This window comes from Lycium barbarum, chromosome 2 (genome assembly GCF_019175385.1).
Source record: "Lycium barbarum isolate Lr01 chromosome 2, ASM1917538v2, whole genome shotgun sequence".
NCBI lineage: Eukaryota > Viridiplantae > Streptophyta > Magnoliopsida > Solanales > Solanaceae > Lycium > Lycium barbarum.
The window spans coordinates 23459153-23531241 of record NC_083338.1 but is presented as its reverse complement, the minus strand read 5'-3'; the positions used below and the strand labels follow the sequence as shown (position 1 = coordinate 23531241).

Genomic DNA, 72089 nt, shown 5'->3' with positions numbered 1-72089 from the left:
AATTTCACTTGCATTTACATATTATGAACCTCGTGCATACGAAATCATATACATATCATTTAAGTCGTTCCTTATATTGTAACACGTAAATCGATCGAGTAACGTGGTGTAGGGAAAAACCAGACACAACCTGAATAAACATCACTGAACAAACACGACCCACGACCCACATATATGTCTACAGGCCTCTAATACGGACAACAGAATCATATGACGGGACAAGGCCCCGCCGTACCCAAAATAATCATAAACACGAAGGTATGTATAACAGAAAGATCTGTACCAAAAGTATGGGCTCCGGATCAAAGGAGCGTTTCAGAACAGCAGAATGTGTACCCTAGGCTGGCGGATCACCTCAATAAGCGTCTGTACCTGCGGGCATGAAACGCAGCCCCCGAAGAAAGGGGGTCAGTACGGAATATGTACTGAGTATGTAAGGCATGGAATACAGAAGACAGAAACATAACCGGAATAACGACACAAAAGTAAAGGTATTATCCAGATTATCAAAGTGCTATTTCCAAATCACAAATCACGTAATGCAAATGCCAGATGTCAGAAAAATGCAGACTCATAATGTCAGAACGCTTGTTTTCCAGACACAGATCATGTATACCGATATCATAGGTCAGAAGAAGTACAGAGTGCTAAAGAGCTTACTTTCCAAACACACATCGTGCATATCAGAATCATATATCGTATATGTGCATATAACAGATCCCGGCCCTTTCGTAAGGGACGCGGTGAACAAAATTATCAATGCATGTCAGAATCATATATCAGAAGAACTACAAAAGGTAACTAGCTTATCCAAAATATCAAAGTGCTTACTTTTAACTCAGAAACGATGCATATCAAAGTCATGCACAGGGCACAGGAACATGGTCGCCACTCCTGTCCCTGGCGCCATAACACACCATATTCCAAAAGATTTCATATCTCCGAACATCTCCGTCACATAACACATCATAGCATATCCTCGGTACCCGGGGACATATAACACGGCGGGAAACCGGACACATCATACTTCGTAACATATACACGGTACCCGGGGACGGACAAATATACACAGTACCCCGAGACCGGACACATTATACTTCGGAATTCATATATGGAACCCGGCCCTCGAACAAGGGGCTCGGCGAACCATCCGCACGATACATACCGGCCCGGGACCTGGTGAAAGAGATCATGACACATGCACGAGCAGAGTAGTGAGAAACTAAATGCACATATATCCAGACTCGATAAATACGAACACTTACCGATGTTTGAAGATCGCAAACACGTTTTGAGTCGATCGGAGTTAGCATGTGAAAGTTATGTCAAATCAAATATAGCCTTTAGAATCATACTTACCTATCAACGTGTCTCAAAGACTTAGCGGAATAATCAGACTTGCTATCATTTGAACATTAAAACATAAGCCATATTTGGAAATTCAAGTAACAAACATATTAAGTAGTTTTCCAATATCATTATGGATCAAACCAAGTGGAGACCTTAGAACCATATATACGTATCAAAATATTTTTCAAAGACTTAAGCCATATCGATTTGCTTTCGAACAACGTTCGGAAACATACCAACTAAAATCTTCGAACATCATATATACATATCAAACCATAGGGAATACTTATGGAAATCAAAAACATTGGCCATCCTAGTGGCTCTAAGAGAAGAATTCTCCTTAGGATTATACATATACGTTATTTGTTCGTTCCAAACGATCATTCCAAAAGAAAGAGAGGTAAGCCTTACATACCTTGCCCGCTTCTTACGTAAATCCGAATTTAAGTCTTTGACTTCGCAAGATCTACAACAACATTCACATGTACCAAACGTTAGCCATCAACACTTAGAGTCCAATTCTAAACCAACACTTAATCTACAGAAATTTCGGCAGCATTTCCCCTGTAAATGCGCCATCCCCGAGAATTCAACTCGGCCAAAAATACAACAACAAATCCGAGAATTTAACTCGGCCACAATATCAACAACAATACCAACAATTATTCTAACAATATCCACCATCGATTCAAAACGCATACTAGCATTAGCAACTTCGTTCTACAACTTCAACGGCATCTCAATTATATTCAATTCATATTTGATCACACATTCAAGTACTAATCCAAGATCATTCAACACAATTCAAAAGCATTTTAAACAATCTATAAAATATTCAAACAATCCCATCAACATCATATTCCACCCAAACCTCCAATCTTCGACACAAACATTCACAACACGTATTCTTTTTCCAATTTCATCAACAACAACAACAATTTGCACCTTAACAACTCCATTCCCACAATTACATAAAACTATAATAAAATTACATAATTTCCTACAACAACTTACAACTAATTTTCATGCCAATCTTGAATCATTATTCTTCCATTTCCATCACAAGGCCACAACAACATAATTAACATACTAAATAGAATTTATTCCTCTTCCTTCACCAATACCCATACACACGGCCACACACCCACACATCCACAACACACAAATTTCATACTTTACATTCATTTCCATATACTACAATATATATATATATATATAAGTCTTCCATAATATAAAAGGATAGAATCTTTACCTTTTCTTGAATTTTCCACTTGCCACAAAAGGTATTTTCTTGCCTCAAAATTTATACCACGTTGAAGAGGATCTTGAGCTTAATAAGAATTCATGAAGAAAGGAATTTTTGGATCAAAGTTGGATGGCTTCAAATTTTTATTTTTTTTTAGTTGGCCGAATAGGCCTTGTCTCTCTCCCTCAACTTTTTCTTTTCTTGAATGTTCTTGAAAATGAATAAGAATGGCCCCTCTTTATTTATTTATCACATGGGTCAAACTCCACATGGACTTGGGACCTTATTTTGGGCTCTATGGCCGACCACCACTAGGCCAAGTTCAAGCCCAAACTCTTTTTTTTTCCAAGCCCACTTTTATTTCATGACAATTTGTAATTCATAAAACCATTTTTCAAATTTCCGATTATGCCCTTAGCCTTCCTCCATATTTCCGCGTCAATATTTTTCATGAACAACATAAATATTAAATAAGACCAAAATGTTGCCCCGTCTCTTTATTAGTCACGCTTATTTCAATTTATCCGAATGTGCAAAATTACGGGATATAACAGATGTATCTCTATAATGACTCAACCGAGGATCTTCATATTGACGCTCTTTCACCTCTATATATAAGGACGAAACAATTGGGTAGTGAATACAAATTCCTGTATTGCTTGAATCAATTAGGCGAACTCCAAGGCTGGCTAGCTGATGGAGCTCACGGATTAATTCTTTCTTCTCTGGAGGAACCTCACATAAGCTACCCATTGATTTGCGGCTAAGTGCATCAGCTACTACATTCTCCTTTCCGAGGTGGTATAAAATACCCACTTCATAATTTTTTAGTAACTCTAGCCACCACATCTGCCGTAGATTTAACTCCTTCTGCTTGAAAATATATTGGAGACTCGTGTGATCTATGTAAATATCAGCATGTACACCGTTCAAATAGTGTCTCCACATCTTTAATGCATGAATAACCACAGCTAATTCAAGGTCATGGTTGGATAGTTCTTTTCATATTTTCGCAACTGCCTTGAAGCATAGGCAATGACTCTACCGTGCTGCATCAACACACAGCCTAACCTACCACCAGAGGCGTCACAATATACAACATAACCATCTAGCTGTTCTGGGAGTGTCAGGACTGGGCTGAAGTTAATCTATCCTTCAATTCTTGGAAACTACTTTCACAAGCATCAGTCCATTGGAATCTTGCTGACTTCTGAGATAGATTTGTCAATGGTGTTGAAATAGAGGAAAACCCTTCCATAAATCTTCTGTAGTAACCTACCAATCCCAGAAAACTACGGACTTCTGTAGGTGTTGTAGGCCTTGGCGAAGTCTTCACAGCCTCAATTTTCCAAGTATCCACTCGAATGCCATCAGCTGAAATAATATGGCCCAGAAAAGTCACAGAATTTAGCCAAAACTCACATTTTGAAAATTTTGCATACAATTCACGAGTACGAAGAATCCCAAGGACCATGCGTAAATGGTCTGCATACTCGGATTCTGTCCGAGAGTATATAAGAATATCATCAATGAACACAATCACGAACAGATCTAAGAGAGGCTTGAATACATTATTCATCAAATTCATAAACACCGCCAGAGCATTAGTCAACCCAAATGACATTACCCAAAATTCATAGTGGTCATATCTCGTTCTGAAAGCTTTTTTAGGAATATCTTCTTCTCTAACTCTCACTTGATGATAACCTGACCTCAGATCTATCTTGGAAAACCATTTGGCGCCCTGTAATTGTTCAAACAAATCATCGATTCTCGGGAGAGGATATTTGTTCTTTATCGTCACCTTATTCAGCTGCCTATAATAAATACATATTCGTAAAGAACCATATTTCTTTCACACAAATGGAACAGGTGCTCCCCACGGTGACGAACTGGGCCTAATAAACCCCTTCTCAAGTAAATCTTTCAATTGAGCCTTTAGCTCTTTCAATTCTGCGGGAGCTATTTGGTAAAGAGGAATAGATATAGGTTTAGTATCCGGTAACACATCAATAGCAAAATCAATCTCTCTTTCTGGAGGAAGACCTGGGAGTTCATCTGGAAATACATCCGGAAATTCATTCACTACCGGGACCGATTGAAAAGTTAGTGGCTTTGCTTCAGTGTCATGAACTCAGATTAAGTGATAAATATAGACTTTAGCTATCATCTTCCTTGCCTTAAGGTAGGAAATAAACCTACCTTTGGGAGACGCTGTATTACTTTTCCATTCAAGCACGGGGTCTCCCAGAAATCGGAATCAAACAACTTTCATTCGGCAATCGACATTAGCATAACATGAGGCCAACCAATCCATACCCATAATCACATCAAAATCTAACATTTCCAGCTCAACTAGGTCAACTTTAGTCTGACGATCACATACCACAATCATACAATCTTTATACACTTGCTTATCTATTACGGGGTCACCAACCGGAGTAGATACCTCAAAAGGTTTAATTGACTCAGGTTTCACCCCAATACGACCAGCAATATAAGGAGTAATATAAGGCAACGTGGAACTCGGGTCTATCAATGCATAAACCTCATTAGAGAATATAGATAGTATTCCCGTAACCACATCCGGGGAGGACTTAAGATCCTTTCGTCCAGCTAGAACATAGATACGGGGCTGGGTACCACCTGAACTGGACGCTCCCCCTCTGCCTCTACCTCGTCCTGCTGGAATATGGGGAGTCTGCCCTATCGGGTACACAGACGAAGAAGAACCAGCTGCTGATCTTGTGGGATGAACTCCTCCTCTACCATACCTCGAGGGACAATTGCGCATCAGGTGCCCAGTCTGTCCATAAACATAACAAGCATTGGAGCCTTGACGACACGAGCCTAAATGTAAATTTCTACACTGACTACATCGTGGCACCGTTGGTCTCCTCTGACTATAATCGCCTCTAAACTAGGAACCTGAAGCTCTCGAGCTCTGACCCTGTCCTGAATGAATGGAGCGGTCAAATCTCCTGCCTGCAAACTGAGAAGGTGCACTAGTTGCTGACTGGCTTGAATATCTAGAATATGACTGCCTTGATCCCCCTCTATAGTCGCTGCCAGCACCAACAGATCTGGCCCTCTTAATCTGCCCTTTATCAATATCGCGCTCACCCCTTTGCGGTTGTTGCTGCTCTTCTAAATTCTCGGCATGGGCCTGAATATGGGAAATGTCCATCCCCTCCTACAATGAAGCTGTCAAGCAATCTTTAAACAAATGTGGCCCCAAGCCACTGACAAACCTATGCACTCTATCTCCCATGTCGGCCACCATGGTCAGAGCATATCTAGCCAATGAATTAAAGTGAAGGCTATACTCTCGGACACTCATGTTCCCTTGTTTCAGATTCAAAAACCTATCCGCACGGGCCCTTCGAACCTCGAGTGGAAAATAATGATGAAGGAAGGCATCCATAAATTCTTGCCAAACCGGGGGAGGTGCATTTTCCTTTCTTGAGGATACCCAATTATTATACCAAAGAACCGCCACATCCCGGAGTCTATAAGATTCAAAATCCACAGATTCAATATCGGAGGCATGAACAATTTTTAATGTTCTCAACATCTCATCAATAAAACCTTGCGGGTCTTCATCTGGCTTTGACCCGGGCTCGAGTACTAGTTGCCCTGTCACCTGAACTTGTGCTTTGCCGCTATGCCTGAGCGACAACTAACTGTGTCAGTAGCTGAATAGCTTCTGTCCGTTGTTCATCCGAAGCAGCCAGTGGAGGAACTGGAGGCACACGAGCCGGAGCTGAAGCCCCCTCCTGCTCTTCTTAATTAGGCGGAGTGCGAGAGGTATTAGATGGAGCCTCATTATAGGATTCGCCTTCCTCTACATTGGTTGGCAGCTCCCTTTCTATCCGCCTTTCTGTCGTAGCCTTGCCCTTCTGAGCGACTGTAGCTTTTCTCTTTGGCGGCAACACTAAAATCATAAGGCACAATAAGGGAGGATAAAATGTTATAACATGGCTTTATCGCACGATCTAGTAAGAAGAAGAATGGTCCTTTTTCCTAAATGCCCCACAGCCTCTTGTTTATAAGTGTGACGCGCTTCACACCCATAAACAAGACTCTGCTGTACACGGCTCGTAGACACACCCTAGGACGGAATTACTCTGATACCACTTTTGTGATGACCCGACTAGGGGCCACGACAGGTAACCGGAGCTGACTACCGAGCACCTCTCATTAAGCTAATCATCATACTCAACCTGAACTTATATAATCTCCAAGAAACCTATATCTACATACATAAGCCCCACGGCTACAAAAATGATATACAAAAGTACAATGTGATCATTGTGGGACACCAAAAATGTCACGACCCAACCGGAGGGCCATGACGGGCACCCGGTGCTGACCCACCCAGGCACTTTTTATCGTACATTTTCATTCACATCTAGGTGAGCCACATGGCTAACTCACAATTTTACATACATCAATAGTGCTAATCTCGTTGGACAACAACACATTTATATCATCATAAAATACATTGCCCATATCCATAAACACAAGCCGACGAGGCTATCAAGGTAATATACAAAATATAAGCCGACAAGGCTGCAAGACATCTAACCATACACAACAGTCTACGAGCCTTTAAGAAGAGAAGGTATCATCATATAGGTAGGACAGGACCCCGCCACGCCCATATGTATGTACACAAAAGAATAATACCCAAAAGTTGTAGCTCCGGATGAAATGGAGCTCCTCTATGCAGTCACTGAATACGAAATCTATGGATCAAGCCTGTCTCCCTGTCCACCTGCGAGCATGACGTAGAGTCCGCAAACAAAAGGTCGTTAGTACGAATAATGTACTGAGTATTTAAAGCATAATCAAGATCATAGAAGAAGCATAATAGACAGTACAAGAAATAACGCAAGATGGGAGAATCAGGAGGTAATAGAGTCATTTGTACCTCTAGTTTCCTTCATCATATCCACTTACTTATCTTTCATAGGGGCCTTTGATTTATGTATATATGTATATATGTATGTATATATGTATATATGTATGTATATATGTATGTATATATGTATATATATGTATATGTATGTATATATCTATGTATATATGTATATATATATATATATGTATGTATATATATATATATGTATGTATATATGTATGTATATATGTATTTATGTATATATATGTATATATGTATGTATATATGTATTTATATATGTATATATATATATATATTCGTATTCATACTCGTATCCATATCATACCCGACCATGAAGGTTCGGTGCTTCACATATCCGGCCATGACAAGGCTCAGTGATTATACGTACCTGGCCCTACCAAGGCTCAGTGTTATTCGTACCCAACTGCAGTGGTGTGCGCGCGATAGGTATCATACCAAGCCATATAAGCTCAGTGTTACATAATAGTCATGCATACATAGACACGTATACATAAGAGCCCATAAGTATCGTCAACATCATTACCATCGTCGTTTTCATTACATTTATCCTTAGAGGATCGACTATCATATAAAGGAAAGCAATAGAATCGAGGATCATGAGCTTTAGTAATTTTACAGATAGAATCATTTGGAGGACATTATCGAACTCATGGAAGGATATATATATAGCCAAGGAATCATGCCTTAATGAAAGAAGGGTTAGCCTTACATACCTCTTTGTCTTCTTAACTAATTAACGTTCACCGTCGTAGCTTGAACAATCTATATTAGAGGAATTCATACCATGGTTAAGCTCTAATGACACTCTTAAATTCAAACTAGAATAAATCATGATCTAATGAAAATTGGGCAGCATTTCCCCTATTTCGTCAACTTCCACCATATTACAAGGCAACTCCCAAACATCGATAATACATCCACAATATCATAATCAAGTAATCACATTCCATTAAGCTTTCATAATTCAGCCTTATATTCAACTTATACCAACAACTTCACACCCATTTTAGCACATTTTCATACAATACTTCCCCATCACCATTTCTACCTTCCCTAACAAAATTATATTCATATAACACTAAGGATCATGACTCAAGTTAGCTTACTACTCAAAAACATCATAAAGGTCACATTTTACCCTCATTTTCTACTTTCTTCTTCTACTCAAGTTCTTCAACAACCATGCATTCATGATAACATGAAATATGCATGAAAACTAACCTTTTATCTCATGGGAAGGAGCTTTGGAGAAGCCATTAACTTATGGGTAAACCCTAGCTTCAACGCTCAAGGATTTCTTGTAGTCTGCTAACCCTAGGAAGACTTATAACACATGGGTACCTTGATTCTTGGCTCTTGATCTTTGTTTTATTTTGGATTGGGGTGTAATATGCTTGGAGAAGGGTTTTGAGCTCTCAATACTTGTGGAAGATGAAAAATAAAATAAAAGAACCAAGGCCATCTATTAATACAAAAACTTAAAATCTGCCCGATGGACTTTATACGGACCACTTATACAGTCCGTATAATATTATACGGTCTGTATAATTGGATCATATAACACCACCATGGGAAAATTCCTTTCTGTAATGGGTCGAGTTATGCGGACCCCCTTACACGGACCGTATAAGTGGTCGTATAACTCCCAGTTTTGCGAAACTTTCTCTCGTTGATTCGTTTGACTTCTAATCCTCGTGGAACCTTCTTGGAACTTACATAATACCTCATTAACCATACAATACGCCCTATAACAGCCCCTTGAGATATTCTAAATAACTACTAGCTCTATTATAGCGAAAACCTTTCCGAACACGACTTGTATTTCACTTCCTTCAATAAACTAGATTCCACATATTCGTACAATTTCAAAATCTTATAGTATGCACTCTAAGCTATCTAATACTTTTCTTAATTACATAAGAGTTCCATAGTCGCCTTGAGCTCACATTAGCCCATCTACAAGGCAACAAATTAGAGATTTACGAGATGTAACATTCTTCTCCCCTTAGAAACATTCGTCCTCGAATGTTAGGTTCTTGGGGATTCTATAAAACTTTTGCTAGAGTTTCCCCTATAATATGGCACTACCATCCTGCATGGAAACCCAAAATACATCGCCTCACAGGTTTACAACAACAACAACATCAATAACCGTGACCACACACGACTAGGAAAACACTACATACCTGAGGATAGTGGCGTCTTTGCCTGAGTTTCCTCTGGGGTGAAAATAAATGTGGGTACCTGAACTTCATGTCTTCTTCAGCTTCCCATGTCATCTGCACTCAATTATTATTATTCCATAAAACTTTTACTGAAGCTACCTCTTTGGTTCTGAGCTTCCGTACTTGCCTGTCTAAAATGGCAATGGGGACTTCTTCATAAGACAATTGTTTAGTAACTTGCACATCATCTATTGGTACAATTCTAGAAGGATCTCCAATGCACTTACAAAGCATCGATACATGGAAAACTGGGTGAATTGACGCCAAATCAGGAGGTAGATCAAATTCATAAGCCACTTTGCCTACCTTGAGTATAATCTCATAAGGTCCAATGTACCGAGGACTAAGCCTGCCCTTCTTACCAAATCTCATGGCGCCCTTCATTGGTGACACCTTCAAAAATACCCAATCTTTTATTTGGAACTCTAAGTCTCTTCGACGATTATCTGCATAGTATTTTTGGCGACTCTGGGTTGTTAATAATTTATCTTGTATAAGCTTGACTTTCTATTACATCCCGTATTTTCATACGTTGGAAAGTGTGCGAGTTAAATGATATTAGTAACGGACACGAGGTTATTCCCCCAAGCTTATACGTGGATAAAGTGAGGGTACGCATGTAGCGTAAGGATTTGAAGTTAAACTAATCGAAGAAAATAAGTTTCGTCGAGGTTTAAAATTTATTTGAATGGAATACGGTCCAAGCTATAAAATCCCGTATTTTTGGACTAGAAAATTTAGTTGTCCAACATGAGCAAATTTACCCGAGCGCGGAGAATTCGATCGTATCCAAGGACGAAATCAATTAAGATGAAAAAGTGTGACGACGATGATTGAAAATAATATTTTATGTGTACCAATGGAGGCTATAAAAGTAGTGCTATATCACATGATTATGTTTATGGTTATATGAAGTGTATTAGAAATAATTGGTATTAAAGTGAATTGAGATCAAGAAATTAATTACGCGGGCAACTAGTGAAACGTCAGATTAGTGGGGGACATAATTCGGTGATCACCACAAATAAAGTGACCGGATGTACAAGCCGTGTAAGTGTTATCTACACTTAATCTCTTAAGGTGCAAATAATATAAGTGGAAGGGGAGGGGGCTTAGGTGTCAAGTTTATAGTGCAAGCGTGCAAAACGTTTGCCAGCAAGCACCACTAAGTATGTACTTATTTATTAAGATAGCAAATCAACATATGAGGCTACATTTCATTTGGATACTAATCCTTGGGAGGAACAAGACACCAAAAACGTACAGCAACCTCCCTAGATTCATCAAGCAATGTATAGCACAAATTCATACGTATTGCAAAAACGTTTTCGGCCCTTTAAGGAAAACAATATTCCATTCTTGTTCAAGAATTAGTAGGAGCAAGAGTTGTTCTTGGAGAGCTCAAGTAAATGTTGTTGATGAATATATCAAGTGAGGTATGATGTCCTCTCCTACAGTTGCAATATTAAATCAGCAACGTGAATTCTTTTGGCAAGCATCAACGTGTTTTATTCTATTTTAGGCGGATTGGAGGTTTCTTCGATCTGAAGAAAGGTAGAAGAAGAGTAGTTAACGGAATATAAGGTAATAATTCTCCTTTCCTTGATATATTTAAATTTATCCCTCATAGCTAAATTGCGAGATGGGAACTACGAAATTAATTGCGGGAAATCGGATAAGTTATTGTTGTTGTTATGTGGACTGTTTTGGAGTGTATTTTTTTGAGTGGCAGCGGCTGGAATTTTATGTATTTAGCTTGGGTACGTTGTAGTTGATGTTGTGTTGTTGAGTTGGAGGAATTGAAAATATAATTGTATCCATATGTTGTTGTTGGTATTTCTGTGTCAACAGGAGAGCAATTGGAAATTTTGGTTAGGTGAAAATATAGGGGAAGTGCTGTCGGATTTTCGCTAAATTTTAGATAATAGAAAATCTTAAACAAGAATATGTGTAAGCTGGAATATAAGTTCGATAAGAAATAGCCTATGGATTTGTAGACTAGATAATATAGTTACTAACAATAACGTTACTCTTATATAAATAGGCTAAAAGAGCGACGAGACGAACGAGTTACGAATAGCCGCTAACAGGTATGTAGAGCCTACCTTTCCTTCTTTTGGCATGACCTTTATGGAATGAACAAATAATGTATACGTATGCTTCTAAAGAAAATTCTATTCTTAGTGCCACTAGGATGGCCGATGTCTTTGATTTCCGTGAGTATTCCATGTGGTTTAATATGTATATATGATGTTCAAAAAATTATAGTTGGTATATTTCCGAATGTGTTCGAAAGAAGATTGATACGACGTAAGTCTTTGATAAATATTTTGGGTACGTACATATGATTCCAAAATCTCCATTTGGTTTGATCCATAATGATATTTGAAAGTCTTCTAATATGAATGATACTTGAATTTCTAAGTATGACTTATGAAATATTTTCAGAAGGTTCCGTATTTCGAAAGTGTGTAACTCTCTCATACGAATTCTGATTGACCCAAATCTTACTTTTGAGCCTTCAGATGTTTGTAAATATATTTGGCTATTGAGTTTGAAAATTATTTATGTACTTATATGCATATGGTTTCCGCACTACTCCGCTCGTGCATACTACTATGATATCGTTCGTCGGATCCCGGGCCGGTTTTGTCATCGTGCGCACTATGATATATTCGGCAGTATGCTGTGTTACGGTTCCCGAGACCTCGCCATAAGGCCGGGTTCCGTTTATGGAGTTATGCTGTGATATGGCTTATGATATGTTGTGATGATGTGTTATGTACGGGGTTGTACGGAGATTTGAAACCTTCTGGAGTTATGCTGTGTTATGGCACCAGAGTCGGAGTGGTGACCACGTTCCTGAGCCTTATGCATGATTTTGATTTGCATTACTTATACATATAATTTACGTACCGGTTTTGATATACTGATTCGGTATTCCCTTCTGTACCTTATGCTTCAGTTGTGGTTGGATTTTTGTATCTTCTGCTTTGCATACTCAGTACATATTTCATACTGACCCTCTTTCTTCGGGGGCTGCGTTTCATGCCCGCAGGTACAGACGTCGGTGATCTGCCAGTTTAGGACACCCTCTTCTGCTGTTTGGAGTGCTCCTCTTATTCCGGAGCCTACATTTTGGTATATATGTCTTTTGCTATGTATATGTTTTTATACATTGACTATTTGGGGTATGGCGGGGCCCTGTCCCGTCCTATGTCTTCGTTTTGATTTGTAGAGGCATGTAGTCACATATGTGGGTCGTGGGTCTTACGTGTGCTCGTCTTGTTTATGGTTTGTGTCTTAATGCGGTCCGATTTGTTATGGTGGCCAAAACTGCCCATATGTTTGCATATGTACATATGATCGGCGATGTGTATTCCGCCTCCCCTTTTTGTTCTGATATTATATCTCTGTACACGTGACCGCTTAAGATAATAATGATTTTCAGATCTGTTTAAAACGATGAATTTGAAAATTGACCTAAGCTATAATATGACGATTTGGTATGTTTGTCCGTTTGGGTGCCCAAGTAGGGCAACAGTCGCGGCCCACGGGGCTGGGTCGTGACACTTTCTCTATAGCTTGCTGGACAAAATATGTTCATATAAATTTGGTCTCTCCTACTTCGAACCATCCAATAGGGGATCTGCACTTTCACCCATGTAAAGCCTCATACGGGGCCATTTGGATGCTAGAATGATAACTATTGTTATACGCAAATTCAATAAGCAGTAAATCATCATCCCAATTACCTCCAAAGTCCAATGTACATGCCCGTAGCATATCCTCAAGAGTCTGTGGTACGTTCAGATTGTCCATCTGTCTGTGGTTGAAATGTCGTACTAAGACTCACCTGAGTCAACAAACCTTCTTGAAAAGATTTCCAAAAATTGGCTGTAAACTGAGTCCCTCTATCGGATATAATAGATACTAGAACACCGTGAAGTCGCACTATCTCTTTAACATAAAGCTTTGCATAATCTTCTGCTACATACGTAGTTCTGACCGTTAAGAAATGAGCTGACTTTGTGAGTCTATCCACAATCCCCCATATAGAATCATACTAACGTCGAGAATGGGGTAAGCCTGTAATGAAGTCCGTGTTAATTACTTCCCATTTCCAAGTTGGAATTTCTATAGCTTGCAACAATCCGCCCGACTTTTGATGCTCAATTTTCACTTGCTGACAGTTAGGACATTGAGCTACGAATTCCGCTATATCTTTCTTCATCCTATTCCACCAATATATAGATTTAAGATAATGATACATCTTCGTTGCTCCGGGGTGAACGGAATAACGGGAACATTGGGTTTCTCTCAATATCTGGTGGCGTAATCCTGCAACATCAGGAACACATAACCTGCCTCAACATCGGAGGACTCCATCTCCAGAAATCTCAAATGATGACTTCTTCTTCTGAGGGAGTGTATTTCGATAATGAATTAGCATGGGATCTTCGTATTGACGCCCTTTTACTTCAACTACTAGCGACGAGACCGCTGAATTTTGAATGATAGCTCCCATACTGTCTGAGTCCACTACTCGAACTACTAGGCTAGCTAACTGCTGGAGCTCACGAGCTATCTCTCTTTTCTCTGGCTGCACATCGCATAAACTTCCCATGGATCTACGGCTAAGACCATCAACCACAACATTTGCTTTCCCGGGATGATATAGGATATCAACATCATAGTCTTTCAACAGTTCCAACCATCGCCGTTGCCGTAAATTCAATTCATTCTGCTTGAAGATATACTGAAGGCTCTTATGATCTATATAAATATCAACGTGGACACCATACAAATAGTATCCTCACATCTTCAATGCATGAATCACTGCAGCCAATTCAAGATCATGGGTCGGGTAATTTTTCTCATGTTTCCGCAACTGCCTTGAAGCATACGCGATCATCTTACAATGTTGCATAAACACACAGCCTAGCCCAATGCCTGAAGCATCACAATAGACAACATAACCTTCCGATCCCTCTAGAAGTGTCAGGACTAAGGCAGAAGTTAATCTATCCTTTAGCTCTTGGAAACTACGTTCACAAGCATTTATCCATTGAAACTTAGCTGATTTCTGGGTCAGCTTTATGAGTGGTGCAGAAATAGAAGAAAAGCCTTCTACAAAACTCCTGTAGTAACCTGCCAAGCCCAGAAAACTATGAACTTCCATAGGAGTTGTGGGCCTTGGCCAAGTCTTCACAGCCTCAATCTTTTGGGGATCTACCCGTATTTCATCGGCTGAAATAATATGCCCCAAAAAGGTCATTGAGTTCAACCAAAACTCACACTTAGAAAATTTGGCAAATAACTCTCGAGTTTGAAGAACTCTAAGAACAGTACGCAAGTGATCCGCATGTTCTGCCTCGGACCTAAAATATACCAGGATATCGTCGATAAACACAATCACAAATAAATCTAGGAAGGGCCTGGACACATTGTTCATCAAATCCATAAATACTGCCGGTGCATTAATTAGCCTAAACGACATTACCCGGAACTCGAAATGGCCATATCTAGTTCTGAAGGCTGTCTTGGGAATATCTTTCTCCCTAACTCGCACTTGATGATACCCGGACCTCAAATCTATTTTTGAAAACCATTTGGCGCCTTGTAATTGGACAAATAAGTCATCAATCCTTGGAAACAGATATTTGTTCTTGATTGTCACCTTATTTAACTGCCGATAGTCAATGGACATTCGCAAGGAGCCATTTTTCTTTCGAAAAAATAACACGAGTGCTCCCCACGGGGAAGAACTAGGCCTAATAAAACCTTTCTCGAGCAAGTCCTTCAATTGCTCCTTCAACTCTTTCAACTCGATGGGAGCCATTCTATAAGGAGGAATAGATATGGGCTTGGTATCCGGTAGCACATCTATAGTGAAATCAATCTCTCGCTCAGGCGGGAGGCCTGGAAGCTCTTCCGGGAATACATCCAGAAACTCATTCACCACAGGAACAGACTGAAGAGTTGGCGGTTCAGCTTCTATATCTTGAAACCGAACTAGATGGTAAATGCAACCTTTTGTGATCAATTTCCTTGCCTTTGGATAGGAAATAAACCTACCTTTTGGGGACGCAGTATTTCCTTTCCATTTTAAAACAGGTTCTCCCGAAAACTGGAAGCGAACCATTTTCATTCTACAATCAACATTGCCATAGCAAGAAGCCAACCAATCCATGCCCATGATAACATCGAAGTCCACCATAGATACCTCAAAGGGTTTGATCGACTCCGGTTTAACCCCAAACCGATCCGCAATATATTGAGTAACATATGACAATATGGATCCCAGATCTATAAAAGCATATACATCATGAGAAAATACTGATAATATACCTGTGACGACATCGGGAGAAGACTCAAGATCCTTGCGTCCCGCCAAAGCATAAATACGATGCTGAGGACCACTAGAGCTGGGAACTCTCCCTCTACCTCAACCATGGCTGATTGGCGTATGTGAACCTGGCCCCATAGGGCGTATAGATGATGAAGATCCAACTGTCGACCCTGAAGGCTGGGCCCTACCCCTGCTACCAACCGAGGGGCAATTACACATGATATGGCCTGGCCGACCGTATGCATAGCAAACCTCTGAGCCTAGTCGACACTGGCCCCAATGTAACTTCCTGCACTGGGAACACTGTGGCACGGGTGGCCTTGCTTGGCCCGAATCACCTCTGAACTGAGAACCTGAAGCCTTGAAACTCTGACTCAGCCCGGAATAAGTAGATCTATCAAATCTTTGGCCTGTAAACCGTGGAGGCGCACTGGTCATAGAAGGGCCCGAATGCCTAGAAAAATGCTGTCTTTGCCCGCCTCTAAACTCACTCACCGGACCCGAAGACCTAGCCCTCTTGATATACCTTTTATCATGCTCACTCTTACTTCTTTGATGTTGTTGGCTTTCCTCCAAATTCTGGGCATGGGCTTGATTGCGTGAAATATCCATGTTGTCCTGAAGGGACGCAGTCAAGCATCTATCCATCAAATGTGGCCCTAGGCCTCTTACGAATCGGTGCACTCGGTCACCCATATCCGCTACCATGGCCGGAGCATACCTAGCCAAAGAATTGAAGTGGAGACTATACTCTAAGGCACTCATACTTCCTTGCCTAAGGTTCAAGAATTTATCGACTCTAGCCCGCCGAACCTCTGGAGGTAAGCAATGTCGGAGGAAGGCATCCACAAATTCTTGTCATACCGTGGGAGGTGCATTGATTGCCTGTGAATCCATCCAAATCGTATACCAATGAACCGCGACATCCCGGAGTCTATAGGATGCTAACTCCACTGATTCCACGTCTGAAGCATGCATTAACCGAAGTGTCCTCAACATCCCATTAATAAAATTCTGAGGGTCCTCTTCCGGCTTTGACCCAAAAAATTTCAGATGGTTCAAGCTAATAAAATCACGGGCCCTTGTACTAACGACCCTATCACCTGTACCTTGCCGCTGAGTTTGAGCGGCAACCAACAGAGTTGTAAATGAATGGCCTCTTTTACATCTTGGCCCGAAGCATCTGGTGGAAGAGCTAGAGGTGCTGGAGCTGGGGCTGAGGCTCCCTCGTGCTCCTCAGAAATAGGTACTGAGGGGGAGGACTGAGATTGAGCCGCATTTTGGGACTCACCTTCCCCTATATCAGTTGGCGGTGCTCTTTCAACCCGCTTTTCTGCCACTGTCTTGCCCTTTTGGGCTGCAGTAGCCTTTCTCTTTACAGGCATTTCTGAAATACATAACACACAGTTAAGGAAAGATAAATCCTTATATCATGGTTGTATCATACGATCTTATGAAGAAAGAAGGTCATTATTTCCTAAAATGTCTGTAGCCTCCTGTTTATAAGTGTGGCGTGCAACACACCCATAACCAAGACTCTACTGGACACGGCTCGTAGACACACCCTAGGACAGAATGCCTTGATACCACTTTTTTCACGACCCAAACGGAGGGCCATGACGGGCACCCGGTACTAACCAACCCGGGCACTTCTTATCGTACATTTTCATTCACATCTAGGTGAGACACATGGCATACTGACAATTTTACATACATCAATAGTGTTAATCTCATTGGGAGAAAACACATTTATATCATCATAAAAAACAATGCCCATATCCATAAACTCAAGCCGACTAGGCTATCAAGGTGATATACAAAATATAAGCTGACTACATCGTGGGACCGGTGGTCTCCTCTGACTATAATCGCCTCCAAACTGGGAACCTGAAGCTGTCGAGCTCTGACCAAGTCTTGAATGAATGGAGCGGTCAAATCTTCTGCCTGCAAACTGAGGAGGTGCACTAGTCGCTGAATGGTCTGAATATCTAGAATATGACCGCCTCGATCCCCCTCTATAGTCGCTGCCAGCACCAACAGATCTGGCCCTCTTACTCTGCCCTCTATCAATATCGCGCTCACCCCTTTGCGGTTGTTGCTGTTCTTCTAAATTCTGGGCATGGGCCTGAATATGGGAAATCTCCATCCCCTCCTACAATGAAGTTGTCAAGCAATCTTTAAACAAATGTGGCCCCAAGCCACTCACAAGCCTATGCACTATATCTCCCATATTGGCCACCATGGGCAGAGCATATCTAGCCAATGAATTAAAGTGAAGGCTATACTCTCAAGCACTCATGTTCCCTTGTTTCAGATTCAGAAACCAATCCGCACGGGCCTTTCGAACCTCGGGTGGCAAATAATGACGAAGGAAGGCATCCACAAATTCTTGCCAAATCGGGGGAGGCACAATTTCCTTTCTTGAGGATATCCAATTATTATACCAAAGAACCGCCACATCCTGGAGTCTATAAGATGTCAACTCCACAGATTCAGTAACGGAGGGATTAATAATTTTTAATGTTCTCAACATCTCATCAATAAAACCTTGCGGGTCTTCATCCGTCTTTGACCCGGGCTAGAGTACTAGTCGCCCTGTCACCTGAACCTGTGCTCTGCCGCTGTGCCTGAGCAGTAACTAACTATGTCAGTAGTTGAATAGCTTCGGTCCGTTGTTGATCCGAAGCAGCTGGTGGAGGAACTAGAGGCACAGGAGCCGGAGCTGAAGCCCCCTCTTGCTCTTCTAAATTAGGCGGAGTGTGAGAGGTATTAGATGGAGCCTCATTATAGGATTCACCTTCCTCTACATTGGTTAGCGGCTCCCTTTCTATTCGTCTTTGTGTCGTAGCCTTGCCCTTCGGGGTGGCTATAGCTTTTCTCTTTGGCGGCATCATTGAAATCATAACGCACAATTAGGGAGGAGAAAATCTTATAACATGGCTCTATTGCACGATAATGGTCATTTTTCCTAAATGCCCCGCAGCCTCTTGTTTATAAGTGTGGCGCGCTTCACACCCATAAACAAGACTCTGCTGGACACGACTCGTAGACACACCCTAGGACGGAACTGCTCTGGTACCACTTTTGTCATGACCCGACGAGGGGCCATGACGGGTACCCGGAGCAGACTACCGAGCATCTCTCATTAAGCTAATCATCATACTCAACCTGAACTTATATAATCTCAAAGCAACCCATATCTACATACATAAGCCCTCAAGGCTATAAAAATGATATACAAAAGTATAGTGTCATCATCGTTGGACACCAACAATGTCACAACACAATCGGAGGGCCATGACGGGCACCCGGTGCTAACCCACCCTGGCACTTCTTATCGTACATTTTCATTCACATCTAGGCGAGCCACATGGCTTAATCACAATTTTACATATATCAATAGTGCTAATGTCGTTGGGAAACAACACATTTATATCATCATAAAAAACAATGCCCATATCCATAAACACAAGCCGACGAGGCTATCAAGGTGATATACAAAATATAAGCCGACAAGGCTGCAAGACATCTAACCATACACAACTGTCTAGGAGCCTCTAAGAAGGGTAGGTAACATCATATAAGCGGGACAGGACCCCGCCATGCCCATATGTATGTACACAAAAGCATAACACCCAAATGCTGTAGCTCCGGATGAAATGGAGCTCCTCTATGTAGTCACTGAATACGAAATCTATGGATCAAGCCTGTCTCCCTGTCCACCTGCGGGCATGACGCAGCGTCCACAAAGAAAAGGACGTCAGTACGAATAATGTACTGAGTATGTAAAGCATAATCAATATCATCGAAGAAGCATAATAGACAACACAAGCAATAACGTAAGATGGGAGAATTAGGAGGTAATAGAGTCATTTGTACCTCTAGTGGCCTTCATCTTATCTACTTACTTGTCTTTCATAGGGACCTTCGATTTATAATGCTTACTCATGTACATATATATACATACATATATATATATATATATATATTTGTATTCATACTCGTATCCATATCATACCCGACCATGAAGGTTCGGTGCTTCACATACCCGGCCATGACAAGGCTCTGTGATTATATGTACCTGGCCCTACCAAGGCTCAGTGTTATCCGTACCTAACTGCAGTGGTGTTCACGCGATAGGTATCATACCCGGCAATATAAGCTCGATGTTACATAATAGTCATGCATACTTCGACACGTATACATAAGAGCCCATAAGTATCGTCAACATCATTACCATCGTCATTTTCGTTACATTTATCCTTAGAGGATTGACTATCAAATAAAGGAAAGCAATAGAATCGAGGATCATGAGCTTTAGTAATTTTACAGATAGAATCATTTGGAGGACATTAAAGAACTCATGAAAGGATATATATATATATATATATCCAAGGAACCCTGCCTTAATGAAAGAAGGGTTAGCCTTACATACCTCTTTGTCTTCTTAACAAATTAACGTTCACCGTCGTAGCTTGAACAATCTACATTAGAAGTATTCATACCATGATTAAGCTCTAATGACTCTATTAAATTCAAACTAGAATAAATCATGATCTAATGAAAATTGGGCAGCATTTCCCCTATTTCGTCAACTTCCACCATATTACAAGGCAACTACTAAACATCCATAATACACCCACAATATCAAAATCAAGTAATCACATTCCATTAAGCCTTCATAATTAATCCTTATATTCAACTTATACCAACAACTTCACACCCATTTTATCACATTTTCATACAACACATCCCCATCACCATTTATACCTTCCGTACCAAGATTATATTCATATAGCACTAAGAATCACAACTCAAGTTAGCTTACTACACAAAAACATCACAAAAGTCACATTTTACCCTAATTTTCTACTTTCTTCTTCGACCCAAGTTCTTCAACCACCAAGCATTCATGATAACATGAAATAAGCATGAAAACTAACCTTTTATCTCATGGGAAGGAGCTTTGGAGCAGCCATTAACTTATGTGTAAACCCTAGCTTCAACGCTCAAGGATTTCTTGTAGTCTGGTAACCCTAGGAAGACTTATAACACATGGGTACCTTGATTCTTGGCTCTTGATCTTTGTTTTCTTTTGGATTGGGGTGTAATATGCTTGGAGAAGGGTTTTCAGCTCTCAATACTTGTGGAAGATGAAAAATGAAATAAAAGAACCAAGGCCATCTATTAATACAAAAACTTAAAATCTGCCTGATGGACTTTATACGGACCACTTATACGGTCCGTATAATATTATACGGTCTGTATAATTGGATCGTATAACACCACCATGGGAAAATTCCTTTCTGTAATGGGTCGAGTTATGCGGGACCCCCTTATACGGACCGTATAAGTGGTCGTATAACTCCCAGTTATGAGAAACTTTCTCTCGTTGATTTGTTTGACTTCTAATCCTCCTGGAACCTTCTTGGCACTTACATAATACCTTATTAACCATACAATAGGCCCTATACCAGCCCCTCGAGATATTCTAAATAATAATTATCTCAATTATAGCGAAAACCTTTCCGAACATGACTTATATTTCACTTCCATCAATAAACTAAATTCCACATATTCAAACAACTTCAAAATCTTATAGTATGCACTCTAAGCTATCTAATACTTTCCTTAATTACATAAGAGTTCCATAGTCGCCTTAAGCTCACAGTATACTATCTACAAGGCAACAAAGAGATTTTTGAGGAGTAACAAACAACCCACACGTATGTATCTACGAGCCTTTACAAGAGTACTAGACATAAGGACGGGACTGGACCCCATCGTGACCAAAATATGTATACACACAAAAGAACATGATCATAAGTAGCACCTCCAGAATAATGGAGTGCTCCTATAAGTCCGCTGATAAGCTCCTACGGATCTGCATCGTCTCCCTGTCTACCTGTGGGCATGAACACAACGTCTAAAAAGAAAGGACGTCAGTACGAACATTGTACTGAGTATGTAAGGAATGAATAATACTGGCATAATAAAGAAAACATGAAGCATGAGATGAAGGTATAACCTGATTAGCCTTTAAAAGAAACACATGTCATACATATCACATATACCACCATCGTTAACCCACGTCCGGGTAACCGTCACACGCCGCCCACTAGTGGTGTCATGTCCGGCCCTCTTGGCACGGTGTAATCATATGCAGCCCACCTTTGCGGTGACATGTCCAGCCCTCTAGGCACGGTGTAATCGCATACAACCCGCCTTCGTGGTAGTATGTCCGTCCCTCTAGGAACAGTGGAATCGTATAATCATATACTCATCATAAACTTATCACAAACCATGCATTAGAATCTAAAAATAATCTATAACCATAGCAGGGTGACGTAAGGTCGAGAGCTCCCGATTCCATTATGGTGTAATCATAACCATCATACATCACCTTGAAGGAACTAACATTATAAGGTGGGTCTAGTAATAATGAATAACATTAAAGAATCATATAAGGATCATTAGCTTCGTCGAGATATCATATCGTAAGCTTTAGGATCTCTGGGCTTAGACTCATCCTCACCATTATTGGATTCATAACATAGAATAAGCTTTATCTCATAAAAAGCTCTTCATAAACATTGTCTCATATTTTTCCGAAATATAAGAAGGTCATGGAAGATAAAGGGAGTCATGTCATGAGAATCATGCCTTAGAAAAGAAGGGACTAACCTTACATACCTTTTCGTTTAGCTACTTTATCACTTGACCGTTCCCCTCCAATATTCACGTTTCTACCTTCAAGAGAGTTCGTACTAATATTAGATAATCGATAACATGAGCATGCTTGAACTAAAGCTAGAGAAAATGGGGCAGCATCTCCTTTGTTTATACAACTTTCTCCATATCACATATCAACTCCCAAACGTCAATAACAATATTCATAATATCATACTCAACAATCTTCATCAACCACACATTATTCAATTCTTCTACTTCCATTTCAAGGGCATCGATAACCATGGTCATAATACAACATTACCTTCATCCTCATATAATGTTTCTTCCATACTCTTAATATCATTTATAACATAACTATACTCGTAACACATAAAGAATCATGATTCATATTAAGCAACTACTCAAAAATGTCACTATTCTTATATTTATAACCCATTTTCTATTTCCTTCTATAATCCAAGTCTTTCAACCTCTCAATACTCTAAATAATATGAATTGATCATAAAACTTACCTTTTATAGTATGAGAATGGCCTTTGGATGACAATACTTCACTTGAGTAAAACCCTAGCTTCAATCCAAAGAGGTTTCTTGTCTTGTATGAACCCTAGTGAGCTTCTTGCACTTGATTCCCTAGGTTTGAAGAAGTTGATCCTTAATTTCTCTTGGATTCTTGTAGATGAAGTGTTGAGAGAGTGCTAGAGGTTTCTTGAGGTATGGAGAGTGTTGGGGAGAAAATGAGAAATAAACTTGGGTCCCTTATTTAAACTTAAAATTCTGTCCCGACCAAGTTATATGGGCACACATACGGTCCGTATGTGTGACCGTATAATGGTTCTAGTAAAGATCCCAATTCTGGGCAAGTTATACGGTCAGATATACAGGCCGTATATTTATACAGTCCGTATAAAGGACCGTACAATCTACAACTTCCCGAAACTTGTTCTCGTCGACCCGTTTGATCTCCAATCCTTATGGAACCTTCTTAACACTTGTTTAACACTTCATTAACAATCTAAGGGGCGTTATAACTCTTCTTTAAGACATCATTTAAATCAATCATTAAGTTAGTACTTTGCAACCCTTTTCAAAACGCGGCTTATACTTCGCCTTTCTCAACGAATTTTCTTCTCTTGCCTCAAACGTCTTTGGAATCTTAATTAGGACCATTAACTACGGCTTCTTACTTATAGAAACGTCATATACTTCTTACCTTGTGTTAGTCTAACTGTCATACGACGACATGGAATTTCCCGAGGTGTAACATCGTCCCTATAAATCACTTTATTGTATCCAACGGTTGTCAAAGTTGCACCCTTACACTCTCAAAGTCCTACATGCCAAGTTTTCATGAAAATCCGCCCTGTCATCGCTAATTATTATTGACCATGTCATTCCTAAAATTCGCCTTCCCCACCCGATAATTGCCAAAGTTGCACCCGTCATCGATTTACTTTAGTGACACTCAATCAGTTTAGAGTCAGTCACAACCCGTAATGTTGTTACTCCAGAAAAGCTTTCCAATTACAGACCCATGCTCGAGTACGAACACTCGAACCTTCCCGTGTCCACTTTGTTAGTCTCAAATTAAGTCAATCGATCAAAATCTTGTCCATGCAGTTAGCTCCTTAGGTCGTCCTTTAAAGTCTTCCATTTTGACCGGATTCTGGACTATTTTGTTTTAAACAAAACAGATATTACTTACTTAATTTATTATGACCATTGGACTAATGTTGTGTCACGACCCAACCGGAGGGCCGCGACGGGCACCTGGTGCTAGCCCACCCGGACACCTCTTAACATACCTTTACATTCACATCTAGGTGTGCCACATATTAAATCATACATTTCTATTCATCAATTATACAAATCCCATTGGGCAACAATACTTTTATATCAGCATTAGCAACTAAGCCCATATCAATGTGCACAAGCCGACGAGGCTAACAAAATGATATCCAAAATATAGGCCGACAAGGCCAAGCACATCTAACTATATACACATGTCTACGAGCCTCTAAAGAGAGTATATCATATCATATTGGCGGGACAGGACCCCACTATGCCCATAAATATATACACAAAAGAATAAGTAGCAAAAGATATAGCTCCGAATGAGATGGAGCTCCGCTATGTAGTCCCTGAGAAGTATAGCTATGGATCAAGTCTGTCTCCCTAGCCACCTGCGGGCATGACGCATCGTCCATAAACAAAAGGACGTCAGTACGAAGAATGTACTGAGTATGTAAAGCATGGCCAATATTAATATAGAGGCATAATAGGCAGCATGAGAGACAATATACGATGGGAGATAGTAGAATCATCGTCATAATCACTTACTTGCTTCTCATAGGGACTTTTCATTTCTAATGCGAGGTTGTGTACATACATCCGTATTCGTATCTGTACTCATATCCGTACTCATTTACATTTCGTATCCATAATCGTATTCATATACATATTCTTATTCATATTTGTATCGTGTCCGTATTCGTACTCATATCTATATCATATACATATCCATATCCTGTACATATCCATATCATATACATATTTATATCATATACATACCTGGCCAACCAAGGCTTCAGGGTTACACATACCTGACCCTACCAAGGCTTCAGGGCTGCACATACTTGGCCCTACCAAGGCTTCAGGGTTATCCGTACCCAACTGTAGAGGTGCACGTGCGTTACATAAATATATACATATTCTACCCAGCCTTATAAGCTCGGGGTTCCATAATAGTCATACATAGGCACATATACATAATAGCACTTAAGCATCTTTACTATTACCATCACTATCATCATCGTCATCGTTATCGTCATCGCTATTATCGTCGTTATCATTATCGTCATTCATTACATTTATCCTTATAGGATTATTCGTCATATGAGGAATTTAGTACAATCGTATACATATCAAGAATCATGAGCTTAATAGCTCTGAAGATAGAATCATTTGGAGGACATCATAGACTTATAGAAGATTTAGATGATTGGCCAAAGAACCATTCCTTATGAAAGAAGGGTTAGCCTTACATACCTTTTCGTTCAACTATTTTACCACTTGCACGTTCTCCTTCAATGCTCACGTTTCTACCTTCATTAATGTCATACTATCATTAGAAATCGATGGCTAGCATACACGACTAAGGCTAGAGAAAATTGGATAGCATCTCCTTTATTTATACGACATTCCTCCATATCATATATCAACTCCCAAACGTCAATAATACATTCACAATATCATAACAACAGTCTTTATTCATCCACATTATCCATATCTCTCAATTCACTTCCAATTATCCATATCCATGGTCATAACACACATTTACATTCATTCATATACATTGCCTATCCCATGTTCTTAACATCATTTATAACATATTCATATCACAACACATCAAGAATCATAACTCAATTCAAGCTATTACTAAAAATGGCACTATTCCACATTCATGACCTATTTTTCTATATCCTTCTACAATCCAAGTGTTTTCAACTTTCAAATACCTTAAAAAACATGGAAATACCATAAATCTTACCTTAGATGTTGTAGGAACAAGCTTTAGGTGGAAACACTTCACTTGAGCCAAAACCCTAGTTCATCTCCAATGAGATTTCTTGACTTGGATGATCTTTAATAGGTTTCTTACACTTGATTCACTTTGTTTATGTTTTTGATCACTAATATCTCTTGCATTCTTGTGGGAGAAATGTATAGAGATGTTTTAGAGAGAAGGGGTGTGATAGGGAAATGAAATGAAATGAAACTTGGATCCCTTATTAAATAGACCAAATCTGTCCCGACCGGTTTTACGGACCAACATACGGTCCGTATAAATTATACTGACCGTATGTCTGGCCGTAGATTTGGTCAAGAGAAGGGTGCCAATCTGGGCTGATTGTACGGTCCAACATACGGCCCGTATGTTTTATATGGCCAGTATGTTTGGCCGTATAATCCCCAGTGTTCCGAAGTTCGCTCTCATCGACTCGTTTGATCTCCAATCCTTATGGAACCTTCTTAGTACTTGTTTATCACCTCATTAACAATCTAAGGGACGTTATAACTTTTCTCCAAAGCATTATTAAATCCTCGTTAACTCGTTACTCTCAATTCCTTTTCGATACCTATCGCATGTCTTGCCTTCTCTTGGAAAACTTTCTCCCTTATCTAGAACATCTTTGAAATCTTAATTAGGGTCATCAAATGTCATTCCTTACTTATCGAAATACCGTATACTCATGCTCTTCACTAGTCTATTCACTTGTGCATCAACGGAAAATTTTCGAGGTGTAACATGTTGTTACCTTTTGAGTTTTTTTCTTTCTTTATGATTGACTCGTGGGGACAACCAAAATGTTTCTTTTATGAAACTCAAGTCATGCTCTTTTTTATCCCACCCATGTGCTACACTACCCGTCCAACAGCATTTCATTAAAATGTTCCTTGTTCAAACTCTAAAGTGACCCAATCAAGCAAAAAACTCTATGCTTTAATGGAAATCCAAGCAAAAAGGAACGCACCTTACGTGACGTCCCTAACTCGGCCATTTAACCCTCGACTCACACAGCACTTATCCTAGGGTTTATATTCTCGTTACCACCCGTATGTCATGACACATTTTGTGGGATCAACACGAGCCAATCATTTTTCCACTAAAGATATTTTTCTGTGAGCACAGCGATAAGAAAGATACAAGGCAACGAGCCCCAAATCAGTGTCAAGCCCACATATCTTGATCAATGGAGCTAGTAAGGTCCACCATGGCCTCATTTTGATAAGCCAGAAGGCTTTGCCTCTAACTACATCTTTAATTTTATTCCTTTCACTTTATTCTGTCTACAAAAACTTGTTCTTAAATTACATGTTACGACATTATGTAAGGTTGAGACTAGGAACCATGACTATGACGCGCTAGCTGGATTTTCGAACCTTAATCAACATAAGACAAAACGGCTTCATCTCTAACTAATGCTTTATTTAATCCTTTGTTTTTATCATAACAACGTTATGATTTAACTAACAATCATATTTGAATCTCGCAGGAATTGTACGTCAACAAGCAAGCATCTGGTTTATCAATCAAACACAAAGATACCGCCCAAACATGCTAAAGAATAGCACATCAAAATTAAGTGTCAAAGATCAGTGACAGCAATGGGCCAACCATTATCATGACAAAGCGGTCGGAGCGGATATCAAGCCTTCAACGACGAGCAAAAATATCAAACAAAAAATCCTATTCGATGGCACAAGCTAAATGGCGGCATTCTTAACTCTACTCTCAATTCTAATATACTTTGGCATTGCCTTTGAATGCTTTAACGGTTTTTATTTTGAAGTTTGCAGAAAATCAACACCAAGTCTTCAACCACTTTTCTTTGCTGAAAATTGAGGCGGTATGCCAAAGAGGAATACCGAACTCCCCAACAAAGTCAAAACCTATGTCAAAACTACAACACAAGTGTTTAGTGCAAACAAAATTTAGCACTACGATGATTTCAGTTCCTCTTTTTCAGAGATCAAAATGACAACGTTCTCAAAGCAATGTGGAAACTATGTTCATGTAAAGTCTTACTTATGGATGTGTCGCCGGCCACATTTATAATTAAGAGGTTAAAGCCTCTTTCTCCTACGCTCGAATGAAAGACATCACTTATCTCTAGTACTCTGGGATACATATGGGCAACTCAAGTCCACCTAGACCCATCATAACTCATGGCTTTCCGAAATCATTTTGATTCCCAAATGCTATCCCAGTCTCACACATAATTCAACATTGGGGCGCAATGACCTGATTTTTCGAGGTGGGATACGTAGACAGCTCATATAGGAGTCAGTCACATTTTAGGAAAAACACCATTACCTCATACCCGAACTACGTTCGACCTGATTCCTATCATTACGGGATATGTAGGTGCTCCACGAGCTAAGTTGTATCAATCGAAAAAACCCAAGAAACCCTTAAAAAGCCACAAGGGCAGAATTTTTAAGAGGGTCTCAAAAATTCCAAAAAAATCGGAGTTGGCATGAGAGTTCGCCAATACACCTTCAACTGGGGCAGAATTTTTTAAAGGTTCTAAAAAATTCCAAAAAATTAAGAGTTGACATGAGAATTCGCCAACACAACTTCAACTGGGCAGAATTTTTGAGAAGATCTCAAAAATTCCTTCACAAGACTCGGCAAGATAGGTCGTTGACACATCTTCAACTGGGGCAGAATTTTTGATAGGGTCTCAAAAATTCCAAAATTCAGAGTTGGCACGAGATTTTCCTAATACAAACTGGGGCAGAATTTTGAGAAAGGTCTAAAAATTCCAATTCAAGGTTCGACAGAGGAAGTCTTCTATCCAACGTAAACTAGGTCAACTTGTTAAAGAAGTCCAGACAAACTCCCGAGGATCTCTGTTCAAACTTCAAGCTACCCAATCAAACATCAGTGTCTAAGTTCCAAACACCCTTTACCAGGCAACATCTCCTCTCTACAGAGATCCTCAAACAAAGTAGGGACACACCTTATATGACAACCCGAAATCGGCCATTTGAGCCTCCAACGTCAAAATTACTTCTCAAAACATGACACTATCAAAAGAATCAACCAAAGACGGAGATCGCCACATCGAACAACTTCATATCCAACTCTATCTTTCATCCCTTACTAGCTTCTGCACAAGAATATTTGCAGGCAATGCCGCCAAGCATCAAGTCTATCGATCAAGCTGAAAGGACACTCGATATTCCTATTTGATGGCACAAGCTGAATGTATACACATTGAACTTTTTTCTCTAAACTTTTTCATTCATTTTGACTACTTTAGCGACTTTGCTCTAAAAATTTGCAGAAGTCAATACCAAGTGGTTAACGACTTTCTTTGACCATAAATGGAGGTAATTTGTTGAAGAGGAATATCAAACTCTCCGACAAAAGCAAAGACCTACAAAGTCTAGTCAAAGATAGCCAAAAATGACGGAAAGCGTGGCCTACCTCTATAATGAGCAAAGGATGCTTGGCGGTTTTTGCATATGCCATTAACCTTTCTACAATTGTTTCTTAAGGCTTTTTTTAACTACGGTCGCTAGAAAAGCGACAACGTATTTACTAATCATTTTCTGTGAGTATAGGTCATACAAGTATCAAAATGGACTTTGATATATTTCAAAATTCAGAGAGCCATCAAGGTAATTGCCATATGCTCGAAGGTGAAGACGAAAGCGATGGCAGTCTAAATCTTCAAAAGGATAGCATTTGACCACCCAGATCGATGAGTCTCAAAGGAGTCACAAACCATGCCAAATACATGATTTTCGATATTACAATTTATTACCCTGAAGGGGGATCATATTATTTGTTTGCCCGGAGGTGGTATATTATTACTTGTTTGCCCGTAGGTGGGATTTTATTACTTGTTTGCCTGTAGGCGAGATTTTATTACTTGTTTGCCCAGAGGTGGGATTCTATTACTTGTTCGCTCGCAAGTGGGATTTATTACTAGTTTATCCGCAAGTGGGATACTTAAGGAACGCTAATCACCAAAGTGAAACATTATTCGGTAAAACGGAATGCTAGTCACTAAGGTGAAACGCTAACCGACAAAATGGAACTCTAGTTACCAAAGTGAAACGCTACCCAGTAAAAGGGAACGCTAGTCCCTAAGGTGAAACACTAACTGACAAAATGGAACGGTAATCACCAAAGTGAAATGCTACCCGGTAAAACAGAACGCTAGTCACTAAGGTGAAATACTAACCGACGAAATGGTACGCCAATCACTGAGGTGAAACGCTAACTCAAAAAGGGGACGCTAGTCACCGAAGTGAGTTGCTACCCTATAAAAATGAAACAATCATTTAAATTATTTTGCTGCTCTCTTAAATTGGATTATCCACCTTTAAGACTTTGCAATTAATTATGTTGTAGTTTTCTACTGATAAGTTTATTTTAGATTTTGCAGTAGTTTCAAATTGCCATAAGGGCAGCATAGCCAGGCCAAAAGGATTGATTAAAGGACAACATGCCACAAGGGCGGCACAATCTATCCAAGGGGGCTATAAAGGACAAAGCGCCACAAAGGCGGCACAATCTAGCAAAGGGGGCTATAAAGGACAAAGCACCACAAAGGCGGCACAATCTAGTCAAAGAGGGCTACAATGGACAAAACATCATAAGGACAAAGTTATCAAGCCAAAAGGGCCACACGACGGATGAAACAACATATCTAACCAAGAAGGTCAAACGAATCAAATGGTACCGGGAGGGTCGCCTATTTTTTAAGGGTTAGCTGAGAAGGCCATGTCATCGAAGCCACGCAGGGGTGATGAAGCAAAGACACAGACCAAGAAGGTCATGCAAATCAAACGGTGCCAAGAAGGTCACCAGTGTACGAAGTTAAAACCAAGAGGGTTGCATTTACGAAGCCACGTTGGGGTTGTACAACAAAAAACAGACCGAGAGGGTCAACCATGTCGCTACCCAGCATATGGAAGTAGGATCTTGGCTGCTAAGGAGAGGAGCGGGCTGATCAAACTGGATTGAAGAACGTATCTCTAACATGCTTCTTTTGGATTGAAAATTTAGTTTAAAATTTTAAAAAACATAGATTTGAAAACGGAACTTATGTTAAAATACACGTAAACAAATTTCATCGAAAAAAAAAGGTTGGATTTGATGATTATATGTTCTAATCGGTAACTACCCGTTGTGCAAAATTTGACAAAGATCTAGGTCGTTATGAAAGCATTTAGTTCACATACTCTCAATTTGAATTGTAATGTGTTGTGGTTGAGCATTAATTGTTTCTTACCTTGGCTAATCAATTTTTAAGTTAGTTTAAATATAACAATGGATTATCGTAATCGTCTCGACTTTAGCTAGTATAAATAAAGTTAGGGTCAACTTTTTCTACGTACGGAAGGTAAATCATTGGCAATTTTGTCTAAGTTTTTCGAATGTCTACAATATTGATGTTCTACCAAAAATGTACATATTTAACCATTATCTGTTTCACATTTTAGTACTTTTAATCATCTTGAGTACGAATTATATTGCTTTGTGCTTAATATTTTATTTTTAATGTGTAGAAATAAATTGGTGTGAAAACGAAGAGATTTGGAGAAGAAATTGATTGAAAAGTAATATCAAGGCAGGGAGACATCAAATAATGTGGCTAATGATTAGCAAATGATGACCAAATGGTTGAAAAGTAAACATTGCAAATGTGACAATTTCTCCAGCCCCTAAACAGTGAAGTATGGACGCTTGGCGCAGGCATAGCGTGGGTGCTGAAATTCTGGAAAATAAACGTATGTCACATTGACGTCAAGCGCAGGGATAGCGTCAAATACCCGGGGACTTTTCCAATTCAAATTTGGACTGCACTAAAACATATCCTATACCTATAAATAGTCCTTAAACACGTTTTGAGGGGGGAATTTGACCTAAGGAAAGTGAGGATCCATCGTGGAACAAGGCGAAAGATTTGGCACCGAGTTTTTCCTTTCTTCTTCCTATCTTCCATTGTTGGTTACGAATTTTAGTATTGTATTTTTGCATACTTTTATGAGTAGCTAATTTTCTATCTAGGGTTTTGATGGAACCTTTGTAGGATGAATTCTTGTTATGTTTTTATATAATTAAGCTGTTGAGTTTTCTACTTGTTCAACTACATGCTTATTTCAGTTTATTATGTGTTGCTTGAGATTAGGTTGTTGTTAAACAACGTCACTCCTAGGTATATGAGAAATCAATATTGTGGGTTTAAATGTGGGATTAGAGATAACAAAGCTTTGACGTGGTCATAGCGAGCTGTGAGAAATTGCTAGTTAGGGCAGTTCGAGAGAATACGTCTAGTAAATTATCGAGATTGCTCGAGGGAGAATTACTATAAGTTGAGTGCTCACGATCCGTAGAGAATAACTCAGCGAGATTATAGATAACATATTGAGAAGGATTCCGATAAATGGGGAAATCATAACCCTTCAATTTCATCCTCTTTAGTTGATAATATTATTGCTTTATTATTTATTGGTTAAGTAGTTTAAAATAGAAATCTTAAACTTTATAATTCATAATATTGTTTGAACTTATTTTCTTAGTAATATTAAACAGTTATAGCTAACGCTAGTTCTCTGTGAGATTCGACTCTGGACTTTTAGATCGGATTATATTTATAGCGACCGCTTATCCTTTTTAGGACTAGAGTTGGGCGTGATCATATATATCCATCAATGTAATTTTAGCAGAGTTTCCAGATTGTAAATATTTTTTGAAGGCAAACAGGATCATGCTTAGACATGTTTGCAAAACGCAAATCAGTGTTACAATTTTCTAGCAAACGAATGATAAAAATCATGAAAACCCCCCTGTACTTTGCATATTTTTTCAAAAACACACATGTACTTTCGAAAGGTCCTATCATCCCCTGTACAACTTATATATGTAATAAATACACACTTCTTAGCCATTTGACCAGTTTGTGAGGCATGCGTGTCTATCACTCTCTACTAAAAATAATTTAAAATTAAAAAAATACCACCCATCGGGTATGACCGTTTTTTCACTAAAATATTTCCCCCAATCTTCCAATATCTGTCATAATCAATGCTTAGGGTAAAATTTACCCCTTTCCCTCCAAAAATAAGAACCCTAACAGTGCTATTGTCTTCTTCCCTTGCAAAATTGAAGTGAAAAACGAGTTTTAAATGAACAAGTGAAGTGTGACAGGTTAGGGTTTTCCTTTTATTTAAAGTTGACATTTGTTTTGTTGCATCCCATGATCTGTTGCTAAATACGGATTTTTTTGTGTTTTTTGTTGCTAAAACGTGTTTTTTTAATGTCACCTATTGATTACATTGTGATCTGTTTAGTTCGATTTTTTTTGTTAGTGTGTTTGTAATTTTTTATTTGTTTTTCTATATTTTTGGGTATTATAACATGTCTTTTATATTAGTGACTTTGAGATTTTACCATGGGGGTAAAATTGATTTTGATGCCCGACCAGAATATGTGGGTGGGTCTATTACAGAATTTTGGAGCACGACACTAATATGATGTCCTATTTTGAACTAAGAGACTTGATAAAAGATTTAGGATATACAACACGTTGTGCTTTTTATGTTAAGGTCGATGGTTATTTGGTTGAAGTTGTAAGTGATACGGTTATTTGTAACATTGTCTCTTTGTTAAAAAATGGGGGATGTGCTGTAGATTTTTGTGTCACACGAGGTAAATGAACCCTCTGTTGCCTCATTGACTTTAGAGTTTGTCCCCCAAAGTGGTGGTGGTGGGGTCTTTGAGGAATCTTCAATCCCCACTTTAAATGACCCTCCTGACCCCATTGTTCAGCCTCCAAACTCTTTAAATGAGCCTCCAAACCCTCTTACCCCTACTGTTGAGCCTCCAAACCCAAATGTTGAGTGATCAAACCGTTACACCTCGGAAAATTTTCCGTTCATGCACAGTGAATAGACTGACGAAGGGCATGACGTATACGATGTTTTGATGAGTAAGAAATAAAATTTGATGACCCTAATTAAGATTTCAAAGACATTCGTAGTAAGAGGAGAATGTTTTCCAAGAGAGGGCAAGGCATGCGATGTGTATCGGAAAGGATTTACGAGCAGCAAGTTAATGATGATTAAATAGAGTCTTGGAGAAGAATTATAACATCCCTTAGATTGTTAATGGGGTAATAAACCAGTGTCAAGAAGGTTCCATAAGGATTGGAGATCACACCAAGTGACGAGTACAAGATCAGTGAAAAAGATGAGTTATACGGTCAATTATACGGTCCGTATAATGGTCCGCAGAATTGTCACAGTGAATCACTGATTGGTGAGATTATACGGTCTCTTATATGAACCGTATAAAATTATACGGCCCATATAATGTGTCGTATAATGGTCACAGAGGCAAAATGTTGAAGAGCTGATTTTACGGTCACTTATATGGACCGTATAAAATTATACGGCCAGTATCATATGTCGTATAATGGTACAGAAACGATATGTTGTTGGGACGATTTCACGGTCACTTATACAGACCGTATAAGTTTATACGGACCGTATAAGTGTCCGTAGAATGCACGACGGGTCAGATTTTTCCAATTATAAATACAAGACCCCACGTTATTATTTTTATTTTTCTCGCTTCTCCACTTCTCTCCAAGTCTCTAGAACATTCTACACCCTTCATCCACAAGAATTCTAGGGAAATCAATGATCAATATCATAAATCCAAGGGAATCAAGTGTAAGAAAGCTATTGAAGGTTGCTTGAAGTCATGAAATCTCTTAGATTGAAGCTAGGGTTTTTCTTCAAGTGGAGTATTGCTATCAAAAACCCATTCCTACACAATCAAAGGTAAATTTTATGATCAATTCATGTTATTTAGAGTATTGAGGGGTTGAAAGACTTGGATTATAGAAGGAAATAGAAAAGGGGTTACAAATATGAGAATAGTGACATTTTTGAGTACTAGCTTAATATGAATCATGATTATTTGTATGTTACAAGTATGGTTATGTTATAAATGATATTAAGAACATACGAGAAACATTATATGGGGATGAAGGTAATGTTGTATTATGACCATGGTTATGGATGCCCTTGAAATGGAAGTAGGAGAATTGAATAATGTATGGTTGATGAAGATCATTGAGTATGATATTATGAATGTTATTATTGACGTTTGGGAGTTGATATATGATATGGATAAAGTTGTATAAACAAAGGAAATGCTGCCCAATTTTCTCTAGCTTTAACAAGCACGTTCATATAATCGATTAGCTAATAAGAATGCGAATTCTCTTGAAGGTAGAAACGTAAGCATTAAAGGAGAACAATCAAGCGATGGAAATTGTTAAACGAAAGAGGTGTGTAAGGCTAGTCCCTTCATTCTAAGGCATGATTCTTATGGTATGAATCCTCCTATCTTTCCACGATTTTCCTACATATCGGGAATTATGAATCTACGAGTATAAATGGCTTCATACGAGATAAAGAAAAGAGATACGCTACGAGCATGACAATACCGATAATGAATCTAAGTTTAGAAATCCTAAAGCTCATGATACGACATTCCTACGAAGCTAATGATCCTTATATGATTCCTATGATATTATTTCCCTACCTCTCCATGACTTTCTTACATTCCGGGAACTATGAGACAATATTGACAAAGAGCTTCTTATGAGATAAAGATGATAAATATGTCATGAATACGAAAATAATGATGGTAAGTTTAAGCCTAGAGATTCTAAAGCTAGATATGATGTCTATGAAGTTAAAGATCCTATTTACGATCCCTTGATGTTGTTCATGGTTTACACTCACCTTAAAATGTTAGTTCCTTCAAGGTGAGATATGATGAATATGATTACTCCATAATGGAATCGGGGGCTCTCGACCTTATGTCACCCCGACATTGTTATAGATTGTCTATAAGCTCTAATGCATGTCCTATGACCAATGTTCCGAAAAGTTATGAGTCTTATGTTCATAGGGGGTTCCATATGAGATAAAGGTAAGAGATATTCCATAGATACGATGATGGTAATGATGAGCCTAAGTTAGATATTATAAAGTCTATCATGCGATATTTTTACGAAGTTCATGCTACGAATATGATACGATTTTCATAGATTGTCTTTAAATTCAAATGCATGCTCTATGAATAGTTATGATAAGTTTATGAGATATATGTGATGATAACGATGACGATGTTGATAGTGATGATGATAATGATGACTGTTGATAGTGATGATGATAATGATGATGATGATAATAGTGATGACGCTAAAGATATTTATGGGCTTTTATGTATATATGCCTATGTATGGCTATTATGAAACCTCGAGCTTATATGGCTGGGTAGAATATATATATATATATATATATATATATATATATATATATATATATATATATATATATATATATATATATGATGCGCGCGCACCACTGCAGTTGGGTACGGATACCACTGAGCCTTGGTAGGGCCGGGTACGAATATCACTGAGCCTTGGTAGGGCCAGGCACGTATAACACCAGGCATTATTATAGCTGGGTACGTAAGACACCGAACCTATATAGTCGTGTACGATACTACTATGTTTTTAAATGTATGAAAAGCCCGGGAGACATGTATGTGATATTGTCGAGCCACTACGTGGCAGAATACGGATAATGTTTAATGTGTATGAGAAGATACGGTATTACGATATATGTATGATACGATGATGTATGCGCTATGATGATACATGTACTGTGATTATATATGATATAGGCATGAAAGTTATCCACCCTTAAAAGTTACGCAGGTTATGTCTTCATCTTATGTCTTATGATTTCTCTATTATGTTCATTTCATTCAAGCCTTACATACTCAGTACAATATTCGTACTGACGTCCGTTTTCTTTGGACGATGTGTTCATGCCCACAGGTAGATAGGGAGGCGACCCAGATTTATAGAAGCTGATAAGCAGACTTTTGAGAGCACTCCATTATTCCGGAGGTGCCATTGATTTACTGTTTAGTGTGCATATATGTTTTGGGCACGACGGGGCCCTGTCCCGTCCATATGTCTAGTATTCTAGTAGAGGCTCGTAGATACGTATGTGTGGGTAGCATGGTCTCACGATGTTATTGTTGTATGTATATTATTTAGATAGCCGAAGGGCTTATGTGTATAAAAGTATTCATGTTTCCAAATGAAAAATGGTTTTCCTATGATTTGAGCATTAGATTAATGAATGAACGCTTGATGTGTACGTTGGGTAACGGTATGAGCGGTGCTCGGTGGTTAGCCCCGGGTACCCATCATGGCCCCTAATCGGGTCGTGACACAAACAATCCTAACCATACTGTTGAGTTTCAAAACACTTGTGAGGTTGAAGTAGATAAGGACACAAGTGTAAATGATGCAGATGTTTAATCTGATGATGATAACATAGAGGATTTAGGGGATTTAGATGACAGTGATGTTCATGAAGAGGGTAGAGAGTTTAGGTCAAATAGAAGACATTTTAATAGGGCACATAGGAGACCCAGAGCTACTAATCCTAACCAAATTCCTATAAAACCAAAGGGGCCAGATATGGGGGTATGATGAGACTAATATTGGGAGCAAGAATAACGTAGATGGTATGCTAGGTGGTGATGAACCTTATTACGATAGTGATGAAGCTCCTAACTTTGATTTAGATGATGAAACAAGATGGGGTGATGAGGAAAAGGTTGAACAAGTTGTGAAGAAACCTCTAAGAAGAAAAGTGACAAAAAATAGAGTTGTTTTTGACAAAAGTTGTAAGAAGGTTGTTTGGGAAACTGGTTTGGTGTTTGCTAATGTAGAAGATTTTATGATGACAGTTACTCAATATGCAATTCAAGAAAGAAGTCAAATTGAAAAGTTTATTAATAAGCCTGTAAAAGTTAGGGTGAGATGTTGCAAAGAGGGTTGTCCTTGGTTATTGTATGCTAGCTTGGATAGTGCCACAAATGATTTTGTGGTTAAAAATTACAAACCTATTCATGATTGTTATACTTCAACACAGAACCATTTGTGCAATTCTAAGTTTCTGAAAACTAGATACAAGGAAAGAATCAATAGGCAAAAAAATATGAGAATGGTAGATTTTCAAGAGCTCATTAAGAAGGAGCTAGATTTTTATGTCGGAAAGACAACAGTGAGAAGGCTTAGGGACAAAATTTTGCAAGAGATTAGGGGTGATCATGTTGTTGAGTATGGCAGAATATTTGTTTATCGAGATGAGATTTTAAAATCCAATCCAGGTACTACTTGTGTTGTTAATGTTGGAGATAATACAAAAACTGGATATAAGATCTTTGAAGGGTTTTATGTTTGCTTTGATGCCTTAAAGAAATCATTCTTTAGAGGTATTAGAAAGTGTATTGGTTTAGATGGATGTTTTTAAAATGAGTGTGCAAAGGTCAGCTATTGGTGGCAGTTTGCAAGGATGAAAACAACCAAATGCTGCCTATAGCTTGGGCAGTTGTTGAATATGAGAATAAATTCACTTGGAAATGGTTTTCGGAATTGTTGAAGCTGTACCTTAATCTTCGAGATGGACATGAACTCACATTGACTAGTGACATGCAAAAGGTACTGTTTCTGGTTTTTTTTTTAGTTCTTCTTTTTATTCATATTTTTGGTATAACTGACTATGTTTTTTGACAGTAGATAGGGACTGAAAAATGTTGTTGAGGAGTTACTCCCAGATGTTGAACACAGGTGGTGTGCAAGACACATCCTTGCTAACTGGAACAAAGATTACAAGGGGATAGAAAGAAGGGATCTGTTTTGGAAGCTTGCAAAGTCCACTTTTAAAGCTGAAGTTAAGGTGCATATTGAAGCTATGAAGATGCTTGGAGAGGATGGTTTGCATGCTCTCATGTACTACAACATTGATAGATGGTGCAAAAGGTTCTTCAAAGAGAACAGCAAGGTAGATTCAGTTGACAATAACATGGCTGAAAGTTTTAAAACAATTGGATATCGGTTGCAAAATTCAAAATAATTATCACAATGTTGGAAGAGATTAGATTAAAAATGATGAGAAGAATCGGTGAATTAAGACAGTTTTCAAACACTTGGATCACTGATATTTCTCCCATGGCTTTCAAGATTTTACAAGAAAACATTGACAAGTCAATGAAGTGTTCCTTGTCTTGGAATGGTGAAAGGGATTTTTAAATTAGAGATCCATGGGGCTGTACACATACTTTTGACATCCAGAGGCAGACTTGTAGTTGTAGATCTTGGCAGCCTAGAGGCATACGTTGTGCTCATGCAGTTGCTGCAATACATCACAAGAGATTACATCCAATTCATTTTGTGGCAAGCTGCTACAACAAGGAAACCTATCTGAGAACATATGCTCATTTTATTCAGCCAATGAACAATATGAAGATGTGGCCAACTTCTAATAATCCAAGAGTAGAGCCACTAGTAACCAGACAGCTTCCTGGAAGGCCACCAAAATCAAGAAGGAAGGAGGTCTATGAAAGTAGAAAAACAAGACTGATCAGCAGGAGGGGTGCTATTATGACTTGTAGTACTTGTCAGGCAAAAGGATACAATAAAAGAGGATGTCCAACAGTTCCAAGGCAAACCACAGAAACAGCAGATCAAACAGTAGAGGAAGCACAGGTAAATGTATGAAATTATTTGTATCAAATAAGGAACTTCCAACTTAATATTCTAATATATTGATTTACAATACTAGGCTAGAACAAACAGAGGAAGGGCAAACAAAAGGAGGATAGAACAGGAAGCTGCAAGTTGTGGAAGGGTAAATGCAAGTTCAAATGCTAGTGGTGGTGCAACATATCAAAGTCAAGAAACTCAAGGAACAACTAGTGGACATGCTGCACAACCTTATAAAAGGCCAAGAATTGTGGGGGTTGGAAGATTGGTGGCTGATGATGGATTTACTACTCAATGTAAGTAAAGTTTGCTCATTTTATACTAAATTCTTATTGTTTTTTATCTGGTCAATTGAATAACTTTTTTACTTTTTATGCAATCAATATGTGCAGCCTAGAATGCCAAGTAGAAGAGCTCCAATAAGGTCTGATGTTGTTACTGGAGATATTGGCTACACACCGAAACCATGATTCAAGTGGAGGGGCAAACAAGCCATGACAAGTAATACACTTGACAAAATTAGGGGTGAAAGAATCATCAAGGGAAGGTCAAAAGCTGCTGCCATGAATCAAAGCCAATGTAGTACATCTAAAAAACCATGGAAATAGTTGGTTTAGTTGTTTTACTACTGTTTTTGTTGGGTTGCTATTAGTAAAAAACCATGGAAATAGTTGGTTTAGTTATTCATATTTTTGGCTATGTATTCAGTGGCAAAACCCTTACTTGTAGCATTTTATGCAACTGTTTTTTGGCTACTGTGCTGTTTTTGTACATTTATTGTGCTGTTTTTGTGCAACAATTAATGCAGGTAATGATATTCAGCTTAATTGTGTTGTTTAATGCATTTTAGTGCTATTTTTTGTACAGTTTTGAGCTTTTTTGGTGCAGTTTTGAGCTGTTTTTGGTGTTATTTGTAGTGCTGGTTTTTACAGTTTTATACATCAGTTTGTGCTATTTTGAGCAGTTTTTTGGTGCTGTTTTTTTCCGCATTTTTGAGCTGTTTTGGGTGCTATTTTGAGCAGTTTTTTAGTGTTGTTTTTTACAGCATTGTTGAGCTGTTTTTGGTGCAGTTTGTGCTGTTTTGGGTGCAGTTTTTTGCTGTTATTAGTGATTTTTTTTAGTTGTTTTTTCTGTTTTTTACAGCAGTTTGGAGTGCTGTTTTTTCAGTTTTTCAGTGCTGTTTTTTTACAATTTTATACAGCAGCTTGTGCTGTTTTTGGTGCTATTTTAAGCAGTTTTTAGTGCAGTTTTTTGAGCTGTTTTTTCCAAGTTAATATTCTATTTTTATAGCAGTTTTTAGTGCTGTTTTTCAGTTATTAGTGCTGTTTTTGTTGAGCTGTTTATTCAGTTTTTCAATGCTGTTTTTTACAGTATTATACAACAGTTTGTGGTGTTTTTGGTGTTATTTTGAGCAGTTTTTAGTGCAATGTTTTGCAAAATTACTGCTATTAGTTTTAGGCTACATTAGGAGAAGATGAGGACAGGAAAAATGCATTATGATATTAGATGCTTCTTGAACAGGAAAGATTACTAATTTGCAGTACCGCATAATGATAAACGACATTACATTACATTACATGAACGCACAATTCATATTACCATTCGATAAACAACATTACATTAACAAACGCATAATTCAAGACAATACAATACAATACAATATCTACACTAATTTAAAACTTATGCAAAATAAAGAAAACAAACAAAGTTTCATCTTTGAGTTTATTCGGACAACAACAAAAGCTTAATAAGACACCTAATAACAAAACACTGATACCAACAAACATCATTTGCTTCCCATTAAATATAGAATAATTGTTCATCGAATCCACTTGAACTTGACAAAAACTTCCATCCGTCATCATTTGATCATGACAATAACTTCCCTCCGTTATCAATTGAGACTCATTCTCCATTGTTTCATAAAACGTTATTTTTTTTTCCAAATCCAAAACTCTATTCCCCAATCTTGATATAACCCATTTGGCTCTATCATCAATTTGTTCCCAATCCCTCCACCTAAAGAACTTGCACGAGTTTTCCTAAAACGAGTGATACAAACGATTCAGTTAAAATAAAAACAGAAACAAACTAAAAACAGCAACAAAATAAAATCCAAATAATGATTGTTTGAACATACTCGATAGCGTGAGCATGACCAAAATCTTCTTCCGGGATTATCCTCCGACCAAGAAGTCTGCAAGGTCAGCAAGTCCCCGTGTTTGCATCGCACACTTTCACGCAACATTGGATCAGTATCATCTTTACAAATGCGAGTCAAGCTACGCTTTGACATGATTTTTCTCAAACCCTAACTAGGAGAATATAGAACGAGTTTTATTCTTTGAAAAAAACAAAGACTACAAGTTAGGAAGACAATAAAATTAAATAAGAAAAAAAGAAATTTAATTCCTTTTTCAATCTGATTTTGGGTGATAGAATTTTACTTTGGGGAAGAAGAAGAACAAAAGTTGGGAGTATGGCTGCTACTGCTACTGACTTTAACATTGAAGAAGAACATGAAAACTTAACGTTCTTTTTTTTAAGTTTGGACAGCCACGTGGTAAAATATGATTGGCTTCTTTGAAGCCCAAATTTTTTCTTCACGCTCCGCACACACGTTTTGCCAAACCAGATTAGAAATGTTTATTTATTACACATATAAGTGATACAAGGGGTAATAAGACCTTTCGAAAGTACATATATCTCATTGGAAAAAAATGCAAAGTACAGGGGGTTTTTTATGTATTCTCTCATACTTTGGAGTACTGAACTTAAGGACATGAAATTTCTTCTCCTAGTGAACTTGTTGCTTATTAACTATTTTAAGATCTTATTTAATTAGTTTCCTTATGGAGCAACATTGACACATGATACAGTAATTTCTCCACCTTCTCTCTTCATTAATGGACACACCGATAACAGAGAGCCAATTACCCCCCCCCCCCCCCCCCCAAACCACCGGATATATCATCTCAATTTCGGAAACTACCACAAACCCTTCATCTTCCTATAGAAATATGTTACTAAATTCCACAGACCATACCTAGATATTAATGGAAACAACATTTCCCTCCTCTATGACGGAAAATCAAGAGACAAATAAAGCAATAAATCAGTCGGTGGACGATGCCGACCAACTTGGAAGTTCAAGTTCCACTGACTATAAAAGATAAAAAACGGATGTATTCGCCATGAAAATTCTCCTTGATCATTAAATTACAAGGAATGAGAATCCAACGCCAAATAATTCGAAGAAAGATTCAAGATCTACGGCAACCATCGGAAAATTTCCCTTTAATAGATCTGGGTGAGGACTATTATATAGTCAAATTTAGTAAGGAAGAAAATATGAATAAGGTCCTACATAATGGTCCTTGGTTCATATTCAATCTCTTCCTCTCTCCAATGATGGGAGCCAAATTTTGTCCCTTCAAAAGTAAACGATCAATACAAAGCTGTGTGGCTTCGCCTACCATAGTTACCTACAGAGTTTTATGACTCTATTATACTACGAAAAATTGGCAGTGCAATTGGTAATTTATTGAAGATTGATGCCTGTACTTCGTCGACTCTCCGAGGCAGATATGCACGAATGTGTGTTCGATTAGCATTAAATAAGCCAGTTAAGACCAATATTCTCATTGGGAATCACCAACAGCAAATACACTACGAGGGAGAAAAAAATACTTTGTACCCACTGTGGACAACTAGGACATACTATAGGGTCGTGTTCAAGGAAACTTTTTACACCAACTACACATACCCAAGTCCAAACAAATGTTGAAAATGCTTCTACAGATACTGACCATGGATGGAAAACAGTGAAATTTCCTGTGAGGATAACGGTGCAGAAAGGAAAAGATCCCATCGACCAAAGTAAGGCACATCCCGTAGGTATAAATGTTAAGCTTTTTGAAGCAACATCAGGTAAGTATCTTCATACTCGTACTCTTTTATATCCAATAAGCTGTTATGAACTTTTACAACAAACAAATCAGTCTGATAAAGACTTCTCATGGATATGGCAGCTTACTTGTCCTAATAAAATCAAATATCTTCTATGGGAATGTTACCGTAACAAGCTCCCCAGTAGATCTTATCTGCATTATATTGGAATTAATATTGATGAAATTTGCCCAGTATGCAAACTTGCTGAGGAAACTATTCAGCACATCTTTATGGACTGTCCGACCACAACTGATGTTTGGCAGCACTTTGGAATTACCCCTTACGTCCCTTATTGGTTGGATTTTTTTATGCCATTGTAACCTTCTCTGCCTAACAAATGTTAGATCTTGGCATGATCTCTTTCCTTTTATTATTTGGGGTATTTGGATAAATCATAATCAAAATAATACCTCAAACCCTGTGAAATCCCCAACCATCATTGCTCGAACCTTAGAATACCATTTATTAACTTATTCATTTACTACTAATCGTCAACATAAAAAAACCATTTATGTTCAATGGCGACCACCCCAAATTCTTGTTTTAATTAAATACAGATGGAGCGTATCGAAGGAACAAGAATAATAGTGGGATTGGGGGAGTTATAAGAGATCATAACGGAGATTGGGTCACTGGATTTCCTCAACATGTTATGCTAACTCATCTTTACATGCAGAACTTTTGGCATTGAAGGCTGCTTTATTGGTCGCCCTTAAACTCCAACTGACACCACTTGAAATAGAAGTGGATAGCACCGAAGTCATCCAAGTATTGCATAATAAACCTTTTTTTGATATGTCCCTTGTTTTATCTTGCAGATGGCTGATGTACCAGCTGAGGAAGGTTCAGATCAGACATAATTTTTGTGAAGGAAACAAGACTGCCCACCTCTTGGCGCGAGAAGCTACTCAGCAACCTACTACTACTTTATCTAGGAATAAAGCTAATGCTCCGTATTTTTTAATAAATCAACTTGCATGTGATAAGCATGCCACTACTAGGGTCACTAAGTATGTTTTGGCTTCTACTTGTAATAATGTAGCACAGCTAAGTAATCAAAGTGTCCTAAGTGACACAGTACAATGTTGTAATGGTTTGGACCCTGGCTAGGGTATTTATATTATATCAATATGTCGTTAATGTTCAAAAAAAAAAAGATCTTATTTAATTTACTTTTTTCCATTGTACCACAAAACAAGTATTTCACTCAAAAGTTGCAATGGAACTAAATTTTTCTTTATTTACAAGTTTGCGTCCTTTTTAAAAATGATTTAACCTCCTAAACAGAATGCATAAGATTCAAATAGTATTTACACTTAAAAATTATTACTTTTGATATATGTTTTATATCCTCATTATCATGGGATATAATGCACGTATAATAAAGAATTAAAATATCCTTCAAATATTGAACGACCAATTCTATGTTGGATAACATTGTAATTTACTATTGGTCTAATATTAATTCATATGGAGTTCTAATCCCAATCAACTCAAATAAGACCTTGAAGTAAAATTTTGAAAGGACATGAATTAGATAGAATCACAAAAGAAGACTAAATTCTACTAAAATAGATTACTTTACGTTGATAAGCCAATTATTTCACTTAGGAGAAAAACATAGGATATTGTGTTTGTGTGTGTCGCTCTCTCAAAGGCTGCTGTGGTGGTGTTCTCACTACAATAGGCACATCTCTAATGCAGATTTGGTGCCTAAACAAGCTTTTTCTTGGACGCCTTCCATAGATATGCCCCTCCAGTGTGTAAGTATTGGTACATCATAAATATATAAGGCAAAATTCATCATATAGAGTTTTATTTACTTATACAACTTATTTACGAACTTCTTTTCAAGGATAATATCTTTTCTTTTTTTCTTATTTTGCCGCAAACATGTATTACTAATATCGACATGTCAGTCCACCAACCGCAAGGCCATTTGAATCTTACACAATCGCAAATGGTCTTTATGTTTAGTTTGTATGTTTACCCCATGGAGTAAATAATATGCAATTTCAGATAACAATACCTCCAGTTTTATAATTGACAGGGAATAACGTGCGACGCACGTTCATGGAGATTAGTTATTGTATACGGTAAAAACCGGGTCAATGTGTGACCAGTGAATCTGGAGCCGAGGGTAAGTCCAAATGAGCACGATCCTATTGACCAGAGACAAGAAAAGTGTGTCCGTTGGTCCGGGTACGCCGATCCAAGATCAACGTGTCTGTTGGTCCGGTTGACCGGTTGTGATGTTGCCACGCGTCAGGAAACCGTTCTGCCATTTGCACTAACGACCATATGGGTGTCAGACCGTACGGTCCTACCTTATCTTTTTTAGGGTTTCTTTATTCATAAGGGTTTTTGTGTTGTATTCATGGCCCATAAGGCGTATCTATAAATAGAGGACATTCTTACCTTTTTTGAGGTTAGCTTTTTTTTCCAGATTTCAACATTGTAATAGTCAAATATATAGAAGCTCTCTCTCTCTCAGATATTGGTCCAGATTTGTGGTGTTCTTCATTAGCTTTTACTTATTCATTCAATATCTATATATTTGGCATAAATCACCAATCACCATACACACTCTCACAGTAGTAACACGCATATATATATATATATATATATATATATATATATATATATATATATATATATATATTGATATTGCAACAAACAAATCCATAGACATTTCATACCAACCAAATATATTAAAATTCATCCACATATCCTATACCTCACTTACAAATTTAATTGTTATCGAATCCGGGGAAAACAGTTTGGCACCCACCGTGGGGCTAGGATAATAGTGGTTTTTTAATCTTTGCTTCTTCATTCTTTCACCCGTTGATCGAGGAATTGCTAATTTCAGCAAAAAACGGATAAAATGGCAAGCAGCGGACAGTCCGGTCATGTGAACAACAACGAAATTGTGACTGAAAACGAGAACAATAGTGGGTTACAAAACCTACCTGCAGATCCAATCAACCCAAATTTTGTTGATTCGAGAGAAGGCCTCAACCAACATAATACCGTGAATCAAAAGAATGTCGCCTTTCCGGCCACCGATCCCTTAAAAACTCATAACTCAATTACTTTGTCCCGGGCTCAAGGCCGAAAAACACCGGATACTCCGGATGAGATTAACTTACGTTTAATATTTGATATATTGCAGGAACAGGGGACCGCCATAGCCGAACAGGGGATTGCAATAGCTCAGCTGTAGAGCAAAAATGACAAGGCAACTCCGGTAAGGTCAAAAGGGGTCACCGAACTAAGGAGGGATGAAACATGGATAGTCGAGAGTAATGGATCCGGAGCGGGATCATGTACCGAAGTTCTGAAGATGCTCGAGACCTTGGTAAAATGGGTAGACTCAACGGAAAAGAGGGTGGAAACATATAACTCTGGGGTGGATCAGATTCTAGGAGCTGCGCCGATTCTGAAAGGGCCGGATTCAAAGAGGTACATTCAAAGGCCTTTCTCTCCTAGTGCGGCACCGAAGTTAATCCCAAAGAGGATTAAGATACCGAATACGCCGAAAATACGATGGCACAACGGATCCACAGGATCTCGTGACTTCGTACACCTGTGCCATAAAAGGAAATGATGTCGAAGAGGATGAAATTGAGTCTGTGTTGTTGAAAAAATTTAGGGAAACACTATCAAAAGGAGCGTTGACCTGGTATGACCATCTGCCCGAGCATTCTATCACTTCCTTCAAAATGCTCGTAGATGCGTTCATCAAAGCCCATGCCGGAGCTAAAAAGGTGCACGCCCGGAAGGCGGACATCTTCCGAATAGCCCAAAGGGATGATGAGTTTTCACGAGAATTTGTGAACCTCTTCCAAAGGGAACGGATGCAGCTCCCTCCGGTTCTGGAAGAATGATATTTGGCACAAATATCTAAGTTTCGTGTCACTTTCCCTCTAAACCTTAGTACTTTAATTGCTTCTTGAAGACAAAATCGTTGTATCCTGGCTTATGTCGTTATGTTTTGTGAATAGGTGCAACACAACCATTTGGGGGAGAAATGAGCAACTTGGTGCTCTTTTGGAAGCTTTGGCATCTGATCGTGGGGATGCGAGAAGCAGAAGTGGTAGAGAAGAAGTGATGAACTGAAGGACCCCGCTATCCATCCGCATCGCAGAACAAAAGCAGAAGAATACTGTTTCAGATCAAGTTACACACTCAGGCTTTCCAACTGCATAGCGGAAGGAAAGCGGGATAAGTTCATGCGATCTATCCGCATCGGGGAAGGAAAGCACGACGACGGGCAGTTTTCCCGTTTCGATTGAGATTAGGTTTACTTATTTTTTGTTTTAACCCTAGGGTATGTATAGACACTTTATCAGCTGAAAACGGTGTGCTGGGATATTCTAAGACTTGTAAGCCGCCGTTTTACTTTCTTTCTCTAGTTTTTATTTTATTTTCATCTTTTTAACCCTAGATTATTCATGAATTCTTGTTGTTCATTGAGAATCATGAGTAGCTAAAAATTTTAATTGTAGGGTTGTGGCGAAAGACATGATAGTTGGTTTGGTGACTATTTCTATCAATTAAATTTTCATATTTTGGGTTGCTTATTTATTCTTAATCTTAATTGTTTGATTATCTGGCCAATAGTTAGACACTATCTGTGGTGCGTGAATTGGACTTGGGAAAGGGAGTTCACGTGCGTAATAAGAATAAATAGTGTTTGTTCGATTTAATCGTTTCGCTACTGAGGATAGAGATATACCCTTTAACCTTACTTTGTTGAATACGGAGAATTAAATGCGTTCTTGTTAACTCTGATGACCATAGAGATATAGGCGTTATAGTAAAATCTACAGGCTTATGAGTAGTTTGAGAGAATATCATAAAGTTATAATTAACCCGTCAACTAGTAACCGAGGAAATAAAATAGGTGGAATTTCCTGAAGATCAACTGGATTATCGAAAGCCATGACCCTAGATCTTTCTCTCATCTGATAAATCTTACAGTCTTTATCGAAATATTCTCAGTCACAAAATCACCCATCACAAATTGTTTACTTTTTAGTTTTAGTTTAGTACAACTTCTTGATTTTCACTTTCTTGAATAGTTTCATTCGAATTTGAATTAGTTTAACAGTAGAATCTAAGTCTCTGTGGGATCGATATCTGGACTTAACATTCTATATTACTTGTACGACTGCGTATACTTGCGTGTGCATTTGGGAGCAACAAGTTTTTGGCGCCGTTGTCAGGGACTTAGAAAAATTTACTGTTTTTCTAATTTGAGTTTGTTTTTCTATTCAAGTCTTTACTTTTTTTCCTTGTTCTACTTGTGTCACTTCAGGTTTCTCTAGTTTATGCCGAGCACTAGAAGTTCAGGAAAACCGTTAGTTGATCTTGATCTCGAAATCGAAAGAACTTTTCAAAGACAGAGACAAATGGCTGACGAAGCAACGAGACTTGCCATTGAATAGACAGAAAGGGATAGAAATAGAAAAAGGGATGAATAGGGTGCAAGAGCAGCTGCGAGGCCACAAGAACAACGGATTATTTTGTCCAGTTATGCTAGGCCTAGTCTAGCGATTATTGCTAAGGCTATTGTTAGGCCTGACATTACTGGAAATTTCGAGCTGAAAGAACAAGCAGTGCGACTGGTGCAGCATACCTGCTTATATATGGGTAAGTCTAGTGAAGACCCGCATAAGCACTTGATGCAGTTCGTGGAGTTGAGCGAGAATTTCCAATATAGAGATGTTCCCGATGATTATGTAAAGCTGTCCTTATTTCCGTTCTCATTGATTGGCGAAGCAAGGGAATGGTTGACGAATCTGCCTTCTGGATCTATCACTTCTTGGGAGATATTATCAAATAAGTTTGTCGACAGGTTTTTCTCAGCTAAGAAAATAAAGGAGCTGCGAGGAAGAATTGCTAATTTCACTCAGAGAGATTCCGAATCTCTTCCACACGCTTGGGAAAGGCATAAGGGTTGTTTGCTAGATTGCCCACATCACATGCAGCCAAAAGAGATCATTGGAAACTATTTTGTAGAAGGTCTTAACCATGAATCAAGGGCCTTGTGGAATGCTTCAGCTTTAGGGTAGATTTTAAATAAAACATATGAAGAGATGGAAACTCTCCTAGAGATGATGTCGGAGGGTCACCATGAGTATCATGAGACTAGCCGGGGGTTACCACAGAACGCTGCTGGGGTTCTTCAAGTTGATGATGTTGCAACTATTCGAGCTGATATAAGTACTCTTACTAATGTTATGATAAAGGTGTTTCCTCAAGCTCAGCAGATTCAAACAGTCCAACATATTCAGCAGGCAACATGTGTAAGTTGTTGTGAGCCTCATGATTATAACAATTGTCCATTAAATCCAGAGTCTATCTGTTTTATGGGACAGCAGAACCGCGGTATTGGAAATCGGGGAAACTATTATGGAATAATTACAACACTTTATTTGGGAAGCAAGATTTCCACAAGTCGAACAATTATCAGCAACCTCAAGCTCAGCCAGCTAACAATTTAGAAGAGATGATGAAGCAGCTCATAGCTCAAAATCAAGTGATGCAGCAGCAAAATCAGAAAGTTCAGAGTGAGATGCAGAAATCTATTCACGAGCTTGAGCGTCAGATGGGGCAGATGGCTCTTTTGCGGAATGTCAGACCACCGGGTGCTCTTCCTAGTGATACTCAGAAGAATCCAAAGGAGTGCAAGGAAGTCACATTGAGGAATGGCAGAGAGCTTGAAGAAGTGCCTCCGAAAAAAAAGAACATAGCAGAGGCAGAACTTATCCCTGCTAAGACAGCTGAACCAAAGCAGACAGTGGCAGAGCAACATGTAGAGAAAGTGGTTTGAACACCCCCTACCTTTCCTGTCACGACCCAACCCCGTAGGCCGTGACTGGTGCCCGAGTTGGGCACCCACACGTACCTGTCCATATATGCGGCCATAAATACTATAGGCCGTCTCAAATTATACCAAACTATTTCAAACGCATTTCAGACACAACCATATGCATACGTATATATATATCAAAAGCCGACAAGGCTATCAAATGGCACCACGGCCCCAAAACATATACAAATTGCACGCCGACAAGGCTGCCATAGCGAATAGGATCATACGAACACATCTGAACAGAAGTAGGCACACACACCCACAAATACATCTACAGACCTCTAAACAGACCAACCGAATCATATGGCGGGACAGGGCCCCGCCGTACCCCTGAACAAATATATACATATGCAACGAACGAATATATACCAACATGTAGGCTCCGGAATAAGAAGAGCACTCCAAACTGCAGAAGAGGGTGTCCTAAACTGGTGGATTACCGAACTGTGCATCTGTACCTGCGGGCATGAAACGCAGCCCCCGAAGAAAGGGGGTCAGTACGAAATATGTACTGAGTATGCAAAGCAGAATATACAGAAGATAAATCTGAGGCATAACGAAACCGAAATACAAAAAATAAGTACAAGTTCAAAATATCAAAATATTTACTTTCAAAATATAAGTCATGCATAGGGCACAGGAAATATGGTCGCCCGCCCGTCGATGGCGCCATAACACAGCATAACACCAGAAGGTTTCAAAACTCCGTATCCCCGTCACATATCACATCACAACATAACGCTATACACAGCATAACACCAAATATATGTGGAACCCGACCCTCTTTTACGAGTAGCTCGGTGAACCATAAACACAGCATAACTTCGGAGTATATCAAAGTGCGCACGACAACAGAACCGGTCCGGGAACCGGCGAAAGATATAACAAAACGCACGAGCAGAGTCATGAGTAACCATATGCATAAAATCATTATCATAGACTCAAATATAAGTAAATGACCATACTTGAAATTCAAAATGATAATCATACCAAATTCTTTCAAAAGTCGTCCGAATTACATAAAGGAAAGTCGCGGGACCCACGGACGGGCATTTACCTGAGTCGGGCCCGCCTATGGAAAACATACATATCATATGTCATATAGACTCCTACAAAAATATTGAGGTAATCCGAGCATTTATGTGCAAGATATGGCATTCAAAAGTTATGGAATTCTCTAAACAAACTTTTTGTGCAACATTTGGAAAACGATTATTTCGAAGACATAATGGTTCATATTCTTATCAAATCATACATAAGAGTGCCAAGAATTATATAAGGATCATATCATGCTCGGATTTCGAATTTGGAATTCCCTTAAGGCTCTAATCTAGCCTATGTAAAACTAATGACATGCCAAAAGAAGGAAGGTTGCTTTACATACCTTTTGCGTTTAGTCGTATTATAACTTGTACTTGCTTCCCAAAAACACTTATCCTATATCAAGATATCAAGAGCTACAATTAGTCTACAAAGGAATTTAATATCACAATCCCTTTCTAACATTTAAACGACGTTTCGTTCGCATTCAAACCAACTAGTGCTACAAGCTAACATTGCTAGTCATTCTTTCATGTATCAATCCAAACTTGTTTAAACATGATTTAAGGGACTTTGGACAGTCCATACATCATTCAAAATTGTCCCATACTCACGGCCAAACAACACACACAACACTACAATTTCTATTTCGCAATTTTCCAACTTCAATTACAACGACAACAACACGTTTACAACATTACTTATGCAATTATCGGAACTGTTTCAGCATCATATTTATTCTTATAACAGCCCACTATTCGTCTCCAATTTTTAACCATCAATGTCTTCATTCTTATTTTAGAACCCATGACAACAACAATCAACATGCAAGATAAATTAGCCCATCCTTTTACACAAAACAGTCCACGGTTGGACTGTTTTTCCCACTTCCACATATATCACTTCTTTTACATCTTAACTCACATATTTATAATTCAACAACACACTACCATGTCCATAACAATCAACAACTAAAGTATCACATAAAACAGTCCATTAATTCCCTAAATCATCTCCTACACGGCTTCAACACAACTATATATAAAATTCCATAATTTTCATTCCTTTCATACACACTACCATATTCAAACCATTTTTAATTCATGTACAAGAAATTTAAACATTGGTTTACATAAGCCTATCATGCACGGCTAACTTCAAATTTCAACAACAACATTCAATACCAACATGCACCATTTTATACATATTCACAATGCATCCAACTCATTCTAAAATGTAAAGGAAATGACCAATCTTACCTTGAATACTTGGATTCAATTTGTGTCTTAAATTCTTATACTTATTCTTGCTTCTTTTCCTCCTTATCCTTGTCTTCTACATAGAATTTTATTGAACAACAAAACTGAATTATTATTTTTTTTCCTTCAACTTGGCCGTGACTTTCTCCTTCAACAACTCACTCTTCTTTTGGTTTGTTTTGTTCTTGCTTCTCCACCAACTGCTACACATTATTGAATGTCTTCACTCTAGAATCTTTTTATTAAGCACAAAAATCAGTTTTTCTCCTTGAAAAACCAACCTGGCCGAAAATCCATACATTGGTTTTCTTGTTCTTGAAAACTGATTTTTCAACAAATGCATTGGGAGAATGTCTTTTGCACTATACCTTATTATATAAGTATAGTTTCCAAGGGTGATACACGTACACCCCTCCTTGTGAGTCATCTTTGCACTATGTTTTGTAAATATTCAGATTTTTGATGCTTTCATTTTTTTTTTCGGGTGGGGCCCACATTGCCACTATTGAAAAATTTGTGAACATTTAAGTCTTAATCCCCACTAAATAATCCAACTTGCATCGTCCATATCTCCTTACCCCGATATCATTTTGACGAGCGGTTTGTTGCGTTGGAACCTAGACTCGATGAACTTCATTTTAGGCTTTTGAAACACCTTAAAACTCCTTATATACTAGGATATATGCCTCCAACAATATAGGCTAAAAATCTGGTCCGAAATTTTACTGAAGTTGTTCCGATTCATTTTCTTTAACTTCTAATCCTCTTCCAACCTCATGTGACCTCTTATACATGCATATACACACTCATATACATCCATAACAATTCATATACGCGCCTCGAAGGGTCCGGAGAATCACAATAACCTTAAACGTAACTAGAGAACTTACGAATCTTCGACGAAACTCCAATCGCAAAAATATATTCATATCTTTTGTCCATCTTCTATATCATTACTAAATATCTAAAGTACTTTAAAAGGTCACTCACATTACCTCATATACATACTCATAACGCGATTTCAAATCCTTTCGGTTACCATGTCACATCGGGATACTTAAGGCAATCACATATATAACGATATTCTTGCTAACTCGATTAATTTTCCTTGAACCTTCTTAACTCATTCTTTCTTGTTTTAATTCAAGTAGCAAGGATTATTATGGGGTGTAACATTTCCACAGTGACTATAGAAACAGAAAGCAAATTCGACTTGCAAGAAATTTCTTGAACTTTTAAAATAGGTACACATCAACATACCTTTGGTGGAGCTTTTGCAAGAAGTTCCAAAATATGCTAAGTATATCAAAGATGTGGTAGAGAACAAACGACATTAGAAAGAGTTCGAGACTGTTGCACTTACTGAGGAGTGAAGTTCTAGAGTGAGGAGTAAAATTCCTCCAAAGTTGAAAGATCCGGGCAGTTTCACAATTTTGATTACTATTGACAACATTGAAGTTAGGCTAGCATTGTGTGATTTGGGTGCTAGTATTAATCTGATGCCCACCTCGGTGTTCCGAACGTTGGGCTTGGGTGAGACTAGGCCAACAACTATTACGTTGTAGCTGGCTGATCGATCTTTTGTGTATCCTGATGGTATTATTGAGAATGTTCTTGTGAAGGTAGGCCCATTTATTCTGCCGGTTGATTTTGTGATACTTGATTATGAGGCAGATAAAAGTGTTCCTCTTATCATGGAGAGAGGATTCTTAGCTAATGTTGATGCTATGATCCGAGTGAAAGATGGGAAGATGTCCATGACTGTTGATGGACAAGAGGTGACTTTTGATGTGTTTAAAGCTACCAAACTTCCAGCCCATTATGAGGAGTTGAAGATGATTTCTGTGGTGGAGCCCGAGCTCACTAATGCAGAGTTAGATCACTTTCTAGCTTCGCGAGATCTTTTGGAGACAGCTTTGGCGTATGGGGAGGATTTGATGATTGGTGCAAAAGTCGAGGAGTGTCTTATCATTCTTGACAATTCATGTGCTTATCTACGAGCAAACACACCGTTTGAGGAGCTAGACAGACCACAGTCATGGAAGAAGCCGAAACCATCTATTGAAGAGGCTCCGGTTCTTGAGTTGAAGCCATTACCCCCTCATCTTCTCTATTCATTCCTAGGCAGTGGAGACACATTGCCTGTAATCCTCTCTGCTTATTTGACTGATGTGCAGGTTGAACGTGTGTTACAAGTGCTAAGAGATCGAATCCGAGCCCTGGGGTGGTCGATAGCTGATATTCAAGGTATTAGTAGTTCGTTTTGCATGCACAAAATCTTATTAGAGGAGGACAACAAGCCTAGTGTTGAATGCTAGAGACGACTAAACTTGATCATGAAGGAGGTGGTGAAGAAACAGGTAATCAAGTGGCCTGACAACAGCATTATTTGTCCCATCTCTGACAGCAAATGGGTAAGTCCTGTACAATGCGTTCCGAAGAAAGGCGGCATGACTGTAGTAGAGAATGAGAAGAACGAAATGGTACCTCAACAAACTGTTACAAGTTGGAAAATATGCATTGATTATCGCAAGTTGAACAACGCCACCAGAAAAGATCCCTTTCCTTTGCTCTTCATGGATCAGATGCTCGATAGATTTTCTGGGCACGATTATTATTGCTTTTTAGATGGCTATTCGGGTTACAACTAGATCATGATTGTGCCTGAGGATCAAGAAAAGATCACATTCACATGTCCATATGGTAGGTTTGCATTTCAGAGAATGCCTTTCGGTTTGTGCAATTGTCACACCCCGACCTTACTAGGGTGTGATGGGCACCCGACTCCATATTCGGAGCCGAGCGAACCCGCTGACTCTTATTCCATACCTAATTTCTTCAGACTCTTACATCAATAAGAAATAAAAAGCATAGTAAAGCTTTCAGAATTTGTCTTTCATCGTACCCCGATCAAGTATAATCCGTGGTCATAATGGATCGGTAACAGAATACAATAAGACACGTCAGCTGATGAAGCCGCTTTCAAGACTGACATACTACACCCACGACTCTGTCTGCAAAGTCTCTAACTTCGAACAAGACGTCATACCATTGTACTCTGACCCGACAACACTCCAGAGCAAATGGAGCTTGCGAACTCCGCTGGAACATCTTTTATAATAGCTTCTACTCTTCTGGGTGTATAATACTAGAAGAAATTAATTTTTCTTGATCACTTTCCATGGCTCAAATTTTAGAGCCATGGCCGAATGCCTCTAGCTCTCTCTCTCTCTCCTCCCTTTTTTTTTTCCAAGTCTTCTTATGTTGTAGAAAATGATGAAATTTCTAGATGATTTTTCTTGCTAACACATATATATACATAGCTCCTCCAAATAGTAGGTGGACACATGTCCCTTCTCCATTTTTCTTGAAATTTCTTAAAAATAGTCAAATAAGACTAATTGTCTTCTTAAGCAAGCTTTAGTCCCCATTAAATAAAATGTGGACATAAACCACACATACCACACGGCCAACATGGCCTTTCATGAACTTTCTTGAATATTTTGTGAAATTCCCATTTTTCCCTTAGCCTTCCACAATATTACCATGAGCCACCTTGTGAATTTCCCTTTTTACCCTTAGCCTTTCTCAATATTTCCATACTAATAGTATTCATAAATAATATTTATAACCAACTTGAACATTAAAAATTTTTTGGAAGATGGTCATTTCCTTAACTTACCACGACTACTTCGAAATATCCGAACGTACAAAATACGGGATATAACATCTTCCCCCCCTTTAGAACATTCGACCTCGAATGTTCAACTGATCTTATGGGGTGTCATAATACTTCGGGAGGGTCCCTTTTATAGTCGTTCTTCTCTTTATGCCCATTCCTTATCCCTCACCCTATTCTCCTTATACTCGAACTCCTGGGTGTTTACACGAGTCCTCATTCCACGTCATGGGTTTCCTTTTCTGGAACTTAAAAATATTGTGATCCCTTTTTGGCCTAATATAATATGGTCTCTCCCCCCCCCCCCCTTTTAAGGGGCTCATTATATGTCAATAGTCCTTTTATGAAGTCTTCGTTTATACCTTATTCCTCATCTCTCTTTCCAGCTCTGTGCATAACATATCGAAACTTCTTATCCCAAGTTTTTCTTTTACATTCTGTCTATGTTATCCCTTTGTCCAAATTTCCATATCCTTCCATCCACTATTTGTCCTTTCACTTGCTTAGCTCACTTGCTCGTAATTCTTCTTTAACTGCGCGTTTGTGCTGTAGCTGTGCGTCCATATTTCTCAAGCGTTCCACTACTTTTGTTCTTAGCACAGAATTCTTACAATTTTCACTCTCCCTATCCTTGTCCATCAAACCTTTAACTATATTAATATAGTTGCACATTTATTCTTTTATATATCTCTCACCTTAACATCATCGCAAGGCCTAAGCATTCTTTCTCTTACTTCACATCCCCCTCATCGTCTGTTTACGGTATTTCCTTTCCACGCCTCTCCCTATTAGGCATACTCAACAATTCTGGCAGAATCTCCTTTACCATTCTTACTATTCAAAGTCTGTACGCAGCAAATATCGACAATGCCTCACAGAACATACGGTTATATGACATATTCCAGCCATCCAGAACTTCCCGTTCATGTATCAAAACAAATACATCAAGACTTACATCTGTGAGTTGCCATATTGTCACTCGCCTTCTTCTGTCGATACTAGGCGTCTGCTGAAATCAACGATTAGTATAAGGAATCTCATTTCTTATGACTTGGCTCTATCGTACGATCTAGGACAGAAAGAAGGTCAACAATCCCTAGATGCCCCGCAGCCTCCTGTTTATAAATATGGCCGGCTTCACACCCATAAACAGGACTCTACCGGACACGACTTTGCAGACAACCCCTAGGACGACCTGCTCTGATACCACTTTGTCACACACCGACCTTACTAGGGTGTGATGGGCACCTGACTCCATATTCGGAGCCGAGCGAACTCGCTGACTCTTATTCCATACCTAATTTCTTCAGACTCTTACATCAATAAGAAATAAAAAGCATAGTAAAGCTTTTAGAAGTTTTCTTTCATCGTACCCCGATCAAGTATAATTCGTGGTCATAATGGATCGGTAACAGAATACAATAAGACACGTCAGCCGATGAAGCCGCTTTCAAGACTGACATACTACACCCACGACTCTGTCTGCAAAGTCTCTAACTTCGAACAAGACGTCATACCATTGTACTCTGACCCGGCAACACTCCAGAGCAAATGGAGCTTGCGAACTTCGCTGGAACATCTTTTATAATAGCTTCTACTCTTCTGGGTGTACCTGCGCGGCATGAAACGCAGCCCCCGAAGAAAGAGGGGTCAGTACGAGCAATGTACTGAGTATGTAAGGAATGAATAGTAACATAGTAAGGGATATAAATATGAATAATAACAGAATGGAAACATAGAGCATATCATGAGATAAAAGAGTAAGCTGTACATCTGGGTGCCTCCTAGGGCGGATACCATGCATGCTTAGCTTTCTTTTGAAAAACATTTCTTGTTCATATATAGAAAATAGAACATATCATAGCGCCGAACAACGTCGGCTCCCCCATATATCATAGCGCCGAACAACGTCGGCTCCCCCATATATATCCCGCGTCCAGGCATCCCGCGTCCGGGACGATGTCATATTATACCAACTAATCAGGTGGATGCGCGTATATAACGCTCTGCCCTCATCCCCATATTCCTCATATACATATATACATATATCAGCGTCTATAGCGCTCTGGCCCTTTTTCGCATCTTCCCCATATACATATACATATATCATATAGCAGCATGCAGGAGAGCCCAAAGAAAGTCATGTATCTATCGGACTGGCGTAAGGTCGTTAACCTCCGATTACATTATGGAATAACCATGGTCGCTTTGTCTCACCTTGAAGGAACAATTATTATAAGATGAGACTAGCAACGAATAACAACGTACATAAACCGACAACTGAAGACTCAGAAACAAGTTTCGGGTCAATCGGATTTAGTATAAGAAAGTTATGAGCATTTGAAGTACAGAACCTTCTACGAACGTTTCGGAAGCCATTTTTGGAAAATCAAAGCAATGATCATATCAAGTGCCTTTCGAACATGAAATCATTCTTATCATAGTCATCATAGAAATACTCTCATCCTTGATATCATCAATGTCGTGGTAAAACATATCCATCGTTATTGTCATAAAAGCTTACAATACCATAAACCTTTGTTTTGGAAAAATACGGACATTTTTGGAAAACATTGACGGGTTATCGAGAAAAGAATCATGCCTTGAAATCATAAACACCTAACCTTTGAAAACAAGGAGAATATGGAAGCACCAATGAAATCATAACATCGGAATCATGCCTTTGAAAGAAAAGGGACGAGCCTTAACATACCTGCTCCACGTCCTATTAGCTACGCTTAATTGTCCAAGCTCGCTATCGCTAGTCTACATCCAAGAAGATTTACATAATCATTAGATTCATCGTCACACACACTTGTCTTAGTCTTTCAAATAAATTCCCTTATGATCTGCCAAAATTTTGGCAGCATCTCCCCTGTAAATATACCATCCCCGAGAATCTAACTCGGCCCAAATCATCAATCAACAATCCGAGAATTCAACTCGTCCAAACTTATCAACAACAATACCAACAATCATGCCAACAACATCAACCATCAATTCAAGACGCATTCTAACATTAACAACCTTTATCTGCAATTCAACGACATTTCATTTATATTTAATTCAATTTACATAACATTCAAAATGACTCAATCTGTCACACTACTTCACCCGACACCTTCCAAATTCAACAAGAACAATAACAACTTATTTCCTTCTTTCAAATTCAATCACCACAACCCAACTTACAATCTTCCAAACAAATGTCTCACTTCCAAATTCATGAATTCCACCAACATTTTATATTAACAACTTCATTCATACAAATATAAGAATTTATGCTAGTGTCACATTAACTTCCACAACGACTACAACTTCATTTCAAGCCATTAAATCCTCATTTTACATCATGGAATCCACAACACAACAATCAAACTACTAAATAAAATCAATTCATTTGTTCTACACAACCCTATGCCATTCGGCCACCACCCATATTCACATATTTCGTGAATTCCATCCATTTCTACATAGTTCAATATAAATAAATCGTCCATAACACATGTAAGAGAAGGTTGAACACATACCTTTTTCCACTTATCTCTTCACTCGGCTAGGGGCATATATTGCACAAATGAATGATTTAATTGCTCCAACAACTCCTTCATGTTAATAAGGACCTTCCAATTTGTTGGAATACTAGAAAAAAATAATTTTTCTTGATCACTTTCCATGGCTCAATTTTTAGAGCCATGGCCGAATGCTTCTAGCTCTCTCTCTCTCCTCCCTTTTTTTTCCAAGTCTTCTTATGTTGTAGAAAATGATGAAATTTCTAGATGATTTTTCTTGCTAACACATATATATACATAGCTCCTCCAAATAGTAGGTGGACACATGTCCCTTCTCCATTTTTTTGAAATTTCTTAAACATAGTCAAAGAAGACTAATTGTCTTCTTAAGCAAGCTTTAGTCCCCATTAAATAAAATGTGGACATATACCACACATACCACACGGCCAACATGGCCTTTCCTGAACTTTCTTGAATATTTTGTGAAATTTCCATTTTGCCCTTAGCCTTCCACAATATTACCATGAGCCACCTTGTGAATTTCCCTTTTTACCCTTAGCCTTTCTCAATATTTCCATACTAATAGTATTCATAAATAATATTTATAACCAACTTGTACATTAAAATTTTTTTGGAAGATGGTCATTTCCTTAACTTACCACGACTACCTCGAAATATCCGAACGTACAAAATACGGGATATAACAGCAATGCTCCAAGTACTTTCCAGAGATGCATGATGGCTATTTTCACCGATATGGTGGAAAACTATTTGGAGGTATTTATGGATGACTTCTCTATTTTTGGGGATTCTTGATGACTGCCTGAACCGTCTTGATACCGTGTTAGCTCATTGTGAAGAAACGTACTTGGTACTTAACTGGGAAAAATGTCATTTCATGGTTCGAGAGGGCATCATTCTTGGGCACAAGATATTGAGCAAGGGAATAGAGGTTGAAAAGGAGAAGATTGAAGCAATTGAAAAATTGCCACCACCTGTTTCAGTTCGGGGAGTGCGCAGCTTTCTTGGGCATGCAAGCTTCTATCGACGGTTCATCAAAGACTTTTCTAAAGTTGCTAATCCAATGTGCAATCTTTTAGAGAAAGATGTGAAGTTTGTATTTAATGAAGCCTATCTGACAGCTTTTGATGAGTTGAAACAGAGGTTAGTGTCTGCTCCTATTATCATCACACCAGATTGGTCTCTATCGTTTATTTTGATGTGTGATGCCAGTGATTTTGCTGTGGGAGCTGTCCTTGGTTAGAAAAGGGACAATATTTTTCATCCTATTTACTATGCCAGCAAGACACTTGATGCATCCCAAATAAACTATACTGTTACAGAGAAGTAGTTATTGGCGGTTGTCTACGCCTTTGACAAATTCCGATCATATCTTGTGGGCACGAAAGTGATTGTATATACAGATCACACTGCAGTTCGTTATTTGTTTGCGAAGAAGGATGCAAAGCCGAGGCTTATTCGTTGGGTGTTGCTGCTGCAAGAGTTTGACATTGAGATTCTTGACCGAAAGGGCACAGAAAATCAGGTAAGAGATCACTTATCGAGATTGGAAGATTGGGAACATGTAGATGAAGCATGGTGATTAAGGAGACTTTTCCTGATAAAAAACTCTTTGCTCTTCAATCAGCTAAGATGCCAGAGTATGCAGACATGGTGAAATTTAGAGTAAGTGAGATTTACCCCCCTGGTGCTAGTAACGAGAAGAAGAAGCGGATTTTGCATGATAGTCGTTTCTATGTATAGGATGAGCCCTATCTCTACAGGGTTGGCACAGATCAGCTGATCAGAAGGTGTATTCTAGAGGAAGAGGTGTCCGTGATTCTCAAGAAGTGTCACTCATCACCCTTTGGGGGATATCACGCTGGTGACAACCGCTGCAAAAGTACTTCAGTCCGGGATCTACTGGCCCACATTGTTCAAAGATGCTCATGAATTTGTGCGAGCCTGCGATAAATGCCAGAGAACCGAAAATATCTCCAAGCGTCATGAAATGTGTTTGAAGGGTATCTTAGAAATCGAGCTATTTGATATGTGGGGTATCGACTTCATGGGTCCCTTCATACCATCCAAGGGGAATAAGTACATATTGGTTGCTGTAGACTATGTCTCGAAGTGGGTGGAAGCCATTGCACTTCCCACCAATGATGCTAGTGTGGTGGCTCGATTTATGAAAAATAATATTTTTACAGGGTTTGGGACCCCTCAGGCCATCATCAGTGATCAAGGTACGCACTTTTGTAATCAGCTCTTTGATAAATTGCTGCTCAAGTATGGGGTGAAACACAAGATAGAGATTGCTTATCATTCTCAGACGAGTGGTCAAGTGGAGGTATCGAACAGAGAAATCAAGAGGATTTTGGAGAAGACTGTGAGCGTGATTAGGAAAGATTGGTCACTGAAGCTCGATGATGCTCTGTGGGCATACAGAATAGCTTACATTGGCACATCTCCCTATAAGCTCGTCTTTGGTAAGGCATGTCATCTACCATTTGAGCTCGAGCATAGAGCATATTGGGCGATCAAGAAGCTGAATCTAGACATGGTTTAAGCTGGAGAAAAGAGACTGTTGCAGCTACACGAGTTGTAGGAATTTCGCTATCATGCTTATGAAAACGTGAAAATGTACAAGGAGCGAACTAAGAGAATTCATGACAAGCGCATCCAATCTCGTGACTTTGAGCCTAGGCAGTTAATTTTGCTGTATAACTCTAGGCTGAAGATTTTTAGTGGAAAGTTGAAGAGTAAGTCGTCCGGGCCATTCGAGGTAGTTCGTGTGACCGCACATGGAGTGGTTGAGCTAATGAAACCCAACTTGGATGAGACATTCTTGGTGAACGAGCAGAGAGTGAGCATTACTACGGGGAGGCCACTGATCGCGCGAGGTCCTCCATCGATCTAGAAGAGGCTTGAGAAAAGCGTACGTTATGCTGCAACGTTAAATCAAGCGCTTCTCGCGAGGCAACCCGTGTTTAAAAATAAAAAAATTGACAGGGGTCACGCATTCTAGACTTAAGTACATGTAATATGATTAAGTGTAGGGTTGTACCACGACTCCTTTTAGTTATTGACCGGTACTTCTCGTTTGATATTTTTTGTTTTGCAGGTAAGAGGGTTAACACCATGTCCAAGGGAAAGTCCGCCGCCTCCTCCTCCCAAGGAACAAAAAGATGAAGAGCACAAAACCCGTCCAAAGCGACAAAAGGGCAAACATCCGGCAAGGGCAAGTATCCCGCGGTTGCCATTCCTCAGGCGTCTAAAAGGAAGACTCACCCCCATTTGTCTGGGGACGGGGAGGAGTGGTATGCGGGATTCGACACCTCAAAGGGTTACAATCATAAGCAAGCGATCAGTCTAGTCCCTTTGAAGAGAAATTTTTGGGACATATACAACCGCATAGTCGCCATGGGATGGAAGTCTGTGTTTGAACAACCAGGGCCAGTGAATATTGATTTGGTCATGGAATTTTATGCAAGCATTGAAAGCTGCGGTAACCAAGATTCCGTGTTTGTTCGGAAAAATTGGGTGCTATTGACGGCTTCGACTTTGTGCGGGGCACTTGGAGTCCCGGATGTGCCTAGTGAGCCCTTGCTAGAATTCATCAAAAGGCCCGATTACAGGGCTATCCGGGAAACTCTTTGTGGAGCCAACTCTAAAGCACAATGGGCACGATACTCAGGGCCTCTTCGGAAGCATCGGAGCATGAGTATGAGTAATTTTTGTAGAGAAGCCCGGGTTTGGTTGCGCCTTATGAATTCTAGAATCATGCCACTTGATCACTTCTCGGAGGTACAAAAGGACAGAGTGTGCACAGTTTATTTCTTGATGACAAGGCAGCCAGTGAACATTGGGTATTGGATGATGAAGGAAACTTGCAGAGTGCGGGCTGGCAAGTCTAAAAGGCTGAGCTTTGGTAACACTCTCACTGCTTACGTGATGAGGCTTGACGAGGGGTTGGCATACTCTACTGATAAAGTGCTTGAGGTGCCCACTGATGCACTCGACATCTCAAACGTCGTGGCCCCAGCGAGCTCATCTGAACATCATTTGACTCCAGCAGAGGAGAGGTCCACCCAATCCACAGTGCTAGCCTAGCTTTACACAGGAATGATGGTCACGGGTGAGCATTTCAACATTGATCTTTCAAGGGTCTTTATTCAGAACCCGTACACACCACATTCTCGGCCACTTGTGGGCGAGGAGTCTCAGTTACCTAATGATAAAGATGAAAATTCGGCTGATCGTGTAACAGCCACGCTAGAAGAGGGGGAAGAGGCCGAGTCGCTAATGCAAGGCGACGACAATGAAGGAGAAGAGGACGCCGGGCTAGCCGACGGCGAGGCGGATGATAAGGATTACATTGAAGAGGATGACTAGGCCCTAGTGGGCTTCAGGGAGTATCTCTCGCCTTACTTTTGTTTTCATCGTTTCATATGCATTGAGGGCAGTGCATGAAAGTAAGTGTGGGGTGGGAGTACGTCTCGAGATAGAGGATGTTTATGCCTTAGGGTTCTTTTTTTAGGATCTAACTCTAGTTTATTCATTCTTTTTAATTAGGATTACTCGAAAAAAAAAGATTTTGCTTTTTAGATTAGGCCTTCAGTAGTGGCATAAGTCATCCGTTAGGATTTCTGTTGTTTTCCCTGTTGTTTTTTTCTTAGTCCTAGAAGGGGCGTTTCCTGATGACGGGTGGATGACAACCTGCTTGAGGGAAATTTCGTCCGTAAAAAAAAACCCATTCAAATGCTAGGTGTTCGAGTTAGGTGAAATATGGGCATATGAGCATTTCTTGTGATCTCTTTTGAAAGCATGCCATGTAGATACATAACCTTTCTCGAAACATTTGTTTGACTCATATGTGACCCACTTGGCATTGTTGGTATGTTGTTTCTTAGTCTGAGGGTCGATATGGACCCTTGCTTGCGTTAATCATGTGCCATGTGTGTGTGAGGTGTTTGCATGCGATCCATGTTTGGTATTGACGTCTAGAACTTTCCTTGTGTGTTCGCGAAGCGAAATGAAGTTCGGTTGAGCCTAGGAAATGATAGAGGCGTTTTTTTTATTAGTCACTAAAAGACTAAAACGTTTATCCTACCAACTTGTAAATAGAACCCTAGTTAACCCTTTTTAGCCTTTAGCGTTTTCGTTGATAGCAGTAATTAGCCTTTACCCCTTCGCTCTATAAAACGTGATTTTTGATCCAAATACTCTATAAGCACTTTAATCATTTACATATACAATGGGAGTTGGGATGTGAATGAAAAAGGGAAAATGGTTGTTAATTGTAATCTAGGAAGACTATGGGCGCACCGAATGAAAATAACTAATTCACTTGTTAGTTGCTAAAAAAAGCAAAAAAACAAAAAACAAAAAAAAAATATCTGAAAAAGGCAGAAAAAATTTATTGAAAAATTTTCTGTTTCCCTTCTAGCTTGTGTGACTTTTACAAGAGTGGTGCTTAAACAAAGAAAAAATGGGTGAATTAAGAGAAATTTAAAGGTTGGTTGGTGTTGAATAAGGGCTAATGAAGAAATTGTGCAAGAATGATAGACGTATATGTATTAAAATGCTTAGGGAGGTTAGTCACTATTATCCAAATAATTCCTACCCGTCCCTTAGCCTACCTACATTACAACCCTCGAAGTCCTACTTGATTCTAGCTTCGTCTTACTTGTATTAGTGGAGTGGTTACACTGCGGGCAAGCCTATGGTACGTCATACTTTGCATGTTATATTCTTTATGAGAGTGAGTGACGTTGCTTAAATTCATGATTTCCGAAATGAAATTTTTTATTTTTGTGAGATATATGGACAACTCTCTTCTTGTGAGGGCACATAATTGACAACGATTGGTGAAGAGTCGAATTCTTGGTTAAGTAGCATGATCTCTTTGTTTAAGTGGTGTCTTTGAGTCTTAAGTTTTGAAAATAATGTGTTTTTGAGAAGGTTGCTTGTTGATGTTTTACAACTAAGAATATTGATCTTTGGCATGGCTTTCGTGAGAATTTGCTTGAAATTTGGATTTCTGAAATAATCTTACTAGCGGAAGCCCGAGCAGACCTGTTTGAATAGCAAGGTAGTCAAATGGTGGCACATTGGTATAGATAGGTGGTTGCTCGAGGGCGAGCAAGGTCTAAGTGGGGGGTGGTGATATTTGGCACAAATATCTAAGTTTCTTGTCACTTTCCCTCTAAAACTAAGTACTTTAATTGCTTCTTGAATACAAAATCGTTGTATCCTGGCTTATGTCGTTATGTTTTGTGAATAGGTGCAACACAACCATTTGGGGGAGAAATGAGAATTTTTGGTGCACTTTTCGATGTTTTGGCATCTGATCGTGGTGATGCAAGAAGCGGAAGTGGTAGAGAAGAAGTGATGAACTGAAGGACCCCCCATCCATCGGCGTCATGGAACAAAAGCGGAAGAATACTGTTTCAGATCAAGTTACACCCTCAGTCTTTCCATTTGCATAGCGGAAGGAAAGTAGGATCAGTTCACGTGATCTATCCGCATCGCGGATGGAAAGCACGACGACTGGCAGTTTTCCCGTTTCGATCGGGATTAGGTTTACTTATTTTTTGTTTTAACCCTAGGGTAAATATAGACACTTTATCAGCTGAAAACGGTGTGCTGGGATATTCTAAGACTTGTAAGCCGCCGTTTTACTTTCTCTCTCTAGATTTTATTTTATTTTCATCTTTTTAACCCTAGATTATTCATGAATTCTTGTTGTTCATTGAGAATCATGAGTAGCTAAATTTATTAATTCTAGGGTTGTGGCGAAAGACATGATAGTTGGTTTGGTGACTATTTCTATCAATTGAATTTCCATATTTTGGGTTGCTTATTTATTCTTGATCTTAATTGTTTGATTATCTGATAAATCTTTTTCTCATCTAATAAATCTTACAGTCTTTGTCGAAATATTCTCAGTTACAAAAACACCCATCACAAATTGTTTACTTTTCAATTTTAGTTTAGTACAACAAACATCTTGATTTTCACTTTCTTGAATAGTTTCATTCGAATTTGAATTAGTTTAACAGTAGAATCTAAGTCTCTGTGGGATCGATATCTGGACTTAACAGTCTATATTACTTGTACGACCGTGTATACTTGCTTGTGCATTTGGGAGCAATAAAGAATGGGCTACATAAGCTTTCACCAGAGGGCTCAACCCTCGGAGCTCGACTACTTCATTCAAACTGAAAGAAAACTTGTTAGTGTATGAGGCTGTAACCTGGGCAGATGTTCATAATAGATATGAATCAAAGATTCGGGTAGAGGATGACTAACTCGAACTTCCCCCGGGACCCATAAATATGAGAAAAAGCTCCAAGAGGTCGAAGACGCGACCATCGAGGGAAAGGTACCGGCCATAATCTCATTCGGAAAAATCGAGCTTCAGGTCAGAAAAGTCGAGGGTCGGCCCTAGTCACTTCTCGGGTAGGGGTGATAAACGGGCCGAACGACCGTCAAACAGTCGAGGCCTATCATTTAGAAGCGATGCCGGGAGCTCGGCTAGCAACAAAGACGTACCGAGCATATCAGAATACAACTTCAACATCAACACCTCCGACCTCGTCTCAGCTATCAGCCGTATCACTGAGGCTAGATGGTCAAGGCCATTGAGGTCAGACCCGAGTCAATGGGATCCGAGCGTGGTGTGTGAATATCATGAGAACCATGGGCACAGAACTGAAGACGGTCGTCAATTGAGGAAGGAGGTGGCTCGTTTATTGAAGAATGGCCACCTTCGAGAATTCCTGAGTGAACGAGCCAAAAACCACTACAGAGAAAGGGAGAGTCACAAACGAGCCGAGCCGGTGGAACCTCAACATGTAATCAATCTGATAATTGGGGGAACAGATGCTCCACGAGGGCCGGTGATGAAACGAACAAAGGTTTCCATTGTATGAGAGAAGCGCAACCGACACTATGTACCTGAGGGTTCCATCTGCTTCAGTAATGAGGATGCATAAGGCATCATTCAACCGCACAATGATGCATTGGTAATTTCTATCCTTATTTTCAAATCACAAGTTAAACGTATTTTGATTGACCCAGGTAGTTCGGCCAACATCATCCGGTGGAGAGTTGTAGAACAGCTGAGTCTACCCGAGCAGATTATATCGATAGCCCGAGTACCCAGCGGTTTCAATATGGCAAGCGAAACCACGAAGGGAGAAATTTCTTTACCGGTCAACATTGATGGCACCATACAACAGACGGTATTCTATGTCATCGAGGGAGATATGAAGTATAATGCTTTGCTCGGTAGACCATGGATTCATAGCATGAGAGCAATACCATCAACATTACCCGAGTTGCTGAAGTTCCCGACTCCGGAGAGGATAAAAACTATCCGAGGCGAACAGCCCGCAGCAAGAGAAATGTTCGCGGTCGAGGAAGCGCCCCGTTTTCCAAAAAAGCTGGATCAAAGAGATGATGAATTAATCGGAGGCAAAGACACTAAATAGCAATTAAAGAATACGGGTTCGAAGGCGGAGCAAAAGGGATCGGACCACGCTGGTGAAGAGGACGATTTCGGCGTGCCTAGATCATTTGTATTACCGGATGACTCGGATGCAACCAAATTCACTGTGGAGGAGCTGGAACAAGTCATCTTGTTCGAACATCTACTGGATAGAAAGGTATACCTGGGCACGGGGTTAACCTCGGAGCTCAGGAACAAGTTAATTAAATTTCTTCAAGCTAATGCCGATTGTTTTGCATGGTCCCATATAGACATGACAGGTGTGCCACTTGAAGTCACTACTCATAAGCTCAACCTCGATAGGAAATTCCCCCTGGTGAAGCAGAAAAAGAGACAAAAGGCCGAGCCAAAACATGCCTTCGTAAAAGATGAGGTAACAAAGTGTTTAAAAATAGGCTCTATCCGGGAGGTAAAATACCCGGATTAGCTAGCCAATGTAGTGGTGGTGCCAAAGGAAGGTAATAAATTTAGAATGTGTGTTGACTATAATGATCTGAACAAAGCATACCTGACGGATTCGTTTTCGATGCCTCACATCGATCGAATGATCGATTCAACGGCTGGGCATGAGATGTTATGTTTTCTCGATGTTTACTCTGGGCACAACCAAATCGGAATGCTCCCGAAAGATCAAGAGAAAACCTCCCTTATTACCCGATACGGGACTTACTGTTATAATGTCATGCCATTCGGGTGAAAAAATGCCGGAGCAACTTACCAACACCTAGTTAATGGATTTTTCAAAGAACAAATAGGGAAAACAATGGAAGTTTATATTGATGATATGCTAGTCAAGTCCCTGGAAATAGAGGACCATTTAAAGCATCTGGAGGATACCTTTAATGTACTTCGCAAATACAACATGAAGCTTAACCCGGTGAAATGTGCCTTCGGTGTCCGATCAGGAAAGTTTTTGGGCTTCATGGTGTCGAACCGGGGAATTGACATTAACCCGGACAAGATCAAAGCCATTGAGGATATTGAGGTGGTGAAAAATGTCAAGGCCGTGTAGAGGCTCACCGGAAGGATAACAGTATTGAGCCATTTCATTTCGAGGTCTTCGGATAAAAGTCACCGTTTCTTCTCACTACTGAGAAAGAAGAATGACTTCGTCTAGACACCGGAATGTCAAAAGGCTTTGCAAGAATTAAAAAAGGTACTTATCGAGCCCGCCTTTGCTGCACACACATCAAAGGCAGATGAACAGTTGTTGCTGTACCTTGCCGTGTCCGAGGTAGCGGTAAGCGGTGTTTTGGTCCGGGAAGAAGCAGGTACGCAATTCCTAATATATTATGTGAGTAGGATTTTAGGGGATGCGGAGACTTGTTATCCACACCGCAAAAAGTTGGCCTTGGCATTGGTAAGTGCGTCAAGAAAGCTGAAACCTTACTTTCAATGCCATCTGATCTATGCAGTAACTACTTACCCGCTAAAAAATGTCATGCATAAATCGGAGTTATCAGGTAGACTGACCGAATGGGCCGTAGAGATTAGCGGATATGATATCGAGTATAAGCCTAGAACAACTATTCAGTCTCAAATCTTAGCCGATTTTGTGGCAGACTTTACCCCCGCCATGATTTTCGAGGTCGAGAAAGAACTTTTGCTAACCTCGAGAAAGGTTTCGGGTATCTGGTCTCTACACACAGATGGGGCTTCGAACCTAAAAGGTTCCTGGTTGGGAATTGTTCTTAAGACCCCCGCCGCTGATACCATTAGATAGTCGATTAGAACTATAAAATTGACTAACAATGAAGCCGAATATGAGGTTATGATTGCAGGTTTGGAATTGGCTCGGAGTCTGGGAGCCGAAATAGTCAAAGCAAAATGCGACTTTCTCTTGGTCATTAACCAGGTGAATGGTATCTTCGAGGTCAAGGATGAGCGTATGCAAAGTTAATTGAAGAAAACTCAGGTGATACTACATTGGTTTACAGAATGGACCATGCAACATGTACCCAGGGAGCAGAATAACGAAGCCGATGCATTGGCCAATTTGGGATTTTTAGTCAAAGCGGAGGAAATCAACCCCAGTACCGTAGTGCAATTGATGAATTCGGCGGTAGAAAACAGGTAGGCCGATATAAACACAATGGGTCTAACTTGGGATTGGCACAACAGATACATCGACTACTTGCAAGATGGGAAGCTCCCGAGCGACCCAAAAGAATCACGATCACTCCGGACCAAAGCAACTTGGTTCTGCTTAATAGACGGTCAATTATATCGACGGTCTTTCTTCGGACCTCTGGCCAAGTGTTTGGGTCCCGGAGAAATAGATTATGTGATGAGAGAAGTCCACGACGGTACCTGCAGTAATCACTCCGGTGCGGAAGCCTTGGTTCGAAAAATTATCAGAGCCAGTTATTACTGGAACAAGGTGGAGAATGATGCGAAGAATTTTGTCCGGAAATGCGACGGGTGTCAAAAGCATGCCCCGATGATTCATCAACTCGGGGAGTTGCTGCACCCGGTGATATCACCTTGGCTGTTCATGAAGTGGGGAATGGACATCGTCGGTCCTTTGCCATGGGCACCAGGTAAGGCTCGTTTCATTCTGTTTGTGACTAACTACTTCTCAAAATGGGTTGAAGCGCAGGCCTTAGAAAAGATTAGAGAAAAGCAGGTTATTGACTTCATATGGGACCATATTATCTGTCGTTTAAGCATCCCGGCCGAAATAACTTGCGATAACGGCCATCAGTTCCTTGGAAGCATGGTAAATAATCTCCTCGAAGGGTTGAAGATAAAGAAGATAGTATCGACTCCGTATCACCGGAGTGCAAACGAACAAGCGAAATCCACGAACAAAACAATAACTCAAAATCTAAGGAAAAGACTAGACACACGAAACATAAATGGAGGGAAGTGCTGCTGGAGGTATTATGGGCTTACAGAACTACATCAAAATCGAGCATTGGGGAAACACCTTTCTCGTTAGTATACGGAGCCGAAGCTCTGATTCACGTAGAAATTATCGAACCAAGCCTCCGGTTCAAATACGTCACCACCGGGTTAAATGAGGAGGCTATGGCCGTAAAACTCGACCTGGCAGACGAACTACGCGAAAATGCTCTGGTCCGTTTAGCGATTAAAAAACAAAGCATAGAGAGGTACTACAACCGAAGGGCCAATCTTCAACATTTTCGAGTTGGGGACTTGGTACTTTGAAAAGTTACTTTGAATACCAAGAATCCCAATGACAGGAAGTTAGGCCCGAGCTGGGAAAGGCCGTACAAGATAACTGGAGTAACGGGCAAAGGAT

The 72089-nt window shown here is 39.4% G+C and overlaps 2 protein-coding genes and 1 long non-coding RNA gene across 5 annotated transcripts; 1 reads left to right on the top strand and 2 right to left on the bottom strand.

Annotated features, from left to right (window-relative positions):
• The first annotated feature begins 33278 nt into the window (after window positions 1–33278).
• LOC132626354 (uncharacterized) lies at window positions 33279–40824 on the top strand. 3 transcript variants are annotated; one of them, XR_009577246.1, is made up of 5 exons: window positions 33279–33542; window positions 35633–38940; window positions 39019–39987; window positions 40064–40280; window positions 40377–40824. XR_009577246.1 is itself a non-coding variant. In XM_060341198.1 (5 exons), the coding sequence occupies exons 3-5, from the start codon at window positions 39733–39735 to the stop codon at window positions 40379–40381; spliced, it is 477 nt and encodes a 158-aa protein (XP_060197181.1). In that variant the 5' UTR covers window positions 33296–33542; window positions 37261–38940; window positions 39019–39732; the 3' UTR covers window positions 40382–40824. The 3 variants fall into 3 exon arrangements, 1 of the variants encoding a protein (XP_060197181.1); XR_009577247.1 differs by having other exon boundaries at window positions 33282–33542; window positions 37261–38940; window positions 39016–39987; XM_060341198.1 differs by having other exon boundaries at window positions 33296–33542; window positions 37261–38940.
• Window positions 40825–41572: 748 nt separating this feature from the next.
• On the bottom strand, window positions 41573–42474 carry LOC132629411 (uncharacterized). The gene is made up of 2 exons (XM_060345067.1): window positions 42125–42474; window positions 41573–42026 (listed from the first exon to the last, which is right to left on the bottom strand). The coding sequence occupies exons 1-2, from the start codon at window positions 42278–42280 to the stop codon at window positions 41658–41660; spliced, it is 525 nt and encodes a 174-aa protein (XP_060201050.1). The 5' UTR covers window positions 42281–42474; the 3' UTR covers window positions 41573–41657.
• An 8580-nt stretch (window positions 42475–51054) lies between these two features.
• On the bottom strand, window positions 51055–52276 carry LOC132629410 (uncharacterized). Its single transcript, XR_009578219.1, has 2 exons — window positions 52203–52276; window positions 51055–51276 (listed from the first exon to the last, which is right to left on the bottom strand). It is a non-coding gene; the product is annotated as an uncharacterized LOC132629410 (long non-coding RNA).
• Window positions 52277–72089: the final 19813 nt, after the last annotated feature.

What these genes read in the sequence shown, in the direction of transcription:
- LOC132626354 (XM_060341198.1), top strand. Translation starts at nt 39,733, where the DNA reads ATGAACAATATGAAGATGTGGCCAACTTCTAATAATCCAAGAGTAGAG. An exon ending in AAACAGTAGAGGAAGCACAG is followed by an intron (nt 39,988 to 40,063) that starts GTAAATGTATGA and finishes TTACAATACTAG; the next exon opens with GCTAGAACAAACAGAGGAAG.
- LOC132629411 (XM_060345067.1), bottom strand. Translation starts at nt 42,280, where the DNA reads ATGTCAAAGCGTAGCTTGACTCGCATTTGTAAAGATGATACTGATCCA. An exon ending in GGTCATGCTCACGCTATCGA is followed by an intron (nt 42,027 to 42,124) that starts GTATGTTCAAAC and finishes CACTCGTTTTAG; the next exon opens with GAAAACTCGTGCAAGTTCTT.